The 67,869-nt window shown below is 48.8% G+C and overlaps 19 protein-coding genes across 19 annotated transcripts in view; 13 read left to right on the top strand and 6 right to left on the bottom strand.

Moving 5' to 3' along the window:
• Nucleotides 1-1,010, bottom strand: part of FSUBG_9013 (actin like 2 3 complex subunit 1A 1B) — a gene marked incomplete at both ends in the record, with an annotated part of 1,203 nt that extends 193 nt beyond the window's left edge. Inside the window, 2 exons of the mRNA XM_036687482.1 lie at nt 1-726; nt 788-1,010. The exon at nt 1-726 is cut by the window's left edge and continues 102 nt beyond it. Of these exons, the coding sequence (XP_036535488.1) occupies nt 1-726; nt 788-1,010 (949 nt within the window). The remainder of the gene's footprint in view (nt 727-787) is intronic.
• A 422-nt stretch (nt 1,011-1,432) lies between these two features.
• On the top strand, nt 1,433-2,146 carry FSUBG_9012 (u2 small nuclear ribonucleoprotein B; the record flags this gene model as incomplete). The annotated part of the gene is made up of 3 exons (XM_036687481.1): nt 1,433-1,518; nt 1,568-1,784; nt 1,838-2,146. The coding sequence occupies 3 exons, from the start codon at nt 1,433-1,435 to the stop codon at nt 2,144-2,146; spliced, it is 612 nt and encodes a 203-aa protein (XP_036535487.1).
• A 1,775-nt stretch (nt 2,147-3,921) lies between these two features.
• FSUBG_9011 (mannosyl-oligosaccharide alpha-1 2-mannosidase) lies at nt 3,922-6,099 on the top strand (the record flags this gene model as incomplete). The annotated part of the gene is made up of 2 exons (XM_036687480.1): nt 3,922-4,417; nt 4,478-6,099. The coding sequence occupies 2 exons, from the start codon at nt 3,922-3,924 to the stop codon at nt 6,097-6,099; spliced, it is 2,118 nt and encodes a 705-aa protein (XP_036535486.1).
• A 1,826-nt stretch (nt 6,100-7,925) lies between these two features.
• On the top strand, nt 7,926-9,866 carry FSUBG_9010 (amino acid transporter AAT family; the record flags this gene model as incomplete). Its single annotated transcript, XM_036687479.1, has 4 exons — nt 7,926-8,217; nt 8,279-8,486; nt 8,539-8,748; nt 8,804-9,866. 4 exons carry the CDS (start codon nt 7,926-7,928, stop codon nt 9,864-9,866), a joined length of 1,773 nt encoding a protein of 590 aa, XP_036535485.1.
• Nucleotides 9,867-10,563: 697 nt separating this feature from the next.
• On the bottom strand, nt 10,564-12,733 carry FSUBG_9009 (uncharacterized protein; the record flags this gene model as incomplete). The annotated part of the gene is made up of 2 exons (XM_036687477.1): nt 10,564-12,354; nt 12,431-12,733. The coding sequence occupies 2 exons, from the start codon at nt 12,731-12,733 to the stop codon at nt 10,564-10,566; spliced, it is 2,094 nt and encodes a 697-aa protein (XP_036535484.1).
• Nucleotides 12,734-15,062: 2,329 nt separating this feature from the next.
• On the top strand, nt 15,063-19,665 carry FSUBG_9008 (carboxypeptidase Y-sorting PEP1 precursor; the record flags this gene model as incomplete). Its single annotated transcript, XM_036687476.1, has 2 exons — nt 15,063-18,985; nt 19,038-19,665. The coding sequence occupies 2 exons, from the start codon at nt 15,063-15,065 to the stop codon at nt 19,663-19,665; spliced, it is 4,551 nt and encodes a 1,516-aa protein (XP_036535483.1).
• A 1,122-nt stretch (nt 19,666-20,787) lies between these two features.
• FSUBG_9007 (uncharacterized protein) lies at nt 20,788-24,064 on the bottom strand (the record flags this gene model as incomplete). The annotated part of the gene is made up of 2 exons (XM_036687475.1): nt 20,788-22,227; nt 23,180-24,064. The coding sequence occupies 2 exons, from the start codon at nt 24,062-24,064 to the stop codon at nt 20,788-20,790; spliced, it is 2,325 nt and encodes a 774-aa protein (XP_036535482.1).
• A 4,295-nt stretch (nt 24,065-28,359) lies between these two features.
• FSUBG_9006 (mediator of rna polymerase ii transcription subunit 16) lies at nt 28,360-31,550 on the top strand (the record flags this gene model as incomplete). The annotated part of the gene is made up of 8 exons (XM_036687474.1): nt 28,360-28,511; nt 28,566-28,920; nt 28,968-29,223; nt 29,276-29,877; nt 30,020-30,095; nt 30,142-30,255; nt 30,304-30,585; nt 30,640-31,550. The coding sequence occupies 8 exons, from the start codon at nt 28,360-28,362 to the stop codon at nt 31,548-31,550; spliced, it is 2,748 nt and encodes a 915-aa protein (XP_036535481.1).
• Nucleotides 31,551-34,791: 3,241 nt separating this feature from the next.
• Nucleotides 34,792-38,355, top strand: FSUBG_9005 (intracellular transport; the record flags this gene model as incomplete). The annotated part of the gene is made up of 2 exons (XM_036687473.1): nt 34,792-35,309; nt 35,418-38,355. The coding sequence occupies 2 exons, from the start codon at nt 34,792-34,794 to the stop codon at nt 38,353-38,355; spliced, it is 3,456 nt and encodes a 1,151-aa protein (XP_036535480.1).
• Nucleotides 38,356-39,240: 885 nt separating this feature from the next.
• FSUBG_9004 (uncharacterized protein) lies at nt 39,241-40,385 on the top strand (the record flags this gene model as incomplete). The annotated part of the gene is made up of 3 exons (XM_036687472.1): nt 39,241-39,942; nt 40,154-40,258; nt 40,308-40,385. 3 exons carry the CDS (start codon nt 39,241-39,243, stop codon nt 40,383-40,385), a joined length of 885 nt encoding a protein of 294 aa, XP_036535479.1.
• Nucleotides 40,386-42,920: 2,535 nt separating this feature from the next.
• FSUBG_9003 (ammonium transporter MEPa) lies at nt 42,921-44,888 on the top strand (the record flags this gene model as incomplete). The annotated part of the gene is made up of 4 exons (XM_036687471.1): nt 42,921-43,151; nt 43,369-43,433; nt 43,500-44,260; nt 44,311-44,888. 4 exons carry the CDS (start codon nt 42,921-42,923, stop codon nt 44,886-44,888), a joined length of 1,635 nt encoding a protein of 544 aa, XP_036535478.1.
• A 639-nt stretch (nt 44,889-45,527) lies between these two features.
• Nucleotides 45,528-47,957, top strand: FSUBG_9002 (DNA polymerase IV; the record flags this gene model as incomplete). Its single annotated transcript, XM_036687470.1, has 1 exon — nt 45,528-47,957. One exon carries the CDS (start codon nt 45,528-45,530, stop codon nt 47,955-47,957), a length of 2,430 nt encoding a protein of 809 aa, XP_036535477.1.
• Nucleotides 47,958-48,747: 790 nt separating this feature from the next.
• Nucleotides 48,748-51,670, top strand: FSUBG_9001 (COP9 signalosome subunit 4; the record flags this gene model as incomplete). The annotated part of the gene is made up of 7 exons (XM_036687469.1): nt 48,748-48,780; nt 48,838-48,953; nt 49,005-49,031; nt 49,088-49,218; nt 49,283-49,588; nt 50,324-51,579; nt 51,641-51,670. The coding sequence occupies 7 exons, from the start codon at nt 48,748-48,750 to the stop codon at nt 51,668-51,670; spliced, it is 1,899 nt and encodes a 632-aa protein (XP_036535476.1).
• A 131-nt stretch (nt 51,671-51,801) lies between these two features.
• Nucleotides 51,802-52,759, bottom strand: FSUBG_9000 (esterase; the record flags this gene model as incomplete). Its single annotated transcript, XM_036687468.1, has 4 exons — nt 51,802-52,099; nt 52,188-52,376; nt 52,432-52,477; nt 52,549-52,759. 4 exons carry the CDS (start codon nt 52,757-52,759, stop codon nt 51,802-51,804), a joined length of 744 nt encoding a protein of 247 aa, XP_036535475.1.
• Nucleotides 52,760-53,886: 1,127 nt separating this feature from the next.
• Nucleotides 53,887-55,779, top strand: FSUBG_8999 (bifunctional purine biosynthesis ADE17; the record flags this gene model as incomplete). The annotated part of the gene is made up of 3 exons (XM_036687464.1): nt 53,887-54,035; nt 54,091-55,573; nt 55,624-55,779. The coding sequence occupies 3 exons, from the start codon at nt 53,887-53,889 to the stop codon at nt 55,777-55,779; spliced, it is 1,788 nt and encodes a 595-aa protein (XP_036535474.1).
• A 404-nt stretch (nt 55,780-56,183) lies between these two features.
• Nucleotides 56,184-58,760, bottom strand: FSUBG_8998 (cell cycle checkpoint; the record flags this gene model as incomplete). Its single annotated transcript, XM_036687463.1, has 1 exon — nt 56,184-58,760. One exon carries the CDS (start codon nt 58,758-58,760, stop codon nt 56,184-56,186), a length of 2,577 nt encoding a protein of 858 aa, XP_036535473.1.
• A 478-nt stretch (nt 58,761-59,238) lies between these two features.
• On the bottom strand, nt 59,239-60,564 carry FSUBG_8997 (cell cycle checkpoint RAD17; the record flags this gene model as incomplete). Its single annotated transcript, XM_036687462.1, has 3 exons — nt 59,239-59,345; nt 59,397-60,023; nt 60,075-60,564. The coding sequence occupies 3 exons, from the start codon at nt 60,562-60,564 to the stop codon at nt 59,239-59,241; spliced, it is 1,224 nt and encodes a 407-aa protein (XP_036535472.1).
• Nucleotides 60,565-61,087: 523 nt separating this feature from the next.
• On the top strand, nt 61,088-62,400 carry FSUBG_8996 (uncharacterized protein; the record flags this gene model as incomplete). The annotated part of the gene is made up of 3 exons (XM_036687461.1): nt 61,088-61,216; nt 61,326-61,448; nt 61,801-62,400. 3 exons carry the CDS (start codon nt 61,088-61,090, stop codon nt 62,398-62,400), a joined length of 852 nt encoding a protein of 283 aa, XP_036535471.1.
• A 437-nt stretch (nt 62,401-62,837) lies between these two features.
• FSUBG_8995 (DNA repair protein) lies at nt 62,838-66,339 on the top strand (the record flags this gene model as incomplete). Its single annotated transcript, XM_036687460.1, has 3 exons — nt 62,838-65,558; nt 65,607-65,698; nt 65,748-66,339. 3 exons carry the CDS (start codon nt 62,838-62,840, stop codon nt 66,337-66,339), a joined length of 3,405 nt encoding a protein of 1,134 aa, XP_036535470.1.
• Nucleotides 66,340-67,869: the final 1,530 nt, after the last annotated feature.

Genomic DNA, 67,869 nt, shown 5'->3' with positions numbered 1-67,869 from the left:
CCTTGAGATCCATTTGTCTGAACATGTTCAAAGCAGATTCCTCGCGGTGCTCGCCCAGACCAGGACGGGCCTTCTGCTCAATAGCACCAGCTAGCTGCCAGCCAGCCTCACCACCTTGGAAGCGGAACGCCTCACAGTCGTAACCAGCAGCAATGATCTCATCTTCGCTGGTCCAGATCAGACTCTTGAAAGGAAGCTGCTGAGTGGAGACGGTGACAACTGCACGGGGAGGCTGCTCAGGGCCGGACGGGTAAACAACAGTGATGCTACTATCATGCGCCGCGAATGCAAGACTGTCTCCGCTTGGAGAGAAAGAGACAGCGTGTACCCATCCAGCCGAGTTGTTCAAGTACTCTCCACAAACGGTGTTGAAAGGGAGTCGCTCGCCCCAGACTCCAGGAGCAGGTCGGGAGTCCATACCCTTGATGAAGGCGGAGAAGACTCTGGCGTGAGCATCAGTGGACCCAGCAGCCAGGAGAACAGAGTTGGGATGCCAAGCAACGCTGGTAATGGTGCTGCGAATGGGCTTCTTCAGGTGCTTAGACACCCACCAGTCGTTCTCCTCCTCGAAGTAGCAGACGGCAATGACGCGATCGCCGGATCCGACGGCAAACTTGTTCTCAGAGGGAGACCATCGGACAAAGGTAGCAGCCCGGCTGATTCGAAGAAGGACCAAAGTAGGCTTATAACCGGTTGGGGATGGCTCCCAGACCAGAGCGTTACGATCTGGTTATCATGTAAGGTGCTGAACGAGACACGACATAGGGGCAACTCCACGCAGACTAACCTTGAGAGCAAGTAACGATACGTCCGCTGTCTGGGGCAATATCGACACTAGTGACCGTCTTGTCGTGGCCCTTGAGCTCATCTTTCAGCTTGAAGGCATTGCCAACCTTGCCATAGAGCTCGACAGCAGTGTCTCGAGCGACAGCGAGGACGGAGTGATCGGCCGAGAAGGAGTGATCGGCGATGGGGTGGTGGAAGAGGTGGTGGACTTCGGGGGCGGCCATGCTGATATAATTTGCGATAGGAGTAGCTCTCTACTATCGCTTTGAAGTTAATTGAGAGTTTTCGAGCAAGAAAGGCCGTGTTGAGTTGGGTGCTGACGATGGATGTCTAAGTAGGCTCCAAGCTGGCGGTGGGGGTGGGGGGTTACGTAGTGCTGAAGCTCCAGCCAGTGGATGGTAGAATACCTTAGTTAAGCTTGGGCCACAGCGGCTGTGCTTGTCTTGTAGTGCGAGGCTGGCAATTCTAGGCTCGGCGAAAAATCTCCAATCCATCAACACCGCCGAACATCGATATCTTGGAATCCAATTGCACCCGTCATCAATACCATAGTCTTGGTATAAGCAGCACTGGAAAAGCACTGAACTTTCGATTGCGACATATCGTTTATCAACATAGAACCGCCGGCGTCTGTTCAACTATCACAATGGCCGCTGTAGCAAACGCGCCTCGTGGTCTTCAGCCAAACGCATCTTTACCAGCCAAGGTTCAGCCTATTCCTCCTAATCAAACGTGAGTCTTTCACTGCTCTTCTCCTTCATAAGCCGTGCTGATCTTTTAGTCTTTACGTAACGAATCTCCCCTCCTCGAAAATCCAGAAAGCCGACTTGCGAGCCGCCCTCTACCTCCTCTTCTCCACATATGGCCCTGTCCTCGATGTTGTCGCTCTTAAGACAATGAAGATGCGCGGTCAGGCCCATGTCGTATTTCGGGACGTTCAGTCTGCTACACAAGCTATGCGATCTCTCGAGGGACAAGCATTCCTTGGTCGCGACTTGGTAAGTGGAACCTTTCCGTGATGGTGGTGGAATCAGTCTAACTCGTTTGCTAGAAAATACAATATGCGAAGTCCAAGTCCAATTTTGTGGCTAAACTCGACGGCACTTTCAAGATCCCTAATGCTGCAGGTGCCGCCAACGTCGAGCAGACCGAACTACAACAGAGCATCTTCAACGCTCCCCCTCCCGGTTCAGCGCTGGCACCGACGCCCGGCTCTGGTCTTCCTGCGAAGCCCGCTGCGAACGCGGACTACGTCATGGAAGACACAGATACACCAGGTGGCCGAGGACAGAAGCGAACCCGTGACGATGAGGACAGTGATTCGGATGTTGCCATGGAGGAGGACAGTGACGATGATTGATGAACAAGAAGGAATCCATGAAGGTCGGCGACATTTCTGAGAGACGCAAACGATACGCTACTACATTGCCATTTCTTTAGGGACCCATAGCCCTAGGCAACCTCCGACAAGTCCCAGCCATATCATGAGATAGTTGGTCCTGTCGCACTCGAATTTGGAAATTGCGTCTCCCAGCAAGCAGGGGTGGATAAAGAAGGATGGGACGCCCGTGATAGGGTGGTGCTATGAGCAAGACGTTAGTTAGGCCGACCAATCTTGACGATACCCAGAATATTGAAATTGACTTGTGCAAACAGCTCTCCCCAGAAAACGTACATCGGCCGATATACCGCCTACATTGCCCAGTGCTCGAAGCCCGGCCTTGTACTCGTCTGGTACAAGGCGGCGAAAGACGGTGTCAATGTCGAATGCTGGCTCATCGGCAGGTAGGTTGCGTAGATTGAACCATAGACATGGTACACGATACGTGGGGTGAAGGTGAATTTCATACTCCACCATGGCAACTTCTGGGCGAGTCCGTTGTCTGATTAGAGCGGCCTGCCGTGATTTGTAAGACAAGTTTCAACATTTGGAAGGTATTATATTGAAGACAGGTTACCTCGTCTGCTTCTTCAGCATCTAACATATCCTTGTCCCCTTCTATTGGTACATCCGTTTTGTCGTCTGAGAAGGAAAATCCATCCAAACCTAGTGAAAGATCTCCATGATCCAGATCAAACTCGAGAGGCCGCCTGATTTGAATATACGTTGTGAAACCCGCACCATAGGCGAAGTCTGTGCAAAGAGCATTGCAGAGCCTCAGTTTCCACAGTGCTCGTTGGGGGCCCAAAGACGCTTGGCAGTATTGTCTGTCAAGATGATGACATGCTTCTGAGAACTCTTCCGCGGTCAGACAAGGGAAGTTTTCAATACTCATTCCGACTGGAATATTGTGGTCGAGGTCTGGAGAGTTTTAGTATCTGTGAAGTTGTGATTTGAGTTGGGTATCGCTTCCACGTGCTGTGATTTTAGGTACGAAGGGTCCACGTACCTGAGCTGCTGGTAATTTTAGTGCTTCGATCTAGCACAACATGATTGTTTGACAGGACTATATTTGGGTTGGATATAACATTTATCTGAGCTTTGATTTGTTAAGCTACCCTCCTTATTTGTTTCTAGCGACTACCCAAGGTCCAGGTAAAGCGTCAAAAGGTTAGAGTTATACTTGATGCCACATAAAAAAAGGAAACACTTTCACATCATCAACCAGGATTACTTTTTCTCTCCCAAAGCAACTCATAAATAACATATGATTCGACCGATGGCAGCTCATGCGACGACACCATTATTCAAATTCTGCCATAAATTACCTACCTATATCCGTACAATAGGCTGTGATTCAAGTTGTAACGACTTGGTTTCGCAATACCTTATAAAAAGGAAACGGAATCGCTGGGTCCGAGTGCTCGGGCCAGGGCGCTAAACTTGACCGAGAGTCGGTGTCGCAATCGCAAACGACACCTTTTGTATAACCCCTGGTCGCGTGCCGGTAAAGGTAAAAGCTACCCCAAGCTCCTGATTTCGGTTCTGTCTGTATTTCTGTCCTTTATTGGTTCTGGTAGTTCAGTCTCAAGCTTGAGACTTTTGTTGCCACTTTCTTTGTCAACTGCTTCCTTGCTTGCGACCTGTACATAATAGTTCTTGTCCTGTCTTACACTGTGAATTCTAGCGTCTTTTCGAGTCATTTGCTCTCGCTCTACTGGCTAGTCCCACCTAGAAATGAAAACACCAAGTCAATGATTCGAGATCCGTTCAACATCCACCGAACCACAAGCACCTTTGGACGCCCGCAATCTCGAAACATTCCTGCGCCGTCGCGGGCCGAGGCCGATGAAGTAGCCATGGCCTTCTCTATGCCCCGAACCGTTCCATCCTTTGATAGTCGTCAACGAGAGCTTGAGGATCGATTCTGGGGTTCTGGCCAGAAATCCAACAAGTCGGATCGACTCCCCATGTACAAAGACAAGCCTTTTGCGTCGCCCTACGACGACGAAGACAGACCGTTTTGGAAGCGGAAGAAGTGGATGGCTATCATTGCCTTCGTTGTTCTGACATTAATATACTGGACTGGATCCTCCTCGAAGAAACCCTCGCCGAAGCGAACTGTAACGACCGATTGGAGCTACACAGGCTTGTCCAAGGATGATAGAAAGGCGAATTGGGATCACAGGAGAGATCGTGTGGTCGAGGCATTCGAGCTGAGCTGGGATGCCTACAAGCGATATGCCTGGGGTACGTCTGGCCGAATATCTGGACGAGCGATTCAAATTGGCTGACCGAAGAACTGGACAGGATTCGACGAATACCACCCAATTAGCAAGACGGGTGAAAACATGGCACCAAAGGGACTCGGCTGGATCATCATCGACTCTTTGGATACTATGATTCTCATGAACCTTACATCTCGTGTCCAAGACGCTCGTCATTGGATCTCGGACTCATTGACATGGGATCAGGATCAGGATGTCAACACCTTTGAGACGACGATTCGAATGCTAGGTGGACTTCTAAGTGCACACTACTTATCCACCGAGTTTCCGGGGCTTGCGCCACTGGCCGAGGATGACGAGGGGGCAGCCGGCGAAGATTTGTATCTTGAGAAAGCCAAAGACTTGGCTGATCGCCTCATGAGTGCATTTGACTCCCCATCTGGTGTCCCATATGCGAGTGTCAACCTTGCCAAGTTCGAGGGCATCCCCTCACACGCAGACATGGGAGCATCGTCGACGGCGGAGGCCACAACGCTCCAGCTTGAATTCAAGTACCTCGCAAAGCTCACAGGAGAAAAAGACTTTTGGGACCGTGTGGAAAATGTCATGAAACTTGTCGACAACCAGGGAGCTCAAGACGGCTTGGTCCCCATCTTTATCTATGCAACCTCGGGCGAGTTCAGGGGTGAAAACATTCGTCTAGGAAGCCGCGGCGACTCATACTATGAGTATCTTATCAAGCAATATCTTCAGACGAATAAGCAGGAGCCTATTTACCAAGATATGTGGTACGAGGCGCTTCAAGGCGTTCGCAAGCATCTCGTCACATATACTTCAAACTCGAAGTTCACCATCATCGGAGAGCGACCGAATGGATTGGAGATGCCACTTAGCCCGAAGATGGATCACCTCGTGTGCTTCATGCCCGGTACAATAGCTTTAGCGGCCACAGAAGGCCTTACCGAGGCCCAGGCACGCAAATTGCCGACGTGGTCGAAGAAGAACGAGGAGGATATGCAACTGGCGCGTGAGGTCATGGAGACATGCTGGGGAATGTACAAGTACATGGCAACTGGGCTATCAGCCGAAATCACCTACTTTGAGATTGACAACCCGCCAACGGCTTATGGTAATCCTCGAAATGGTCCAGTTAATTTCGACCCAAGTCCGGAGGCGGAGTGGCGCAAGGACTTTACTGTCAAGTCTGGCGATGTTCACAATCTGCAACGGCCCGAGACGGTCGAGAGTCTGTTCTACATGTGGAGGATCACCAACGACAATCGATACCGGGAATGGGGTTGGGAGATGTTCAAGTCTTTCATGAACCACACAGCTGTGCGAAATGGAGGAGGCTTTACAAGTCTGCGCAATGCCAATGTTGTCCCGCCTAAAGTGCGGGACAATATGGAGAGCTTCTGGCTGGTAAGTGATAAAGAGATCCATGGATGTGAGCGAGCAGACAGCCAAGATGCTAACATGCCCAAACAGGCTGAGACACTCAAATACTTTTACCTCCTGTTCTCACCTCCTGATCTCCTACCTCTGGACAAAGTCGTTATCAACACCGAAGGACACCCACTGCCTCGCTTCGACATGGGACAGATATTCTCTACAGGATGGAAGAGAAAGCCAAGAGACGCCAATGGTAAGATCATCGCTCCGGCCGTCAAGGCAGAGAGCCAAGAAAAGGAGGCCGTTATGTAGGATGCCAAGAAAGTGAATTAGAGCAGCTGATACCGTGGGTGCGGCGATTGCATGTTGTGAATAAGCTTAAGTGATACAGAGTGGCGAAGTTACGTTGAGCGCATGTAGCATTTATTTATTTTGATATGTCATACTGTTTGAGCATGGGCAAAGGCTTGAATAGAAGCTTAAAATTCTTTTCACAAATGTCCCTCCCTTCTGGTCAAGACAGTTACTCTTTTCGTGGCTTTACAGCTGCCTTTCTGGTCCAAGCTTCAAGGGAGACAGGGTTGTGACGATCTCGAAAAATATGATTCGATGGCTTACGGGCTTGTGCCTGTCTTTTTGACGAGCAAGAACAAGGAGGCAGATAGGAAAGGATCCGCTTCCCCGTGGTTTTGTTCTTGGCATACCTATGGCTGTATCTGCGATCGGCTCTGGGTTGTCGTTTCTATGAACCGGGACTCGTGAGGGCTAGAACGAAAGGATTTCCTTTTTGTCGGGACCGAGAAGAGGGGAGACGCAGTTGGCCGATGAATGGAAGGGTCCTCGTATCAGGGCTGAAATCAATTGGGAGAGGGAAGGACGGGAGTGTGATAGTCAAACTTAATGGTGAATGCACCTGCTGGAGATGGTTTAGGTGGGTTGCTTGGGAAGACAGGGGTTGCTGCTGTTGGTTTTGAAGGATTACCTTTAGCAGCTTGTGATTTATCTTCGATACTGCGTTGGGCCATGTTGTGTGTATACTGACCAAAATCTGGGTTTTTTTTGTCTCTCGGAGATCTAAGATAGAATCCACCATTTTCAATACCGAGCAGTGAATCCACATCTTCAATTCTTTACGTATTCTTTCAAGACTGATCCGATGCACAGACAGACAGAACCCGGCAGCATGGTCCAGGCGGTATCTTCAGCATGCGGGGGGTCCCAGCCAAAAGGCGTTACAGCGTTACAACGACTCACTCTAGACGTTCTAAGGCTCCCCACCTCCACTGCGATAGCGTCAGCTCGGTCCCTCTCCACCAATGCCCGTGGTTATTCCTCAACGCTCGGAGCGTTTGACAGCTCGATCTCAGTGGCGTCTTAGTTGACTTTGGATTAGCATTTGCTGTAAGTGGTCAGAAGATGATTTGATCTGATACGGTACCAAGGATCCCTTTGCCCATTGGGGAGGGGGGTCGTTCAACGCCAAGCAACTGTCACCGACTGTATTACTCCCTCTCCTCTGAGTCTAGAATGATAAGCCCACCTCCTGCCCCTTCTCACACGACCTTCACGTTATCTACTACTACCTTGTTTCTCTTTCTGTTGCTTTGATTAATCGGCTGTTGCGCACATGCAGTCCATTAAACTTGACTGCCCCCATTTTCAGCTCTAAACTTGAACATCGCATGTCGACTTATATATTAACAGATATCCACTCTTCGCGACAACTACATCGCTGCTCTTTCTAACTCCACTACCTTCTTGGTGGCGATATGCCGACCATCTCACTACGACTATTGAGACGATCAACATATATCAGCAAACCAATATATTCATTGCTTCAAATACAACCACCTTTTTACATACCTTGAGTCGTTCGCTAAAGCACTGTGACCCTGACGAACCCAACGAACCAGCGTCCTCCGCCGACAAACCGCTTACTCACAACATATACTTCCCACTCACCTCCCACATCCGCATACGCCTACGCTTATAACTCCGACAACAATCCCCAGCGGAGGGCCAGCTCCAGTCATCCCACCGTTCGGGATCGACCAAGCGTGAGCTCGGCCCGCGCACAGCGTGCAGGCTCAAGCGCAAGAATGGCGCCTCACGATGTCGAGCGCGGGAGCATTAGCAAGATGAAGGAGGAGTCGCTCGCCCCCGGGAGTTCTTTTAGTATGCGCGAACCCGAGTACGGTGATATTTCCCCGCCTTCATATTGGGACCGGTTCGTCGATGGGTTTAGGCGCGATCAGAGATCGAGTTTGTTTACGAATGATCCGTTGGGGCAGCACGAGGGATCCGGGAGGGTGCATGATGGAGCGCATTACTACGATATCCAAAGTGCCATGCTGGAGACGGCGAATTCAGGCCTTGCGAGAGAGTTGAAAGGAAGACATTTGCAAATGATTGCAATTGGAGGCTCCATTGGTGAGTTTATTTATGGTGGCTACAGCGTTCCTTGATGGAGAAAGCTAAGACATAGACATAGGTACTGGGCTTTTTGTCGCATCAGGAAGAGCTTTGGCAGATGGAGGTCCAGCATCGATTCTGCTAGCTTTTACGATCGTGGGCGCCATGCTCTTTTGTACATGTCAAGCGCTGGGTGAGCTTGCTGTCATCTTCCCAATTGCTGGATCATTCTCGTCGTGGGCGACTCGGTTCATCGATCCGTCTTGGGGATTTGCAATGGGATGGAAGTGAGTGTTGCTCTTTTGCTGGTGGCCTGTCCTCATATACTGACTTACACAGCTACGCGATGCAATGGCTCATCGTGTTACCGCTCGAGATCATCGCCGCATCCCTAACCCTCTCTTACTGGGACGAGAGTCTCACACGCGCCATTTTCGTCTCTGTATTCCTAGTCATCATCATAGTCATTAATATGTTTGGCGTTAAAGGCTACGGTGAAGCCGAATTCATCTTTTCCATTATCAAGGTCATTGCTGTCATAGGTTTCATGTGAGTGCTCCCAATTACATGTTCTCAGCCGTTGCAGAATTAACATTCCACTCAGCCTTCTCGGCATCGTTCTCAACTGTGGCGGAACGCCAGATAGCGGATACATTGGCGGCCGCTATTGGCAAAACCCTGGTGCTTTCAACAACGGTTTTAAAGGAATGTGCAATGTGTTTGTTACAGCAGCTTTCTCCTTTGCGGGCACCGAGCTTATTGGCCTTGCTGCCGCCGAAACAGCGAATCCGCGAAAATCGCTGCCAACGGCCCTGAAGCAGGTGTTTTGGAGAATCACGCTTTTCTATATCGTTGCTTTGACATTAGTAGGACTACTCGTTCCACACAATGACCCTCGGCTCGTGGGCGGTAACAGCGATGCGGATGCATCAGCCTCACCTTTTGTCATAGCTATCGAAGAAGCCGGCATTCAGGTACTGCCGTCTGTCATGAACGCGGTCATCCTTACTGCCGTCTTGTCCGTCGGTAACTCTGCCGTATTCGGTTCCTCGCGTACCCTTGCCGCTCTTGCAAACCTTCGGCAGGCTCCCAAGATCGTCGGTTACGTCGACCGCAAAGGCCGCCCACTCGTCGCTATTGCGATTGCAAGCGCCTTCGGTCTCATCGCTTTCCTCGCAGATCTGCCCGAACAAGGAGCTGTCCTTGACTGGCTCATGGCCATCTCTGGCTTATCAACCATCTTTACATGGGGCTCTATTTGCGTGTGTCATATCCGTTTCCGCCGTGCGTGGGCTGCCCGTGGCCGCTCTGTCTCCGAGTTACCCTTCCAATCCCAGGTCGGCGTTGTGGGTTCTTGGGTTGGTATCACACTGAACGTTCTTGTTATCATAGCGCAATTCTGGGTCGGCGCCTTTCCCATCGGCTGGCAAGAATTAACAAACGCCCAGGTCGCGCAGAATTTCTTCCATAAATGGGTTGGCGCACCCTGCGTTTTGGCCTTTTATATAATCCACAAGCTTTATTTCCGAACTACGTTTGTGAGAATACGGGATATGGACGTCGACACAGGACGTCGGGACTTTAACGTCCCTATCCTTGTCGCTCAGGAACGAGAGGAACGAGAAGGTTGGCCCCGGTGGAAGCGATATTATAAATTCATGTGCTGAGTCATGAGAATTCTGACGGAATTATAAAGACGCGTTGGATATATATATATCTCATTGTGTATTTGGTTATTACCCAGGTTAGCATGGAGTTGAATTGGATGCGCTCAGAGCGCGGGATTCGTCACTTATGACCACCCATTATACTACGTTTATATCTGCACTTGTGTTAACGCCTGTTTATCTACTCCCGGGTCAATTCTATACCGCTACGGAGGTATTCTGAGCGTCATACAATACCAGGCCACGGCATCAATTAATATTAATCACTGAAAGGCACTCATGTGCCCCTTATGATGAAGTTTCAGAAGTGTGATAGCAATGGTATCTATCTAATTCGAGTCCCTCATATGTTTATACGTCGTTTTGAGAACATGCCTGCATCTGATCGTTCGCTTCCTGCCAAATAATTCGTCTTCAGTAGCCTACCTATGTAAGCGAGGTCGTACAATAAGCAAATAAGAAATAGCCAGATAGAGGCAAAAAGAAAAGGATAAAAGACCGAATCCCGAGGGCTATGATGCTTTTTCAAGCGGGGTTTCCAAGGAGGAAAGTAATGCTGATGAACCCTCATGAATCATAACTCGTGCGTTTGCATGCAGGTATGCACGCAACATAACCGAAGACTGTAGCAATGACAGGGCGCACATTTGGGTCTATATAAGTCCGAGTGTTCTCCCTAGCAAAGCACTCTTCTCCTCTAAAAGTCCCAGAAGTCCTTCTTGGAGGATGCGTTCTGCCGTGTGGGAAGAGGCTGCTCGTCCAGTTCACCGTAGAGCCAGTCTCGGTTGGTACCCTTTCGACCACCCATGCCGTCGCCTGCAATGTTGATCTTGTGCTTATCTGTGTTCTCTCTGACTTCGTTGGTGGGCGCGGTGCTAGACCCTGGTGTTCGGGTAGGGATCGGTTTGGTGGCTGTTGCTTGACCGCCAGATGTCTCACTCGTCTCATTGTAGAGCCAGTCACGCTCGGTACCCTTCTTACCGCCCATACCATCACCTGCAATGTTGATTTTGTGCTTGTCGGTATTCTCCTTGATTTCACTAGCAGGTGCGGCGTTGGATCCCGGTGTTCTTGTAGGTATCGGTTTGGTGGTCTTTGAGTCGCCAGCTGTCTCGCTAGTCTCATTGTAGAGCCAGTCTCGCTCAGTCCCCTTCTTGCCGCCCATGCCGTCGCCTGCAATGTGAATTTTGGCACTCTTGGTCAAGGGAACGCCCGACGCAACAACGTTGGGTTGCTTGCGGGTGGGAATCGACTCAGGGACATCCTGAGTCTCTCCATAGAGCCAGTCCCGGTTGGTACCCTTTCGCCCTCCCATACCATCACCAGCGATGTTGATCTTGTGGCTATCGGTGTTCTCTGTTGGTCGGTTCTCCTTCTGAGCGGCAGGAGACCTGTCGTATGTGTCCCAGTTGTGTTGCATCATTTGGACAGCTTTCTGGTGGCCTTCAGGGACACGATCTTGGGGGTGGGCTGGTGACTTGTCACTGATATCGAAGTGGTGGTCAAAATCTTTTCCACGGTCTTTCACGTTGGTGATGTTGCCTAAAGCGCGTTCGTTTTGTCCTACGTCCTCCTTGTCAAACAATTGATTCTTATAAAGCCCTAGGCCCTCGTTATGAGCATAGCCCGGGGGATGGGAACCGGGGCGCGGTTGCTGGGGCACTCTCTCACCGTCGTCAAGTAGCTCGAAGTGTGCGTCGGCATCGCGTCTAGGCTTGGCAGCCGGGTGGCCTGGTGTCTCATCCACAACATCCTTGTCAGTGTCCCAATGGCGAACATCCTGGGTGCGCATAGTTCTGGAGGGCTTCACTTTCTGTGGCGTCACGAAATCCTGGAATGACCATTGGCTGTCGTGCTTAGACTTTGGTCTTTCATCAAAGGATTGGCCCGGCTTGGGGGCGTCCTGAGGGTCACTGCCATCGGCAAAGTCGAAATGAGAGTACTTCTTTGGGTTAGGGCGGATATATCGCTTGTTCTTGGGCTGAGGCTGCTCCTCCGGTTGCTCGACATGCTCTTGACCATCGAAAATTCGCGAAGGCTGGAAGTTCTTACCCTGGCCACGCTTCGAAGGCGACATATTTCGACGGCCAGAGCTGGGTGAAGTGGGTTCATCGCCCAAGATCTCAGTGAAAGACCGCTGTCGCGGGCGGCTAGTACCAGCGTAAGGAGATACAACACTGACGGGCTCCGCTTCAATTTCATCTCGAGGACCAAACAGCCTCAGGGATGCATGGGGGTCGCGGAGGGCATTAGTGGAATTAGTTCGGTTTCGCGCAACGGTCTCGTTGTGGCTGGGGGCGACAGGGGCACCAGTGCCAGCCGTTCTGATGCAAGACTGGATAAATGCGATCTGCTCTCGGCTATCTCTAATGGGCCAATTGCGGCCAGACTTTCCAATCACTTCAACTTGCTTGAGAAGCGAGCCTTGGTCCCATTGAAGTCGAATCTGAAGAATTTTGCCAGCTTCATCGAAGGTCACAAAGTGTGTCTGTCGGGAGTAGTTAATACATGGTTCGTGTTGGCGCGAGGCAGAAGAGAGCACTCAAAGCAGAGAAGCAACGTACAACGGGGAGGTAAACATCACGGGCAGACAGAAAATTGTCATCAAGGCCAGGAAGATAAGGACCGCCTCCGGTTTGAAAGCCGAGACCTGTGTCAACTTCTAAGACAATGACGTTTTGTCCGTCGACAATATTGAACACTTCCTCCTTCTTCTTTGCGACCTGCTTCTGAAGCGCATTCAGATGTTTGATGATCTCAGTAGGACCAGAAAAAGTCGTAGTCGTGGTAACGTAGTGCAGCGCAGCCTTATCAGCCAGCAGAGACGAGCTGGGCGCAGCAAGGAACTGCTTGTAAGTGGCCGCCATGTTGATGACGAAGTTGCGACTTATGCAGGGTAAGGAACGTTGTTGATGTCTCAAACGAGTTGGCGGCGGAATAAGTAAACACGAAGAGCCGCGGGTTGAGGTGACCGAGGCAGAAGAACACGATGATGCAAGAAACAAGTTGCAAAAACTTTGAGCTGGGGAGAAGGAGGATTAAAGTGAAGGGAGGATGGAAAACACGAATTCAAAACAAGCACGTGGAGTTGGAAGTGAAGGTGGGATTGGGATCTTAGTGGGAGAGTCAGGGGTCCCAAGGAACCTGCCTATTGGTGCTGGGACTAACGGCCCCCTACCTTACCTTGGACTTTACTTCCCCTCATCTCCCTAGCCAAGCATGATGCATTCTTGGATTTTCTCATGATGGCGCAGTCAAGGAGCTAAGGTTTCTAATATTGGTTGGATCTGGGGGAAAGTTGAAATGAAAGGGATTATAGCCCTGGCCAAAAATGATGCACTTACACGACGCCTGTTTGTTTCTGCCAGCCATAGGCTACCACTCTTCATCCAATTGTATTATACCTACACTAATACATACTACACGTACGGAGTAAGGTACCCAGTATATTTGTTAGAGTAACATATTAGTATCTAGTCGCGATTTGTGTCTGCTGATACAGAAAACTTGAGGATTTGAGCTCCAATGTGGCTTCAGGAACTCCATTGTGAGTAGTCCCTGAAGGTGATTGATTGATACTCAGCTCGGTCGAGTACCTTGGTACTAGAGGTTAGTAGGTAGGTACACACACATCTAGGAGTTACTTCCACCATTGGAACTTTGTATCGAGGTTCGCGATACTTAGGCAAATCTGCCAATTTTGACTATAGGCCCTCTTTATCTTTAAAGATTTGTTTATGTTTGCTTGGTTTCGTTTGCCTACCGTGAAGGGACTAATAATATGGACCCATTTCCCTACCTTCGAGTCCCACTTGTCGACGGGAAGAAATCAAGGTCAGGTTGGCTCCTATCACAAATTTCAACAACTCTCAGGCTGGTGCCACTATATGCAGATGACATATCTCATTACGGTTCAGTGGTGAGGCATCACGTCGTTGATATTACAACAATGCGTCAATGATATAGGCTTATTATGCTTGCACCTGTCGCGGCTTCGACTTGAGTCTACATCTCAAACGGGCATGGCTTTCATGTGAGACTAATGTACCGTACCTGAGAAATACGGAGCCCCGTGCCGAACCAGGGGCCGCACGCCGCATCACCTCGCTACTCCACAGCGTTTCAGCTCTTTTAAAACACCTTTCCTATATAGGAATATCTGAGCATTGCTATCAAAGGCCATGGCTGGTGGTAAAGATGGCTCCCTCTAATGAAAGCGTATCACAAAATCATCAGTCATGGAACCTATGGCGTAAAAGATATGATTTGGCGGCACTTACTAATAAATATCATTATAACTCAGCTCTACGAACGTCACGGATTGGATGCTGCTGTCGAATGTGCACCTTCTTGAGCCTGCACCTATCCATAAATATGTATATGAGCTCTCATTGTATGTCCTTGAGAGCATCATGGACTAAGTGGATAAACATAGAGCCTGAAATATGCTACAATATCTGATCCTCATGAATTTATAGTGCAATTCAGTGAAAGGCACAAGGTAACGCTTCATGTGTGATGCCGAGAGTTTCGCCTTCGCATCAAACATGGCTGTTCGATCTCGGTATGTTCGCCATTGCACAGCATGCATAAATCACTGGAATACCATATTCGTAAATTCTCCATTTGAATGCTTGGTTTGATCTAATCCAAGATTATTCACTGATCATCAATGCCAAGAATGTGATTTTCCAAATATGGCATTTAGACTACCTATCCGAGTTACTGACAACTGCTGATAGCGCCACTCCATGGATTCCAGCACTGTTAGAATGAAAAAAGAGAGGGAACGAATAATACTGGCTACCTGGGCAGGCAATTCCGGGACTGCTATCAGCAGATTGTAGTGAATCATTTCCCTATAGCACATAGTAGTCTTATCTTCATCAGAGCATCAGCCTCCACCTAAAGACTAACGCGAAGAGCAACTAACGTTAGTGTGGCGAAGCTCGACGCCACACCAACCGGGCGAAACAGCTGCCGCCTCATTGCTGACGTGCGTCGTAACTGAACTCGTAAGGAGCAAAGTGTCCTACCTCTGGTAAACTTTATCAACACGTCTCAAACACGACTTCAAAACGATACTTCAGAGCCAGCCACTCTTCTGTTGTACGAATCCTATCGATATTGCGAGATCCTCGCATTTTCCGGCTGTGTTTGCTTCTTCATGATATCTTTACTGCAAGTTCAGCCGCAATGATGAGGTCCTCAACCTGGGCCGCACTATCATGGCGCGCCCTCTTATTCTCCCTGTTATGGACAGCTGTGGCAGCAAAGCAGGACAAGCCGACGGTCGACGCTTCGGTCGCGAAGCATCCTCCTCTCAACCTGAATTACTTTGAGGACAGTGACGTCGTTGTCTTCCAAGATATCGAGGAAAGAAACATCTGGAGATCCGAAGATGCAGGCAAAACATGGGCGCAAGTCCCTGATATCCCCGGCCGAAGCGCAACCTTCTTGTACCTTCACCCCTTCGATTCCAATTCTGCTTTTGTTCTCACGAAAGATCGGAAGCACTACAAAACCGAAGACCGTGGCAAAAGCTGGACTGAGTTTAACAGCGGCACAATGCCGAGTGCTTTCCAACCCGATACTCTTGTCTTTCACGCAGGCGATCCGAAGCGCATCATTTTCAACGGCATGAACTGCGATGGAATTTTTTGCGACGAGGAAACAACATATACAATTGATGGTTTCAAGACTGTGCAGCAGCTGCGTCCCAGTACCTCAGGTTGCTGGTGGGCCAAGACAAACCGAGAGTTCACAACTGGTGATGCTGAGCTGGACAAGACCAGAATCCTTTGTATCGTTACCGACCCCCTGAGTCTCTTCAAAACAAGCCAGAAGTTGTGCGTTTCGGATAACTTCTTTGCCAAGGGCAGTGGTGGAAAATTCGACGAATTCGAGCCAAGTCTGGACGGTCAACGTGATGTAACCGGCGTCGTTAGCATTGCAGCCGTCAAGAGCTTCATTCTTCTTGCCTCGTCATCCGCTGGCAGTGATGAGATGACTCTCTTCGTTACCAGTGATGCTCAGTTCTGGCACCGAGCCATGTTCCCTACTGACGACAGCCATGACCATTCCCACAAGATCAACCAAGAAGCTTACACGGTCCTCGAAAGCACCAACTACAGCATTCAAGTCGACGTGATGACTTCTCACCCGTCCACTCCTATGGGTGTCATTTTCACCAGCAACTCGAACGGTACATATTTCACAGAGAACATCCCGTACACCAATCGCAATGTCAAGGGACACGTCGATTTCGAGAAGATCAGCGGAATTCAAGGTATCTTCCTGGTCAACACGGTCGAAAACGGCAAGGATGTCGATGCAAAGAGCGCAAAGAAAGCTGTGGTGACACAGATCACGTTTGACGATGGAAGAACCTTTGAGCCAGTCAAAGCTGGACAAGACCGCATTCACCTACATTCAATGACAGACATTGACAACATTGGGCGCATCTTCTCGAGCCCGGCCCCTGGTCTTGTTATGGGCAATGGAAACACTGGCGCCGCACTCGGCGACTTCGAGAGTTCCAATCTTTATATTTCTGACAACGCTGGCGTGTCATGGAAAAAGGCGCTCGAGGGCCCTCACAAATATGAGTTTGGTGACACAGGTGGTATCTTGGTCGCGGCCAGAGATTCTCTTAAGGAGGATGTCGATAAGATTTCCTTTTCCATGGACTATGGAGAAAACTGGGAGTCCGCTCCGCTCCCTGATGGCCTGAAGGTTAGGCCTGTTATTCTCACAACTACTCAGGACTCGACGAGCCTCAAGTTTTTGCTTGTTGGCGAGAAGGACAGAGCTTTCCACATGATTGCCATCAATTTTGAGGGTATGGAGAAGCGCACTTGCGAGAGCAAGGACATGGAGTCATGGTATGCACGTGTTGACGACAAGGGAGCGCCAACTTGCATTATGGGTCACAAGCAGACATACAACCGCCGCAAGAAATCGGCGGATTGCTTTCTCAAGGCCGAATTCCGTGACCCTGAACCCGTCATCGAGAACTGCGAGTGTACCGATGCCGACTTTGAATGCGACTACAATTTTCAGAGGGACCCCGATGACAACAAGGTCTGTAAGAAGGCTGGGCCAGTCCCTATTCCAGAAGGCTCTTGTAAGGGCAAAGATGAGACTTTCAAGGGATCGTCCGGGTGGCGCCTTATTCCAGGAAATACATGTACTCGAAAGAGTGGCGTCCAGAAGGATGACCCAGTTGAACGCAAGTGCTCCGATGGCGGCAGTTCCGGTGGCGGTTCGACGCCTGGTACTCCGGCCAGTGGTGAAATTTCGCTCAAGATCAATGAGTTCACGAGCATCAAAGGCAAGGACATGCAGAAATTTTACCTCATGGGCCTCGAATCTGAGAGTTCTACCAGCGAAGTTGTTATTGCTCGACCCATTGGTGATAAGCTACCTGGCGGTAAAGTCGAGGTGGAAAACAAACTATGGATCACAGCTGATCACGGCAAAACTTGGAAGCGCATTCTTGAAAAGGAGAATATCTTGGCACTGAATCCTCATACCTACTTCAGGGAAGTCGTCTTCTTCCATACAGATTCCGAAAAGGTCATCTATACTATTGACCGCGGTCATAGCTTTCACAGCTTCAAGACACCATTTTCTGATCCTGGTGCCGCAATGAGTTTCCATCCAGACAAGAAGGACTGGATAATCTGGATCGGAAACCGGTGTGGTGATGTTGCGGGTAGCAAGGATTGTTACCCTGAAGCCTCAATCTCAACTGATCGTGGTGACAACTGGAAGACTCTGCAACGCTACGCGACCAAGTGCGAGTTCACGGGAAACTCTGCCTTCAAGTTCCGTACTCAGAAACAAATCGTCTGTCTCGTTTACAAGGACGAGAACACTGACAATCACAAAACCATTGTCACAATTGAGGACTTCTCTGAGGACGATAGGATTATTCACAACGGTACGGTTGCAGCATTTGCAACTATGAATGAGTTTATCCTCGCCACGGATGAGGTTGTTGAAGATGGCAAGGAGAGCGCTGGCCTGCAGGCCATTGCTAGTATGGACGGAAAGCATTTCGAAGCAGCCCAGTTTCCGCGCAACTTTCACGATTCTCACTCGTCGTTGTACACCGTTCTTGACAGCTCTAACCATGCCGTCAACCTATTTGTCGCCACTGATCTTTCCGAAGGCCGCCGTCGCGGCTCAATAATCAAGAGTAATTCTAACGGTACAACATATGTCCTCAGCGCACCCAACGTCAACTCCGACGAACAGGGTTTCGTGGACTTTGAAAAGGTTGCGGGTCTTGAGGGTGTCACCCTTATCAATTCTGTTTCGAACCCTGATGACAAGAACGGAAAGAAGATGATTCAGACAAAGATTTCGCACAACGACGGTGCCGAATGGGGTTTCCTCCCCCCTCCATCAAAGGGTGCAGATGGCAAGTCTTATTCATGCAGCTCCTCGGGTGATAGCAAATGCGCTCTCCATCTACACCACTACACAGAGCGAGAGAATAAGGGCAGAACTTTCTCAGCAAGCACCGCTGTTGGCCTTATCTTTGGCTATGGAAATGTTGGACCAAGCCTCGAAGATGTTAAGGATGCCGATACATTCATGTCAGCTGATGGTGGAATCAACTGGAAGAGCGTCAAGAAAGGTGTATGGACGTGGCAATACGGTGACCAGGGCTCGATCATTGTGCTCGCACAGCGTGCTACCCAGGCGAACAAGATCAAGTCAAACATTGTCTCATACTCAACAGACGAGGGCAATACTTGGACTGACTACAAGTTCACCGACAAGGAGGTAACTATTCAAGACTTGACATCTGTCCATAGTGGAACTTCCCGAAACTTCTTGGTGTGGTACCAGACAGATGACAAGAAACTCTTCGCTGCCAACCTCGATTTTACAGGACTCACAAATCAGCCCTGCAAGTACTCCGATGATTCTGCATCAGATTACGATCTCTGGTCTCCTAAGCATCCTCTTCAAAACGATGACTGCCTTTTCGGACATAAGGCCAAGTATCTGCGAAAGAAGACGGATCGCAAGTGCTACAATCAAGCAAGCATGTCACGATTGCGAGAATACGAAAATTGCGAGTGTACCCGGCGAGACTTTGAATGGTAAGTATATGGCAATTGAACGTCCCTGAGAATATGAACTAATATGTAGTAGCGCATATAATTTCGAACTAGATAATCATGGACAATGCACTCTGGTTCCGGATCATGATGCCATCTCGGGCGAGGAGTGGTGCAAGCAACATCCCAATGAGACATCGTACTTCGACCCTACAGGTTATCGCCGCATCCCCTTGACCACCTGCGACGGCGGTCAAGAGCTGGATAGGACTTCCACAGAGCACGCCTGTGCAGGACACGAGGAGGATTTTGCACGCAAGCGTGGCACTTCAGGCTGGGCTATTTTCTTTGCTATCATCATCCCCATCGGACTGGCAGCCGCTTTTGGCTGGTATGCTTGGCGCAACTGGAGCGGCAAATTTGGACAGATCCGACTGGGTGACAACAGTGCAACCTTTGACAGTGAGCAACCTTGGATCAAGTATCCCGTCATTGCCATTTCAGCGCTGGCAGCTGTTGTTGCTGCCCTGCCGCTTGTCTTGACCTCCATATGGCGATCCGCCACTGGAGTATACGAGCGCGTATCAAACCGAAGCAGGGGAGGCAACTGGTCAAGACGATATACCACACGCGATAGCTTCGCCCGAGGACGGGGTGACTATTCCATGGTCGATGATGATGAGGGCGAGCTACTCGGTGAGGAGAGCGACGAAGAGGTTTGAGCAAGAATGTACGAGCTACGATGTGAACCAGGACTGTACTATGTGATATGGTGTCTTACTGGGAGAACTTTTTGTTTGCGGAAAAGATGAATGCGATGGAATGATACAAGCGTTTTGGTAAGAAGAGAGGACTAGTAGTATAGCAGGAGAAACAGAACAGAAAGGCAGACAACAGACATACATGGTATAATTATCACTTCAAACGTGCCATGACTTCGTAACTCACTTCGCGCATGAGAATGACACACTTATCGTGGCATAGGGTATGATCTTACTCATCATACTCCAGCTCCAATCCCCTGAAAATCGTGCTGACAGTCATCATTCAGCTCATACATGCCAGCTAAGACGTGCATGAACTATCTGATGCACAGGCAGGGAGGTAGTGACCGGAAGTGGATATTCGTTCCGGTCATTTCTTGTGCAAAAAACTCATGGTTTGGTGACAGATGCACGGGTATCACACTTGCCGTGTGATATATCCGTGCTGGCTGCATGACAAAGAATTTGATTGCTTGGCTGATAACAGATCATGTTATGACGCCTAGTGGACTAGGATAGGCTCTTGAGATATTGCACGAATAGTGTAGTTCAATGATTTCGGCAACTATGACAAGTCACAAAGGCACTATTGAGTTGTAGGTCAAGTCACTAAGTGGTATTGTACAGATAGACCCCTGCAGCTCGGAGCTATATGTCCATCATATTTGATTTATTTTTGCAATTCCAATCCCCGTTTGCGCCATGCTTGCTATGCTGCAGTCTGTAAAGAAGACTTTGCTCTATTCATGTGCTTAATGCCATTGCGGTCAAGATTATGTCTCAACACAACGAACAAGCCAAAATATTACTCCTTCAACTCCTTCCAATGAGTAACCGAGACTGTTTTGCTCATGTAATGCCTGTATATGAACCGGACCACAGCAAATGCGATGTAACGACAGGTCTAAGAAGCAATTAAACGATTTGGGGTATTTGATAGTAAAGAAAAACAAAAGAGTGTATGAGATAATGCTTGCTGCTCAAAAATTGATAACCAATACATGTTTGTTATATAGGCTGGACCGCCTAGGTGCTGGTTGCACCATTGCAGGTGGCTGCGCTGTGGCGCTATGGCTCGGACTATGACCGCTTGACTCGATTCCAGAATCTTTTCACGGGGCGGTTATCATGGTCGACAGGATCTTGCCACTGGTCAAGAGCAGCGAGCTGTCTTTCAATGCTCTGTTTGGGGTTGCCTTCACGAGCGTATAACGCTGGACTAGGTGTGTGATCTCCTCGGCTTGAGCTCACTCGACTACCAGCCTGTTTCCAGCCATATATCTGATCCTCGCTTTGGCGAAGATCTGGTCGTGTTAAGGTCATGCGAAGTGTCATTTCTCGGCTCGCCGCTGGGTCGTATATGGATTTCTCTCCTCTTGAGTATGACGAGTGCTCATTGCTACTTCGTAGAGATCGAATATGCGGTGTCTTGTCGAACAATTGAGGAGTTTTTGGAGAATCAGGCTCAGCTGCAGAAGCATCGTCGCTGTATCTTGATGACCGATCATCTTCTAGGAAGCTTCGCAATCTGTCCGGCTCGTACGCGGAGGCTTTGTTAAAGCCCGTATGTGGTCGGGGTCCATCTTTGGAAGAGAATCCAAACTCAATGGCCTCATCAAATTTCTGGGGTGAAGCGAGATAAGCTCGAAGCTTCTTTCGAGCCTCGGGGTCTCGATAATGAGCGGCAGAAGGGTCGAGGGGTGGAGTCAAAGGAGACGGAGACGCCAAGGGTGTTTGTCTGTTGGCAGATATCAACGACAGCGCGCGAGCACGAGACTTCTTTCGCACATGGCCAGATGAGCCAACACTGGAGCTGTGTGAGGCAGAGGGCGGCAAAGCGGTGGGAGAAGCAGGACCTTCTCCTAGTCCATTGACAGAGGGTTTTCCAAAGGGCAGCTTATTAATTGATAAATGACGGCGAAACGATGGTCTTCGGCTCTTGTTTGGAACCGGTATCTCTTCTCGCAGGTTGATGTGATAGTCATCCAGATATAAACGGAGATCCAACCCCTCTTCATCGTCAAGCCATCGGAAGCTGTCATAGAAGGAATCCGAACGCTTGATGTCTGAGCTCGTTATGGCTCTGTCATTTTGCCTGGACAGCATACCCGAGAATGGCGACGTTCTTTCAGATAATCCAGGGCTTGGAAGTGGCGACGGCATTTTGACCTCTTGGGGTGGAATATCGACCTTATTTGACACTAATTCTGGCGCGTAGATGAAAGTGTTTTGTGACTTGTACGCCAACTGGAGCTCTTCCTCAGTAAGGTGGCGGCGTTTTATTTTCTCAGGAAGATTGGCGTAGAATTTTTGGTCTGTCTCAGCTATTCGCGGGCGATCTGTGCGCAGGATAGAATCATCCGAAGTAATGGGCCTTTCTTGGTGCTCGTAGCTCCCTCTAGGTTTGGGGAGTGATGACCAAGGGGAGAGAAGTTGATCTTGTCCGACGCTACCGGGCCGTTGAAAGTGTCCTAGGTCGGGTGATTGAGCTAGTTGCGATCGCTCGATAGTTGAGAAGTACTGTTAAGGAGAAAAGTTCAGTACGAGGCATCAAGTAAGTACAGCTGATATAGCAATTAAATAGAGCAAATACAAAAATGTATATAAGTCATGAAGGGGAAACCCTGATTCTTAAGGTACAGGAGGGGGGGAAGGAATTGATTATGTCTCAATTCAGGAACGAAACGGCAGAGCTAATGCAGAGTCGTCGACTAAAAGGCTCGTGGGGCACGACTCGAATGTCTTGGGTGTATGACGCCTGGTGATTGCTGGTACACAAGCACGTCGGTGTACCGGGTGGCATGGATCATCCAGGAACTGCACGTCTAGGGCGTCGTCACAACGCCTTGGGTTGGGGGGACGTGATTGCTGAGCGAAAGAGAGCACTTTCTTGCTCCTGTGTGCTCTGTATCAGGGGTTGCGTAGACAAGCCATGGGAGGATCGGCCAATGGCCAGGCACTGAGTGGACGAAGTGCGTGGAGCGGCCCAAACGGCCACCGCGAGCCAAACCAGACAGGGCAAGGACAAGACATGGGTATTGGACAGTGGCTTCTTTTAGCGATTCCTGATGGTTCCCCGTTCCTCTCGAGGTCCCTGGAGGTTCTCAATTTGACCATTAGGCGGCTACTAGCCCCCGGCACCTGCAAGAGGACCCATATGCAGACAGGTACATAGAGAGTACGGTAGACTCAACCTCGCCAAGTCATATTGATTTCGTACAGCCAAAACCCATAAACTAATGCATACGAGGTGGGCAGAGACGCTTGTCGAGATGTGAAACCTTGTTTCGCTTGAAAAAGCAAAGGGTGATGAGGACTGCAGTGGTATGAGAAATCGATTGACCGCATCACCAAGGGGCCTCAAACCTTCGTCTGCTTCGACTCCCTTATTATGGTAGTATCGAAACAGATCGTGAGAAACAAAATATGGGACACGGCAAGGGATCCGCAAAATAATGAAAGACGAACTTACTTTTCGTTGAATTGTTGGTGGAAGAGCCTCGAATTCTTGTCTTGTAATGGTCGCTGATGGTCGATTTTCCGCGGCAGGAGGCTGGACATCAGAAGATACCCTCTGGTGTTTTGAAGAAGTGGACGCAGCAGCGCTTGGACTACGTCGCCACTGAAGTAGGTGACTGCGGGAAGATGATGGACGGTGATCTGCATTAAGACTATCGTCGGGGAAGAGGCACTCTGTATCGATTTCGCTAAGCAAGTCATGATATTGCGAGTTGTGTCGCAGATAATCGGAATCATGATTTGTCTCTGAATGTATTCGCAGCTCGATCTGCTCCTCTTCTGCCCAGGCGCGATACAAACTGTTACTGCATATTGGATCGTCCTTTGTGGTCGTCACATCTGTAGTTGCAATGCTCATGGGTCGAGAAGGCAGCAAAAAGCTGTGATCACCAAGGCCTTGGCTTTGATCGATGGCGCTGGTATCCGTAGAACTGTTAGTGTCGAGCCTTGTGGGAACACGGCGTTGGCGTTGCGGCTGCAGTGGTGGCTTTGGGCGCTGTAGGGAATGCATGGTTTCGAAAATGGGTGCATACACATGCGAGGGTTGTGCGTGTATGCGGCTCTTGTTGATTTGACTCGTTTGATTCGGGTAGTGGTGCAGAGGCCTAGGATGAAGAGGTTGAGATAAACTTGCAGAACCCGAGGAGAGAGTCTCGTTGTCCAAGAAGCTCATAATATCATCAGGACGGCCTGGGCCCTGGCTATTAACGCTGCCGCTATCTCTGGCATTCATGCTATTGCTGTCGATAGCCACCACTGCTTCAGCTCTATTTGGCCATTGATCCTCGTTCCATCCCAGGGTCGAATCCAACGCTGCAATTCCATCACCCTGGCTCATGACGAAGTCGAGTTGAGAATTCGGCTTATGCTAGAGCTGCGAAGCAGGGTTGTCGAGATTTGGCGACAGGGAGTGGTGATGAGGCCGAATAGCTACCTAGTGACTGCTGATCATGAGGCAATCGGAAAGGAACGGCGATGCAAGGTCCACTGCTGTCAAGTTAGCCCCCCGCAGGCACCGTTCCTAGACTATTTGTCCCTTGCCTTGGGTATGTGATTGACACTCGGCTGGCAGTGTCTTACCGGTAGACGAGACGGCTGCCGATCGAGGTCGAAGGTTTTCAAGGAGGAGAGTTGCAGTAAACAAAGGGTCGATTCGGGAAGAGTCGATACGAAGGGCAGATCGGAAATGGTGGAAGATGCTATTATTGCTTGTGCCTCGTCGATATGCTTCAACGGTTAAAGCATACTATCATAAGCGAATGCAATTCCCGAGGACTCGTCGTAAAAGTGCCGTAAGTAAAGATAAAAAAAGGACAAGCACGGCTTCAATTTTGGTTAAGCGGGTACAAGAGCCAAGTCTCAACTAAAAAGTAAGGTGCAGCACGGTAGTGAGTGGCAGGCACGGAATTTGCCAATTGCTCGAAGGGCCAGCTCGAATTAGCTCTCAGCAACGGTGAGAGAACGTTAGGGGTGGGAGTGTGTCCGAGGCAAAAGAGAAATCGACGATGTGACTTTGGCGTCAAAGGTTTGTAAGTTGGCGTCAAAATGCGTTGAAGTGCACATATCATACAATTGGAGATGTGAGAAAGAGAGGAAAAGAAGAAGGAAAAGAAGTTCAGTCAATTACGGATACCTAGTCCATACATAACACAAAGTTCTAAGTAATAATACTCCGAAGACTTGACCAAACCTCAGTCCAAATGTCGCGCCGTTCCGTGCCGTGCGTCGTGGTGTCGTGTGCTGCTGTGTCGTGTCTTAATGGGCGTCAGCTCCGGCATCGAGGGCCAGATTCGTATGGAACGAGTCCCTAGCGAGCAGGCATGGATGGGTACGACCACTTTCTGTTCAGAAATCACGGCGGTGCTTCAGAATATGTCGATGCCCGTCCCATCACCGTCAACCTCGATCCCTGTAGCTTGGCTTAACGCTGTGCTGTGCTAGAGTTAGGAACTGGACCCAGCTCCCTGGCAACACCACAACAGTTGACGAGGTGGGTTCATGAACGGTGAACCCACCTCCCAAAAGCCAACGCAAAAGCCAATCTGCTTAGCCTTTGGGCCTAGCAGCGCAGCGGAGTCCCAAGTTTCCGGGCACAGAGGTCGATAAGCCAACCTCCATTGGGCCAAGTGCAGCTACAATCTGCACGGTACCTGACTTGGTGTGTTTATGCTGACATTCATCCAGGCGCCGTGACCGGACTGTCTCGAATAGTCTAGTAGTTCTAGCATTGGGTATCACCAAGGCTTTTAATAAGTCGAGATAATTCGTACTGGAGTGGGACTTTAGTCCGGGGGTTGCAATCGAGTGATTGAGGGTGAAGCCGCCATTCTACCCCTGAGTTGGTTTAGTTCATTTCTGGGGCACTGAAGTTTATGACTTGAAGACCGCAATTCATCGGACTTGTTCCATCGCCTCCACAGTTGCAGGAAGCAAGACGAAATGTCGACGGGAGGGCCACACCTGAAGCGACCTAAAAAAGCAAACATCTGCAGATCCACGTTTCTTGGTTCCATTATGATACAGACGTGTTCAGCTAAGTTTCCGACACGCACCGCACATCATATCATGTCTTGTTATTATATCGACGGCGAATAATGACCATCATAGTCAGCATAATCAACTAACTAACTAGTAACTGGTGTACAGCTCACTGGTGTGCCTTGGTGTGCCAGGGTAACCTTACCACCTCAACTCTACTTATGATAAGAGTTCATGAAACCGAGTGGCTGTTTATTATTAGGTGTCCCCGCGTAGCAATCTGGGTAGACATCGGCTGCTTGGTACCGATCAATATAAACTGTCGGTCTATCCACCTTATTTCCAGCTTTCAAATTCGTCACCCCCACAAGGGACCAACTTAATGATTGCAATCACCTGCCTGCTTGAGGCATTGATAGTGCCCATCACTTCCAGACATTTCTTAGCTTGTACAAGTGACAGATTCCCATGCAACGCTATCATACTACGGCGTGTCAGGGCTGATATCTGACAAGCAGGGTACTTCGCTGTTCAATATGTTTAAACGACGCCTAATACCACCATCCGTCACAAGCCAACCTAGCCAACTCACTTCACAGTAAGACCCTTGAAGCGCTCCGCCAGATTGACTTTAATCCCACCAACCAGCCATATCGCTTTGGGAATCTGACCCGAGTTTGCAGCATTTATTCTTGAAGATCTCTCGGAGAGCCCGCCGAGTAGCGTAGGTCGACAATATGACGGCCTGTCTTTGTATGATATCTTGCTCAACCAGCTCAGCTCAGAAACAAGCCCCTGGGACATACATCTGCTGTGCCGCATTCAACCCTGACTTTGGTTCAAACCAGCTCTCACGACGCTGGCTTTTGGCTGTCCGCTATCCCTGGTAGCCCTCGGAAGCTCCGTAGAAGCGGTCATGTTGGCTCTGCTAAAGGGGCTCGGCAGTTACGGATCTGGATCCTACGAATCCTAGCCTTTTGCTACCAATGATGCCAGTGACACGAGTACACGTTGTCACGCATACTTTTGGGGTTGACTTTAACCTAAGTTGCTCAGAGTGTGTTTAAGGAGATACTATTGTAGTATGCAGTTTCAACCCATGGCCGGTGCAACAGACACAGGGTCCGTTATACGAAGTACAGCTGTTTGAGAGTTCAAGCACTACCGCATTGGTAGTCTCCTTGTCCCTTATGTATCGAATACTTCTTTAAGTTTCGGGGATTTTCCATCTTGATCTCGAGTTTTGTACCTGATCCGGGAGGCATGGATCTTGTAGAGGTCCTGGACCCGTCGGTAGTCACCACTTAAGATGTCATATCGGAGTCAATGCACTATCGGCGTCCGTGTTGGTCCGTAGAGTATGTTTCCTCCACAGTTGAGACTCTTTCAAGACCTCGGGAGGACTCTACCCGGTTTGTTCGGGTTGTGGGATTCACCCTACAAGAAAGATAACAAGCTCAAAGGTTCGATCACGGATCAAACACCGCATATGTACTAGAAACATGATGCGGTGTAGGGAATTATGGAGTATGTTTCTATCGTCGAGGGAAACACGTAGTGTAGTCTAGTTGTGCTACATTGACCTGAAACTGTTTGGCGGATTGTGGATCGCGGCGTGCGAAGCACAGACGATGCGATGCAAGCTTCAGGCTTCGCTTCTCAGCGCCACAACATGCGGTCTGATTCTGTCGTGCATATGAGATCCATCATACACGTTCCCTGGGAGGTCTCTTGTGGAATAATGGCTCCATCTTCTGGTGGGAGGACCAACTATGGCCGTTCACGAGATGCACCAGGGGCTGACGAAATCGTAGAGTCGAACAGGGTGTTCCCGGTGTGTCAGATAGAAACCAAGGTCCAGCTTATAAACTAGATGGCGTGTTGAGGAGGCAAAGGGGACTCTCTAAAGGGATCGGGAGAGGCGGTGGAGGCTGCTTTCCATGCTTTTCCTCGATGAGGTCGTAGTCAGCATTGGCCAATCGATCTTGTGTATTTTTAAGTTTATTCGTATGCCTGAGCTCACAGACCGGTATGGTAGCACAAGAATCCTGGATCTTGCATCTAGAAAAGGGCGCTGCTCGAGCTGCATTCGAGCGCCGTTGTGGCTGAAGTCAGCGTCTGTCAAAAAGAAGCTGATTCCTAGTCATGTTCTCAGGAGGTCTATCTGGCCATAAGATCATTGGTGAAGGAGTTGATGGGACCAATCTAAAGTATATCATTCACTCATGCAATGACAATCTTATTGGCAATATACCTTTTAAACGTGAGAAAATCCTAAACCTACTATGTCGTCGAAACACGTGCTTGATAACTCGTCGTGCTGAGACGCGTCTTATCGTTCATTGGTTGAAACACGGTTATTCGCATCCACCCCTCAACTACTTCGAGCCAATGATAGAGCTTACAGGACGACACATTTGGCTTCAGCCTCGAGACAACCTCAGCCTTTCTTACCTCAGTCAACATTTAACTTCATTTTCAGCCTTTTTACTTAAGCTTTGGGCGACTCCGCGGACCAGGTAAGAACTATAACTCAATCATTATATACATTGAGTCATCTTCTTATTCTGATGTAAAATCTTCACTTCCAACTATTGTTTTTTCCCAAATATTCTTTCTTGATACCCCGTACTACCACCGATGACATCGGAAAAGATGCCGCTCATCCTGGATAACCCGATGCCAGTGGAACTTAACGATGTAGATGACCTTTTTGGCGATGGCGTTGGTCTGTCTTTGCCCGCGAGGGCGCAGAGTAAACAGCTTCAACAAAGAATGGACGATATCCGGATTCGAGGATGTTGCCAGTAAGAAGTCCCAGCTTGCAGACACTTATGCACGCTTTCACTGACCCTGGGTAGAACTGTGGCGTGGTCAAGGACAGGCTCAATCGCCAACATCACACCTGATGGTCAGAACCTTGAACTTCGCTTTCTGCGACGTTCCCCAGGTGATGGCTCCTGGGATCTCAGTGAGCCCACCACGTGCCCCTTTGTCAAAGGGCTCCCAACCATTCCCATCGTTCACTTGGTATGGGCTGGTACTAGCAGCCCAGATCTAGCAGTAATAGATGCCGTTGGTCGCGTCTCTATCGTCAGCTTCTCGATCTCACTAAATCACCCGTTCCCTCAACGGAAATGGGACGCTGACCCCACTGACGATGTGCACACTGTCGTCGGTACTTATTGGCTTAATGTTTCTCCTCCAAATCAGCAGGTATGTGTTGTTTGAAGAGGTTTCTCGATGTTTCTGACCTTCAGCAGGCATCATACAATGTCATGTATGGGCCAGCTACAAAACATGGCAATGGGTATACATATGAAAGCTCATTCGTTCATGCCGGAGGACCAACTCATCCCAGCCCTGCCAAGAGTGCTCTACTTACTATCACAACGCATGGTGTTATTAGGATGTTTTGGTCGCAGAATACTAATCGACTTGAGGAAACCACCATGGAACTTGAAAGTATAAGTGCTTCTGATGAGCTCATTACACATGCATCGTTTGCATCCGAAAAGAGTAGGCATTTGGATTATCGTATTACTTTGTGTGTGTCACTGACAGCCGGCAGAACATCTCCTTCTTGCGGTTGCTACAACCTCAAAGCAGCTGAAACTAATCAGAATCGAGATTCAATGGGGCCAGGCATCACAAGCGGACAAGGCGACTGGCCGACCCGCAGGGAACTTGAGCCCTTCCCTGGTTGAGAAACATCTGGCCACTACAAACTGGCTTCAGGGTGGCCCTGGTGATTCGAGCCTCGACATATCCATGATCGAGCTCTCTCACTTGGAGGTTATTCCGTCTTTGGTTGACAGCACGGGCAAGAACACCACACCGCCCTTGGTTGTCACTACACGGTCACGCACTCCTACTGAGAGCTCGTATCAGGGGAGTCAGAGTGTTGTTGATCGATGGGAAGCTATCGAGCAAAAGCAGAATCTGCCATCGGCCTATGAACAGCTTGGAGGTCGACGAAACAGCATCTCTTCAGAGCTACCCGCGGTGACACAGCTGCAGAAGGTTGCTCCCGTCACGGCTAATAAGGTTGTGGTTGCGTTCCAAACCACTAGTTTTGGGAAAATTCTAGTACTGGCTTTCGCAGACGGCACTGTTGAATACCGTGACCGACTGACGTTCGAGGAACTATATACAACCCAAGAGTTGAATAAGGTGCAGAACCTTCGACAAATAGGCTGGACTTTCACAGATGAAGGACCATGCAAGTATACATATCCCAGAATGTTGCTCCTGTCTAACAATGGTTGTAGGCCAGCAAGTTGCATTCTCTCCTACTTTTTGCTCCATGGTACAGTTGGGCGAAGATGGAAAGATCAAGTGGAACAAATTACATTACCCTGGGGGCGACATTGGAAACTCTATGCATGATGGTATGTTGAACGATGAGAGGATTGGCGAGTTGCTAACCATATGCAGCTCAATACTGTGGCAGCATTGCGGCCTTGACAGTGACCGCAGCACCGTCAATGTTCTACCAGAACAATTACGATGATTTACTTGCTATCGTACGACCATATACTACCAAAAAAAGTATGTCCGCTTTGTGATATTCCTCGCCCGCCTGCTCACAAGGAATAGGATTCGTCCAGGATTTGGTGACCGAACTTATCAGAATTCTGAAGATCCAGATCGATTACTCTGAAGAGATCCATCATGACTCACTTGTCAGAAATGGATCTCTGCAGTACTGCCTCAGTATAATGAACGCGCTCGGATTCCGTGGAAACTTTCACCCCCGATCTTTCCAGGGGAAATTCTCGATGCTGTTTCTCAATGTGCGGAACGTAGTCGTGCTCATCACAATTGCCAGTAATACACCAGTTACTGTGAGGGAAAAGCTGAGCCCCCTCGATGATCCTGGTAAGTCATGCTGCCTACTCTTTGGTTTGCTTATAGCTACTTACATCAATACAGAAGTCATTGAGACACTTGTCGGCTGTGCCAAGTGGGCGCTAGATCTAATCGCTTGGCTCATGGATTGTCTTTTCGAGCTTATGAATGACAATCATTTCCAAGAGCTCTTGACTCGCGAACGTTTCCATGAACTTGCTCCTTATCTTCACGAGAAGAACAATGTCGCTTTCCATTTCTTGATGAGCTCCTCTAGCCGAGGGTTTCTTTCGGCGATTTGCCGCAGACTGGCGCACCTTGAGGCCCTAAGCGGCAGGGCCATCGAATTCTATCGAAAACAATCGGCTGTTGTTGAGGGTGTGGCCGGCGGCCGAGCAGCCCCACAACTACAACAGGCATACCAGGCAATGCAGCAAGTTACCTCTTCAGCTCTCGTCAAAGTGTCTGAGGTCGAGACTCTTCTCACAAGTCTGAGTAATGAGATCCGACAAGCCTATCAAATCTTCCTTCCATCCCTCGCCAAAAGCCAAAATAGCCAGGCGCAAGGGAAGCAGCTGGATATGACGATGAAGGCAGCCCGCGTTCAGATGGAGCTCTCTATTCTCCTCTCAGCTGCGCCCCCTGCACCGTTTCTCCAGATCATTAAGAAGTTCTTCAACACAGACTTGCCCGCGTTTCGGAACACTATAGATTCAGGCCGGTTGTTCTTTGCAAATTACGATCTTCTCGAAGTCGAGGATGACGAACATAGCCTGGCGGCGAAGAAGGCACACGGCATGGTGTATGTGGACGTGTTCAAGCGCATGCAGATCAGACCCTCCTCGAATAAGCAGTGGAGACGGTGCTCAAGATGTACTGCGGTTATGGAGGATGTGTTTGGGAGTCGTTCTGGGTTTACATTTGTTCTGGGTCAACAACGTAAGTGTTCTTGTGGAGGACAGTGGACGTTGCTTCCCAAGGGACACGTTGCGTGAGATCTTTAAGTTTGGGAGGCGTATATTTGGGTAATGTGATTAAGGTGGCATATAAGTCATTAGTAGTGCTATGATAAGTAAATACAAAAATCGTATTTCCCGTCTAGTAATGCTTTCGAAGTTTGTGACTTTTCGTGTATTTACACGTCCATCCTGATACATTCTCGGTACAGCTCCCAAGGTGTTGGAACACTTCTAGCTGCAATAACAGCCTTTCAACACGGAGATTCTCCCACCTCTCGGGTTATTGGTACTGAGCCCTGGCTAGACCGTTCAAAAGTCTCGGCGAATTTATGGAACGGCATTTTATCAGGGTTATAATGTATCACTAAGATGTTAACATGCTTCATCATATCGACATAAGACCCAACCAAAGGGTTGCAACTCAAGGCTATACTCAATCCTTAGACGGTATCTGAAGGGCAGCCAATTGTTAAACGAACATTGCATATACGATTATTGGTGGCTTGCTAAGTAATTTCAAGACTATCATTAACGGCTTTGCCATGGAACAATACACATACCCTATACTAACTACCTCGACACCAAGCTCAGAGAGGCAGCCTATCCCCATACCCCACGGGAGATTACGATGTGATGACTCCTAGAATCAGCGTTACCGAAACGGTAACGATAGTGCCGCTACGATTCCAAGTCGTACTGGAAGACCGTGATACTATGACTAGCAGATCGATCAACATTAGACCACGAGCCGCTCAGAGCGCCACCTAATTTCACGTCAGTGGGGGGAAGAATGATCACCAGGGTTTTTGACAGACAAACCAAGGTCGGTAGTTGCATTTACTGTCGATTTTGGTAACCTTCCGATGTATCCTTGTGTGATTGGGGAAGCTTCGTGGTGTACTGTCAGGATCGGCAGTTTGCCCTGGTATTTGCTGGATACAACCGTTTAACAACAAGAAACTCTCCGTTCATAATGATAGTTTGAGGTTACAAAGTATAATTGAGAACTATAACTGCATGAATGTGCATGTCAGTTTGTGGCCGGAGAGGTTTGTGGTGCTGCATGACACACTGCATGGTGTGAGATGGAGTGGTCCGGTCCATGCAACGTGGATTTCATGACTCAAGGTGCTTCTGGCGAAGACTACAGTGTTCAGACGAGAGCACGATAAGGAACTATTATATGGAATACTTGTAGTGTAAATTCAGCTTCAACATCGTTCGATAATAGTTCCCTGGTTGACTGCCGAGTATTGGCTTTCCTCTATGAACAATAGAGTGTCAGTCGGCGATCATAGTAAATACATACAAAGACCCTTAAAAAGAAGATGCCATTTCAATACGGGAACACAGCAGGGAAACACCCTGTAATTGTTGAGTTCATGCAACTACATATTCAAGTGCCTTTACGGAGTGCTATTACAAGTTATCATCAGCACGAGGGTCAATTGCCTCGATGAAACACCAAGAATTTAGTTCACGTCGACAATCTTCACCGCTTGTTTCCTGCGCCGAACCGGGGTACAAGTAATTTTCGTAAAATAAAATAAACGCCAACGGAGGATATCGAGGCTCTCTACTTTGGTTCGTGGATGTTTGCTTTGAGTTAGATGCCTTCACTTATTTTTGTCCAACAGCTTATTAGACTCCGTATTGAGCACGTGAAGCACTAGACAAGGGGGTAAACCAAGACCCCTGGCCCATGAGGCGGCAGAGCTGAAGCTGTGACTAGGAATCATCAAGGTTGTCTTGATATTACACAAGCGAATTGTTTAACAATTGCAGCAGCGAGTGAGCCTGCAAGCTTGAATGCTTTCATCCATAAAAGAAGAAAAGAAAGAAACAAATAAACAAAGAAAAAAGAGTTCCACCAGTTGACAAGCGGCTACTTGCATATGCATAGAATCATAGAACGTTTCGATAGCCGCCACCACGATATAACGGTGACACAATTACGCGCTGTCGTGGAACAATGCTTTTGAAAGAACATGGCCACGGACAGATGATCCCTGAACTTGTAGATATGTTTATTAACCCTGTTTTAGCCTTGTTCATGCCTTGTCCAACCGTTACCTGAGGCATTGGCCACAGATTGGTCGATGATAGATCGCCCTCGTTCTTTTTTAGTCAATAGTTAATAGGCAAATAGGTGAGATGATGTTTATAGCCCATGGGGACTTGAGCAGGATGAAATATCTTCAGTGGAAGCTATACTCCGCACCACTCCGAGACAAAGGATTGTCCATTTCAAGCGATCGACAGTTGATATCTGGAAGGTAGTATCACTAACATCCACTGCAAGTGTTTGGATGGTCCGAATTGGTCTGAACATGCCGCTCTTTGCGCGGCGCAATCAATCGAATCTGGCCCATCACCTTCATACCCCTGAACGTTTTTGGTCATGGTAGCGCCCAGGTCATGGCGCTAGCGCAGGTACTCTACCATCTCTGGGCTTTGTCACCACCGTCACCACAAATAACCCCTGGTTGTTTAATTGCAATTGGTTGATTAGCCCGCTCACGTTCTCCAGGCACAGATTTTGCTTCTCTGCGCAACGGTCTTTGACTGGTCATGCCTTTATTGATCGCGATCCAATGCGAAGAAAGACATCAAAGGCCGTGCCTGTGCCTGGGTCGGCTCTGCTTCCAAGCCTCACCATTCCTCTTGTCCCTCTTTCGAGATCCAATTCGCCTCTCGCATGAGAGATCAGCAAACCAACCAGTTCAATACCTTTTGGCCAAACACAAAGCCTTGTGGGGAGTTCACGCTTGCGGATCAGGGGTTAGCTCCCTTTTGGCTGGTGAGAGGCCAAGCTAATAGAGCTGCAATTATCGGACCCCTGACCTTAGCTTAGACTATTGTGCATGGTCCCCAGCCATCGTCGCAATTCTCCTCTCTTTTAGTTGCTGGGCTTGTTTTCTATCCATTCTTGCTCCCTTCGCTTCAACCCAGGGGCCAAATTTCACTTCTTCCTCCCTCACACGTTGGTGATTGAGGCCTTGTTCCGGTGATAAGACATTAGTATTGCTGCTACTACTGTACTATACTACCTGAACCTCACTATCGCTTGCTGGTGGCCCCTGGGTCAGCCGTCGATAGGTCGTCGCCTCACTCGTCACACACCCCCACTCCCTTCTTCTCCTTCACACCTCCTATCGCGCGCACACACACCAGCTTCACTTTCTTACCGCCGCGGTTCTACTACCCAGGACCTCACGAACCGTATAGTACGGTACCTTTGGGTGGCTCGTAGCGAGGACCGGTATATCTTCCAAATATGGAACCCGCCCTGGCCTCCGTTCCGGGGTCTGGAGTAACGGAGCCTTCTGCGACTTCTGATACTCGTTCTGATACCAAGACACCTCCTGTCGACGTCCCATCTGCAACATCTGCTACAACCTCTTTTGTCCCTGCAGATAACTCTATTCCATTATCCTCACCATCAGCCCACCCGCTTCAGATCGAAAAAGAACCGCATCCACCTTCTCCGAAATCCTCTCCCGCACACGCTCGATCTCAGACGGTAGACGTCCTACCCGGCTCGTCCTCGGTCTCCGGCTCTATTGCGTCGCCCTCCAGTTCCATCCAGTCTCCCATCGGAGGCCCAATTAAGCGCAAACCTCTGTCATCATCGGCATCAGCATTAGCATTGCGATACTCTGCGTCGGGATCTCCCTTGCCGTCACCTCTGGATCTTGGAAAGCCGAGCCAGAGATTCGCGAGACCTTGTTCAGTTGACAGCCCGACCCTCTACGAATTCTCTCCTGCGCAACGCGCCGCACAACCAGCTGCCCCGTGAGTACTCTTTTCAGCTTAATTCTTTGTCCCTTTGTCTCCATGTCTTTCACGTCCAACTGGACAACCCCTCACAGAAGCTGTGGCTAACTGGAATTCTTCTGGTAGAGCTCCCGACGCCAACCTGGCGTCCCTTGCCGCGACAACCCCTGGATCACAAAACATTCCAGGACACAGCCCTACCATTTCTAGTTCAGACTTCTCTGACGTCCTGGATGGGTATGATGATTTGATCTCAGACTCAAAATCAGATTCTGCACCAGACATTACCTCTGAGACCATCCTTGATGGGAGCGATAGTGACGACGACAAGGGCCAGAAGATATATTCCATCGACAAAGAAACTGCCATTGTTCCTAAAACCGCCGAGCCAGCCGACCGTTCTGAAACAGAGGTTCAAGGAACCCGATCACCTGCATCTGACGATACTATATCAGACCAGACTCTCGCTCCCGCCCCCATGTTTGTTCCAAAGCCAACACCACCACATCTCAAACTCGACAAGGTCACAATTGACGTTGCGAACTACGACACATCACCGGATGAACCAAACCCCCCCTCAGGTCAAGGAACACCACAGCTAAACAAGCCATTACCCAAGTCGCCGACCCAGAATTCACCATTTGCTTCTCTGTTCCACTGGGCAGCACCATCACCATCTCCCTCTGCGACGGAGTTTTCGTCCACATCATCGCCAATCTCCCCCTCGAAACGCGGCGTGGCCAATGATACCCCCTATTCTACGGTTAGCAACCCTTATTATATTCACGAAGATTCTTCAAGCGTGACGGATATCTCGAGCTCTCGTAACTCATACTCATCGGTTTTACAGTCCCCTACTTACGCGCAAATCGACGAAATGGAAGATGAATTAAAGGCAATCAGCGCCGAGCTGGCAAGCTCAATCCGGCGCGAGATAGATCTGGAAGACCTAGTAGATCGACTCCAGGAACAAGTCAATAACCCTCAAGCTCCCGGTAAGAGGTCAAGCGATTATTACTCCGACTCGGGTTATAGTTCGGCAAAGATGAGTGAAGCCGAACCGAGTCGAGAGGAACTTGAAAAGATTCAAAGGAGGGCCGAACAAGAGAAGGCTTCCATAAGATTAGAGCTCACAAATAAGCTCCAGGACGAAAGGGGGAAACGAAAAGCCCTCGACCACCAGATCAAAGAGCTTGCCGAAAAGGCATCGCAAATCGACCAGGCGCAATTAAACAACCAGGATGCCAGTGGTCGACTTAAGGATCTTGAAACTACTTGCGGCGATCTAAGGAGGCGACTATCCGAGGAGCGTGTTGTTAAGAACAACTTTGAGGACCTCATCAACGCCATCAGGGGAGAGCTCCACGAAGCGACCAGTGAGCGAGACAATCTCCGAGACGAAGTTGTTCCTCAACTCAGGGCGCGCGTCGAGGGCCTCGAGATAGAGGCTGCTGAATACTCGAACTTGACCTATGAGTCTTCCAAAATGCAGCAAGAGCTTCATATGCTCAGGAAAGAATATGACAACTTGCGAGGCTCATCGAGGTCCGGGTCTCCGACACCTTCAATGAACCGCATGTCTCGCGCTATGTCTGGCGGTTTCGGTGGCGGCCTTGCCCGATCAAACTCGGTTGCGACAGGCTCGTTCCGTGGCCAACGACCCTCTGGTCTATCACGGTCTAACAGTGTTAAGAACGTACAGAACGAGTCCAGAGAGGCACTCTCTGAGCGTCTAAAAGATGTCGAGGCCCAGAGAGACGCCCTCCATAAGGCCCTGAAAAATCTACTTGACCGCCAAGAGTTTCAGAATCGCGAAAACGAAAAGAAGATCAGGATGCTCCAGAACGAACGAGAGAGGCTCCTCTCAGCATCTCCAAGGAAGGCTGGATTTGAAAGAGAGATCTCAAACTTGCGCACAGAGATCAATGTTCTTCGTCGCCGAGCTGAAGATGCGCTTGAGCAGAAATGGCAGGTTGAAAGCGGCCTGGGCGGACTGAAGATGGATTTGGACAAGGCTGAAGAGGAGATCTCTTTGCTTCGCAACCTGCTAGAGGAAAAGGACATCCTTATTCCCGAATCGTTCGCACGCTCAAGTGGCTCCAGCAATGAGAGCAGCTCTTTTGGTAACCTGAGTGCCCCGGTCACATCTGAGTCGCTTGCCAAGGCTTACAATGAGCTCAAGGCTGCTTATACCGAATCACTCGAGAGGATCAAGCAGCTCGAGCACGAGACAGTTGGTGATGAGAAGACTCAGCTTGCTGTCGAGCGATTAGAGCGCACTCTGTCCATTGCAGTTTCTGAACGCGATGCTGCCCAACATGAAGTTGAAAATCTGAAAAATCAGTATGATACAATGAGCGAATATGAGGTCAAGACAATCGAAAGTGAGCGCGCTCTTGCTGACGAGCTTAACGACTCTGCTCGCCGGGTCGGAGAGCTCGCAACACAGGTTCAACAACAGCTCGCTGCAAATGCTCAGCTCCGAGAGCGTCTCTCTAACGCTGTCGTGCGAGGCGACAACGATCGCAAGGCTAACTCGGATCGGATCGCTGACCTGCAAGTCCGCCTCAAGGTCATGGAAGAGCAACTGATTGCTGCTCAGTCAGCATCTGAAGATCGTGTCAACCGTCACGAGGAGGAGATTGCTGCTATCCGCGAGGCACATAATGCCCAGCTCCAGCGCATGAGCAATAACACCGGACTCAGCGGCCCCCGTTCACCTAACTTTCAGGCTAACCGCAAGCCTTCGCTCCTCAGTCCTCTGTCCCCACGATTCCCCGGCGCTCTACGATCCCCTCGTCTGCCCGAGAAGTCTTTTGAGGACGCCGCTCAGATGGAGGTGCTTCGCAACCGCATTACCGAGTTGGAGAAGGCACTCGAGGACGCTGAGCAGGAGATGCAGGACGTCGTGGCTAGGATGAGCACTGCTCAGATCGAGGTGCTCAACCTCCAAGATGAGCGAGAGGCCGCAGTCCGCGAGACCCGACGTCTGCAGAAGCTTCTAGAGCAGGAGCAGATGAAATCCTTTGAGGATAGATTTAAGACGCTTAGTCGCAGCGCCTGAAAGAGAAGGAACACGAATAATTAAGACCATTTGGGTTGGAGTATTATGATGGGAGCACCTTTCACGGTTGGTGCCCATGTTGCATTTAGCGAGGCGGAGTTATCTGATTTCACCATCATCATTATTTGGTAATGATTCTCAGCGACCAGGAAACAAAGACCTGGACACGCATTCTACACGGACTCTGAATAGTCTTGGAGTACTCTATTGGGTACCCATCGTTGCGCTCACATTACGCGTGCATTGGAAAAGGAGCACTGGGGAAACATTTGTGTTGAATAGTTGATACTTGTTTTGCATCGAACACCGACCACAAAAGGGACGTGTATTCTTGAGTATATATAATGTTTGTATTCTCGTTTGACTATGAGTTTGTCGGGGGTGCTTGCAACTGTTGGATTGTAAGATATTGGAATGGGGACCAGCCGTCAAGTTAGCCGTTGTATATCAATCGAGTTTAATTGTAATGCATATTTGAGTACATTAAATCTGTGACGGAATGATTGCCTCGTGTTTTTGCATCTTGTTCAATAGTTCTTTATGTAATTTAAGTGCAGAAACGCCACGCTCTCAAGTTCTGGTATTTGCTCCTCCATGTTCTTACCTCAGGTTGTCTCTCAACGTGATTGGAAGTCGCTCTTTGCCATCGTGGTCGCGATTGCCGTTGAGCCCATTTATAAACTGACTTGGAAGCTGCCTGCCACACAAATTGCTAAATTCATCATTATTTTCGCGCCCTGCAGGATGTAACCATTTCTAACAAGACTGATCTCTTTCAACTTGTTGTATTATGCATACCATAGCACTTCAGGCCAAAGCATTTTCGTTCTCCTTTAGCCCCGATCCCCGAGTCATAGATACTGTCCCCAAGCTTGGCAGAACGCAATGATTTCGCTCAAACATCACGCCCTTTACTGGGTCTTGTCACTCTTGACAGTTCCTCTTACCAGCATCCGGAGGCTCCTCTTCAGCCATGGACTCTTTATGGGCTCTATTGACGAGGTCGAATTCGCGACTATGTGCCTCTCCATGTATTTTGTTGCACGCCCTGTGTTAGGCGGACTACAAGACTTTCATCGAGAAGTAGAAGTTGGCGTGACCAAGTGCAGTGGTCTTATAGAGGCGGCTGATCTCGAAAAGACCATCGAGGAGAATAGCATCACGAAAGAACCCGAATCCAGAAACGGCAATGCGAAAGGAACAAAGTCCCAAAAGCGCCGGAAGAAACCCGCCAAAGGTGGCAAAGGTGCCAATGGCAAGCCTCGAGCAGTTCACTTTCAGAAGGAGTCGGCCCAAAATGGGGATGCGAAGCTGTCGAACGGGAATAGAGCTCTTCAGAACATAGTGGCAGCACAACGACTCCGGAAGAAATCAACTAGTCGATACACTGCCAACCAGCAGTCATTCCTCAACTTGACTTGGAAGTACCTTGACATTCTGTATTTTATGCCTCTAGGGATTTTGTTCACTCATACAGAGCCTCTCATTGGGTTTGGTGAGCGTGATGGAAACTCTCATCTCCAGTCAGTTGGCCGAGTACTCCTGAGCTTTCTAGTCATGGGCATCCTGGAACCAATCAGACAGAACGTAAGTAGTTATGATGTTGTTCAGCCTGGCTTGTTTGCTAATGAGTTTCCCCTAGCGCTGGGACGTCGAAGTGTCTGGCCTGGGGATGTTCTCCTACTGTTGTGTATTATGCAGCGAAGGACCTGGGCCTTGGACGTCGACATTGATGGGAATTTGTGGCTTGTTGGTCATGGGAATCTTTATGGAGTGTTCCCTTTATACAAAGCTGCAGTATTGGCCTTGGTGGCCTGGTATCTGGTTCGCTGATAGCCTCAGTGGTCTCGATATTTTCATTCGTGTTTGGTTACTAGTGCCACTCATTGATGTTGCCGAGACTGTAGGTTTCTGAAACGCTCTGAGAGTAGAATAAACTAATGTAGCATCAGGTACTGTACGCTATTGCTTCCAGAGTCCGTCCAGGATGGTATAAAAAGAGACTTGAGCTTATGGAAAGACCTCTTTAGTACACGAGGGTTACGCATAGGATCTTTGTCATGGTAGTCACCTGGCTTCTTTTTACTGTAATTCGGACAGCCCCCTGGCAGCACCTGGTTTTGAAGCAGAATAATGGAGATAACTTCATTGACACGACGACACCTATCGAGTCGATGCAGACAGGGAATGGTCCTACTTGCGAGGATGCTAAGAGTCTCCTAGGAAACCGCTATATGCCCTGATGATGGCTGGACCAGCCAGTGGAAACGTTGAAAGCGATCATAACTACGAGTAATCAGGAAGTGTGGTCTTGTTACAAATACCTAGCTAGTCTGTATGCAACGTATAAAGCTCTGTTCTGCACAGCTTTAGCAGAATAGGAACTGACAGGTACATGCTCCAATGCCCGAGTGTCCGTGATTAGGCATGCTTGCCGTGTAAACGCACTGACTGAAACAAAACGCCGTATCCGAAGCCACACAGCATTGGTAAAGATGGGCCACTCAACTTGAGTGAGGTTTAAGAAAAACGTCCTTGTTGTAATATCTTTCGATAGCCCGGGGAAAGGCAGAAATTTCGAAATCAGAATGACAAAAAGACAAACGAAATCAAATAAGATAAGTCTAGAGTATCCTAGTAATATTTTAGTGAGCTCTTTGAGCAGCTGGTTTTTGCCTTTTGATCCGAGTCTTAATAATTGTGACGCAACGAGGCCTGCATAATAGCTATGCATATGCATCTCACCTGGCTACGACTCAGGTTCAAACAGCTCTTTGCATGTGAACAGGGGCAAGTAATGAGAGTTTGGCAGCATTAATTTTAGATTTTACTAATATTATTCTCATTATCAATATCTTGCTGAGTTTCATCGCGCCCAGAACCTCCAAGTGCCGCTGATTCTTGACATGTCAATATCATCTTCTGAGGGGCAGTGCAGCGTCAGATATCATAATTAGTATAATTGCAATCCCATTCATGTTCCTGTGCTTTGTCTCGTCCTCAAGTCCGAGGAGATGCTTATGAGGATTCACCAACTTGGCGGAGCCCTTGTGGCCAACAGACTGAACTGAGAGACGACGCATAATGATGAAACGAGACATATCAAATATCACATCGCAAAAAGAAACGTGAACATCATGATTCAAGCCACCTTCTAAAGACTGTCGACAGACTCGAGATGTGACATGATGATCTCTAGAGCTTTGACGTCTGTGGTCGCTCACCGGAGGTTTATTGAAGCTGGGCGTTCAAGATGAGACCCCCACACCTTGGCTGGACCAATCAAGGTGAAAGTGCTTATCAGAGACCATGGGTAAGCCTCAGCTCAGTGGCTAAGAGGAAGTTTCGTCGTGTGTGACGGGTTGACTCAAGTTGACCATTTCTTTGCTTTTTGTTTTAAAGGAGAGGAAGGCCGAGTCCTGTCGTTTATACACTGGGTGAGTGGATAGTGGTGAGGAGATAACACTGAGTGTACGGAGTAGAGTTATTCATAACTTCCTTGTAGAGCATCAATCTGCATCTCGGAGGGACCCAGAGGCAAATAGATCAACATTACATGTAAGCAGTCAGGGGCAGGCTGGGGTCTGGGGATGTCTTATCAGAAGGAAGATCTGGGGTTTTATAGCGAGCGATATAGGCATTCTTTGCCATTTGTCGTGCGTTTTACATGAGTTTTTGGCAAAGTGAAGCGAGATATCGTAGCAGCGAGAGAAATCTAATGCCACCGCAACAGAAAGCTGAAATTTGTTCCTGCATATCGAAGCCTTGTCAGGGCTAGAACTGGATAAGTTTGCGATGAATTTCTTACGAGGCGGCAATGGCGTGGTCGAAGAGGACTGGAAAGGCTATGGAAAGGGACTGAGTATAAGGGGGAACTCTAAGTGAGCTTTATGAATTAAGTTGCAGTGGAAGTGCGCCCGTAGTAAAACTTGATGCCTTTGTCTGCGGGCAATTCACCTGGATGCTCATTCAGAATACAATTGAGATTGAGGCTGGCGATGAAGGTAGATAGTGTGAGAGTGAGAAGTGAGTGGCGAGGCTTAACTAAGGATAACTCTTCCGCAAGTCGATACGCGCCCGATGTACTGGATCGCCTGGTCTGGGGTGACCCCCACTGTAGAGTAGTTGACAGAATAATTCAGTATTGAGACGCCAGATTGACATGTGTGGCTTTTCAATCTATTTCGTCGCCTCCCACTCTAGCTCAGAGTCGAATTGCCTCGCCCCGAAAAAAACGTCACGGCGGTACCGCCGGTAATCTCGAGACCCTTTTCGCGTCGTCGTCGTCTCCTCCATATTTTCCCTCTTAACCAAAAGCCCACGGAGTCAGGCCAGATACATCTAGCAGTCTAACTCGGTATATTACGTCGTCCCAGGGGTTGCACAGCCAAGCTCACGTCCAGGGATCTCTTATCTCTGTCCCGCCTGAACCGGAATCGCGCCCTTTTCCTCTCACATTCTCAATCTCAGCCGTGCACACTCTCAACACCAATTGCACCCCCTGCCTGGATCTCTTATCTTTAGAGTCTCTTCCTCCCTTCTTCCTACTTTACTGTTGGCCCAGAATGTCACTATCACTTCCGCTGTCACGCAGTGCAACCTTCTTGACCTTGTCACATCATCCCTCTTTATCGACGTTGGCATTTCTATTTCTATATCACTCCTCCCAAGTCAGAACCGGCGTCATGGCTATGGGAGGTGATGGTGATGCTCGAGGAGCAACGCAGCTCAAGTATAACGGTACAGGCGCAACAGGTGCTAATCCGCTCAATATGGATGTCAATATCTGGTACGAGGTGAGTTGTCCATCTCCGTCTCTCATTCTCTCCTCCTTGGTCCTCGCTATGTTCACTTTCTATTCTATTCCTCTTGATCTCTCAGTCTTCTCATCTTTCTCTCACTCGAAACCAAAAAAGAGTCTGAGAAAGTCCTTTGAGACAGGCAGTGGGTCGCGTTGAATAGTGGCCCCTCCAATATCTTGAACGCCCGCAAGCTGACACTTTGCGCCCGCAGCCTGGTGATATCGCCTGGATGCTCTCGGCCACGGCTTTAGTGCTGCTAATGGTTCCTGGCGTTGGGTAAGTCTTTCTCTGGCGCCGTTCAATCGGATTAGTGATCTCATTTGCTGACGTTTGTGTCCAAAGCTTCTTCTATTCAGGCCTCGCCCGCCGCAAATCGGCTCTGTCGCTTATATGGCTCTCAGTAATGAGCGCTGCAGTAACAACTTTCCAATGGTTCTTCTGGGGCTTCTCTCTCACCTTCTCGCATACGGCCGGCCCGTTTATCGGTGACCTTGCCAACTTTGGCTTTCGCGATGTCCTAGCCCGGCCCTCGGTTGGTTCCGCACATCTCCCCGATATGCTCTTCGCCGTTTACCAGGGCATGTTCTCCGCCCTAACTGTGGCTCTCGCTACCGGTGCCGTCGCCGAGCGTGGCCGCATGCTCCCCTGCATCATCTTCACCTTCGTGTGGGCCACTGTCGTGTACGACCCTATTGCTTGCTGGACCTGGAACCCCAGTGGCTGGTCTAACAAGATGGGCGGCCTCGATTTTGCCGGAGGTACCCCTGTGCACATCGCTTCTGGAAGCGCTGCTCTGGCTTATTCCATGATGCTGGGCAAGCGTAGTGGCCATGGAACTCATGAGCTCAACTACCGCCCTCACAATGCTACTCATATCGTGACCGGAACGGTCTTCCTTTGGGTTGGATGGTTTGGCTTCAACGCCGGCTCTGCCCTCTCTGCTAACCTTCGCGGCGTAATGGCCGCCGTCGTAACTAACCTTGCTGCTTGCGTCGGTGGCATAACCTGGTGTCTCTTGGACTATCGTCTGGAGAGGAAGTTCTCCACTGTCGGCTTTTGCTCTGGTGTTGTTGCCGGTCTCGTCTGCATCACCCCTGGCTCTGGTGAGCACGTCACAATCTCTCAAATCTGACATGAGCTAACATCAGTCTAGGTTACGTCCCCCCATGGGCTGCTGTCATCTTTGGTGCTGTCGGCGCTGCTGGCTCTAACTATGCTACCAAGGTGAAGTTCCTCCTTGGAATTGATGATGCCCTCGATATCTTCGCCGTCCACGGTATCGGTGGTTTGATCGGCAATATCTGCACCGCCTTCTTCGCCACCCCAAGCATCGCTGCCCTCGACGGCTACTCTCACATCAAGGGCGGTTGGGTCGAACGTCACTGGGCGCAGATGGGTTATCAATTAGCCGATTCCATCTGTGGAGGCCTATACTCATTCGTCGTCACTTGCATCATCCTATTCCTCATGAACCTCATTCCCGGTCTGCGTCTTCGAGTCGACTCGGATGCTGAAGTCCAGGGTATTGACGACGCTGAGATTGGAGAGTTCGCATACGACTACGTTGAGCTTACCCGTGAAGTCGTCAGCGATATCGACAACGAGTCTGGAAGCCGATACTCAGCTGATCCTACGGCTTTTCACCATTACGAAAAGAACCACATCCCTATGATTGATGCTCGCATGTTTGGTGGCCAGCCCGCGCAGGCCCCTGTGACGTTTCCACAGTGAGGTTGCTTATGACAGGCAGGACGGCTATATGTATTGAGTCAAATTGTACGCATCGAACGGCGCCATGGGTCTGGAATTGTTGAGTTATAGATACCCCGGTTCTTTTCCTGAACCGATTTTATTGGATGATTTAGTTGTATAGTATATGGTTTCATTGTTGTATCAGGTTATCAGCCTGGGTAGACACTTCAGCATAAAAAATAAGAGGCATATTTTTTCCATCCAAAGACCTTTCTCAGGTAGTCTCCGCGACGCACTATGACAATGGAACCTTTTTCATTCACGATTATCCTTGTTAATTAGCGGGTCGGACCGTGATTCAGCACTGAAGCCTGGCGATTTTTAGCGGTTCGTGCATGAGACTGGCCAATCAGGCGAGACGATTGTCTTTGAACTTGGCAATCTCTTGAGTCTTGAATGCATCATGAACATCGAACATCCCCTCCTCTTGGATTAATAGCAGCAGTCTGAACAGCTAAATTTGTACAATACTACAACACATGGGCTTACATAACTACCTAGCGATATCTTACGGCAGGCAACAGCCAGTAAATTTTGGGGTATGATAGAAACTCTGCCTTTAAAGTCGCGTTTCATGGCGCAAGTCTCACAAGAATAAACAAACTCCGAAACCTCACCATGACCTCCCTACAAGAGAAGACAGCTTTCTTTGATCAGCTAAAGCCGCTCTCTAGCGATGATGAGCTTGACACGGACCAACAGAAAGAAAGGATGCGCTCTCGGAGGTTCTTCGCCGTCAAAGCACGCCCCAGACTACCAGCAAAAGAATCTGTCGTGCTTGATCTAACTAACAGTGAAGCTCAAAAGTCGCGAGTGACACCTAGAAGGGTCACTTCACTCCCAATGTCAGCATCTGCTAATAGAACAAAGATCATCAAAGGCACTCCGATGACTGCGATCGGCCAAAAGACCAGGCTCGGCACGCTGATGAATCAACGCAGCGCCGGGGCTATTCTAGTCGACGATACACCTATTCCTGACTCTACAAGGCAGACACAGAGAACACTCCCTCGGAGCGGGTCTACACCTTTGTTCCCGTCGGGTCGAAACATTGGACAAACTGTAGGCGATTCGCCTTCCCCGAGCTTGGCAATGAAAAAGCGAAAGCGTGAAAATATTGTCAAACTCAAGCCAGAGAGCGAACAGATATTCAAAGGACTCACTTTCTATTACGTTCCTGATGACGATGTTGCACCAGCTCGTCGATTTCGTATCACAAAGGCGCGCGAGTTTGGTGCAACGTGGGTGCGGACTCCACGCATTGCTACCCATATTGTTGTTGAGAAACACATACAGTACAAGGATATCGAGAGCGTGTTGAAGAATACGAACAGGAACCTTCCGCCTAAAATCGTCAATGAAGAATACCCCATTGACTGCATCCAATTCAAAGCGCTGCTTCAATGCAGCCAAAAGAAGTATCGGCTTACAGGCCAACCGATAGTCCAGGAAGAGGATAACTCACCACCACTTGTCCCATCAAGCTCCGGGGAGCCTAATGAGTTTTTACAAGTGAAACCGCATCATAGAAATTCGAAGAAGTGGGATTTTGTTCCTCTCACAGGAACACCTGAAAGGAGTGAAGAGTCTCCTCATCACAGTCAAGTTGCCGAGACTCCTATCCCGGCTGATTCTCAGCCAGTTGTGCTTGATCTTCAGGAGATGGCCTCCTCTCATTGTACGACTAGTGAAAGGCCTACGATTTCCCGACAAAACTCCACGATATTTGTTCACGAACCTTGTGGCTCAATGCAGCGCCCAGACGAGGATCGCCATAAGGATGAGCTATCCGAGTACATCAAGATAATATCGGAGTATAAGGACCTCCCATTAGATGTAGATGATGATGATGTCCAGACGGCTACGGAAATGGGAGATCTAGAATCCGAAGAACAGTCCCTTTCAGGCTCAGAAGATGAACGGGCTAACAAACGAAGATCGCGAAGAAAGATTAGATCCGATCGCAAAGACATTGCTTTCGAAGATCGATTCTCCTGCAACTCTGCCGGAGTGAAAGATGCCAAGGCGGGGAATCCAAATTCGCGCACAATCGAGGTTCTCCAATCCATGACTGATTACTATACCCGGGTGAACGACCATTGGCGAACAACCGCCTATCGAAAAGTCATCAGCACCCTAAAGCGTCAAGAGACAAAAATCACAACCGCCGAGGAGGCACAAAGACTACCCAGTGTGGGACCGCGCCTGGCGCAGAAGATCGAGGAAATAGTCACTACAGATAGGCTTCAGCGACTTGAGTACGCCCAGAAAGAGCCGATGGACGAGGCACTCCAATTGTTCCTCGGAATTTATGGTGTTGGAAACAGTCAGGCCCAGCAATGGTTGGCTCAAGGATTCCGGACATTGGACGACTTGAAAACGAGTGCGAAACCCTCACCAAATCAGCTCATAGGTATCGAGCACTATGATGACCTCAACACCAGGATTCCGCGTCGTGAGATTGAGGCCTTGGGTGCTATTGTGAAAAGAGGTGCTCAGCGTGTCGATCCTCAGGTTGAGTTGATCATTGGGGGAAGTTATCGAAGAGGAGCAGAAACGTCGGGCGATATCGATTTCATCATCACCAAGCCGAATACCGAGTCATCGGCTGAACTGAGGCCTTTTCTTGATAGTCTTGTCCAACTTCTTGAAACTGAAGACTTCCTGGTGGCACGGCTCGCGTCATCACGATCTGTCAGCGACGGAAGTAAATGGCATGGATGCTGTGTGCTCCCTAAGATCAGTGGCTTCAATGAGGAGCATTACAGAGCCGTATGGCGCCGCATCGACTTTCTCCTGGTTCCCGAATCAGAGATGGGCGCGGCCCTGATTTATTTCACTGGCAATGACATCTTTAATCGCAGCATGCGACTATTGGCTTCCAAGAAGGGAATGCGACTGAACCAACGGGGTTTATACAAGGATGTGATGCGAGGGCCGCAACGAGTCAAGGTCACGGAGGGAGAGCTAGTAGAGGGACGAGATGAACGAAAGATCTTTGATATTCTGGGGGTCAACTGGAGAGAGCCTCATGAGCGGTGGTGTTGAAGGTCCAACCAATGATTAGTAGAGGATTATCCCCAAATTTTTCTTCATCATGGTTCGTTGGATGGAGGCGTTGTATATAGCATCACAGAGCCTCACGGTGTCATTCATTTTTGGTCTACCGAGGTCAAAGTGGAGGATTTTTCGGGATGAACCAAGGGTACTTGAATAGCGTGGAGTTAAGGGGTTCGAAAACTGGAGATGAGGTCCATACGCATAAGAAGGTCGATTTTGAAGCACTCCATGAAGGCATGATAATGAGATATAGACTATACGTAACGTGCCTAGTCGTCCCATGTGAATCTGACTGATGTGAGATTTCCCCAGATCTTGGCTAATGCAACTGGAACCTCCGTCGAATCGTCATTCACATGTGATATTCTTTTAGATCATTCCTCTCCAAATATCAGACCTTTCAGTGGACAGCTCCCGCTGCGTCATAGTCGACTACGCACTGTAGTGTATTTTCCAGTGGGGAGCTATTATTGCCGGTGCCATTCTCCGCAACACAAGCCGAGCGCCAAAGCCCAAACATCCGAGGCTCAGTAGACAGGTGACATAGCACGTATCCATAATCCGGGGCGCCTTCAAAACCCATGAACCTACCAACTTTATCGATACCTCTGAATCCATCCATGCTCCTATACGACTCTTCCGCACGTGGAATCTGACCTGCAAAATCACGCGACAACATTCGATGCCTTGAGACCAAAGCGCATTCCGACAAACATCCTCTCTCGACGCTGCGACCGACCCTCTCTTTACGGTTCTTTTGCCGAGGCTTGGGGACAAGATGGCCATGTCATCCTCACTGGAAGTGCTAAAGGTACGGCCCTCATCGACTTGTGGCATGATGAAGTTTGCGCTGACGTTCTTTGGGTAGAACACGCTGGAGGAGATTGTCAAGGACCCGCGATATCATGATCTCTTGTCCCTAGTTAAGACAGCGCGCAATGGTATTATCTACGGAACCAAGGTGCGGTTTCCGCATGCGCTGGTGTAAGTCATATGCACTCTCCTGGCAACCCGAATACTGACAAATATGAATAGGATGGTATTTCTCTTCCGCTCTGGAACGTATGTTCGACCTGCCTTGAAACCCGACCGCCAACAACGCTGACGTGCAACAACAGACTCCCACAGAAAGTCAACCTAGTCCTTCGAGCGACAAGACATCATGCAACCAACTTGGCGCGCTTTGCACTTATTTATAAGCTGACCATGCTTGCCCTCAAATACTTTGGCGCAGAGCCTGGAAAGGAGGGTATGTCATCGTCACCGAAACTTACTCTCAGCATTTTCCCACTCAGGATTCTAACTATGAATAGGAACATACGACTCATTCGTTGGTGGTCTTGTGGGCGGATATTTCGTCTTCGGCGGCCGTTCCAAGCGTACGGGAAAGATCTCATCGGTCAACCAGCAGATCGTCATCTACGTCTTTGCGCGAGTGATGCTCGCACTCGCCCGCATCGCCGTGAAGCCAGGCCACGGATTCCCATTCGTATCGTCCGAACCTCTCCATGGAGTCATTAATCAATATGCCTGGCCTGCGTTCGCGTCGCTCTCGTGGGCCATGGTGATGTTGATCTTCCGATACCATCCCGAGGAGCTGCAGTCGAGCTTGAGAAGCAGTATGACGTACATTTATAAGGACTGCAATGAATTTGACTCGCTCCGGACCTTGCTTTGGCATAACAAATAGACGGTGATTCTTCTGTCGGTTAGTTGGGTTGGCGTTGGGCGTGAGAGATGCTCGATAATTTTGCATATCGGGATTCATTGTTTTAGCATTGCAGTCGTCATAGGCCGGAACCTTGGGTTTTTAGGAAGCATGAGTAGACATGGAACCAATATGATAGAGGTGAATTTGTCCTACTTGTAGGTAGGTTGGGAATATTTGAATTCGAATATTGAATGTCATACCATACACTCTATATCGTTATAAAGAAGTTTAGCCAAAGCTTATTCGTTACGCTAATAAAGCTTTGGATGATTTCAATCAAGTTGCTATTGATTCGGCCATTAAGGAAGAAAGATTCCCAGTCTGAGCCAAGTTAGCATTACCCAGCGGTCGTCGTGGCACCTCCGTGTACTTAAGCAGGTTTAATTAGCACCTCTCGTAAGTTTACTCAGGGGTTAAGCGTCTTGTCAATTACAACTTGTGTCATCAAGTTGAACAGTATGAAAATTGTCAAGCTTTAATAGCTGCCCTGCTGCCTCAACCAGATCGCGCTAATCCGGCAACCTACCCCGCTAGAGCTAACCCCTGCTTGCCCCTCCACACTGACGCCTTTAGTGAGCCTCAACTTTACCCCCAGGCAGCTATACCTCCACCTCAGTCCATCATCTTTGCATCCATCTAACAGATTCCTACCAACCGATGGCCATGGCACCAGATCCCAAAGTCGCGGAGGCGATCTCCAATGCCGAGTCTTATTCTGGAGAGAAGGGACCTCTCTACGAGCAACTGCTATCCGAAATTAAGAACATTTCTTCCCCGTCCACCGCTACCAACGACCTAAATGCTATCATCGACTCCTTCTTTACCCAGGCGCTCGGCGTCGTGGCTACGCGAACCGTCCTCGCTTCCTTTATTGCGACACTTCGAGAACTGAAGAACGAGGGTATTTGGATCGAGGTTGGGAATCAAACGCTAAACACCATCGCGGCCCAGCCATCATCTTCTTCCTTCGTCGATGCCGTCGCCACTATCCGTGAGCTCATTGCAACGGCCCACGAAAGCAACGGCGACTTCCTCGATGCTGCAAAGACTCTGGCCGATATTCCCCTCGATAGTTCTCAGCGCAAGATCACCGATGAGGAGAAGGCTCGCACCTGGATTCGTATCGTTCGGAACTACCTCGAAGTCGACGACTCTACGGCCGCTGAGATGTATATCAACAAGCTCAAGAACATCATGCATACCGTATCTGATCAAGAACTGAACTTGCACTTCAAGCTCTCACAAGCCCGTATTCTGGACGCCCAACGCGACTTTTTATCCGCATCTCAACGATATCATGAGATCAGCTTCTCGCCTGCGATCGACGAAGAGGAACGCTTACATACGCTCAGTATGGCGGTGAAATGTGCTGTTCTGGCACCCGCTGGCCCCATGAGAAATCGAACATTGAGCCGTCTCTACAAAGATGAACGTTCATCGCAACTTGAGGAATTTGGTATCCTGGAAAAGATGTTCCTTGACCGGCTGTTGTCACCAGAGGAGGTTGACAAGTTTGCAGAGGGGCTCCAACCACATCAGCTGGCAACTACGTCAGATGGCTCCACGGTACTTGCCAAGGCTGTTGTCGAGCACAATCTTCTCGGCGCATCCAGGCTTTACAGCAATATTAGATTCGAGGCTCTGGGAACACTATTGGGCCTGGATGCTGATAAGGCTGAAGAGACCACTGCACGTATGATTGAGCAGGGCCGTTTAGTCGGACGTATGGATCAGATTGATGGCATTGTGTACTTTGAGGGTGGCGAGGCATCTGGAGAGAAGGGGAGTGGGCGAGCAGAAATTATTGTTGGCAAGGAAATGCGAAATTGGGATGCCAACGTGGAGAGTTTGGCTGAGGAGGTGGAGAATGTCACCAATGCGCTGCAAAAGGAGTTTCCCGTAAGTACTCAACTTGTTAATTATGACTTTGGTTGATCTCGTACTGACTCTATTTTGATAGGAATTTGTTGCCGCAACCCTTGTTGTATGAAAAAGGGCCGGAATAGAACCTCGTAGTGGATATGGCGTTTAGGGATTGGGATGATCAAGGGCTGTTTATGTCAATGCATAGCATATGGATCCCTTTGGTTCTAGGTTGGCAATTTTAATAAGCCAAAAGCTTTAGTCCAAGTCTGTCTTGCGGACCACCACGTATCCTTCATTGATATTTCGAGGGTTGCCATCCTCTTCATCGAACTGGACTTCATCCTCCAATGCCAAAACTTCTGAGGTTTTTGAGTTGGTGGGCTCTTCAAATGTGCCTTCGCTCCAGAGGATGTCTATAAGGGCATCGGCGATGTGATTGCCCATCCAGTCGTAGCCCTCGTCTCGAAGATGGAGACCGTCATCCCAGTACCTTTCGCGATCCCGTTCTGAGAGTGAAAGGTAGGGTATCTTGGAATGAAGATCAAAGGCGTAACTTATAAAGTCAGCATCAACTAACAGCATAGGCAGTCATATAATAGTGAAAACTCATATAAAGACATTTGTCGAGTCGTTAAACTTACTATCCCGTGTCTTTGTTCTTAAGGATGCTCTGGTTGAGCTCGTTTCTTGCCGACGTGCCTCTCTTGCCTTTTGACTGACACTCAGGGACCGTCAGAGCGAGGACCTTGGATTCTCGGCTCAGAGGGATATCATATAAATCCTTAAGGGCGGAAAAGATGTTTTCAGGCGTGACGCCGTACGCTATATCGCTACAGGCGCATATCAGCATATTTGTATCTGGCAGAAGGGGCTTGTATAACTCACTTCGTACCGCCGAGGATAATTGTCCAGTCGTAATAATTATCCTCCCCTATCCATCTTTGTTAGCCAGTAAACGCTACCGAAGGTTTGAAAGAACACCATGTAATGAGAGTCACGTACATGCAGCCTCCATTCTATCTTTAAAGCGCTTGAAAGAAGCAACATCGCCCGGCACAGCATTCACCACGATCTCAAAGTCCACTTCGGGAAACGTCCCGGTGAGCCGGTCTTCTAGCTTGAGAGAGTATGGATGTGAGTCCATGCCATAGCAGAAATATCCCGAAGTCAGCGAGTCTCCAAAGCATAGTATACGAAGCGTCTTGCGAGGCATGGTGACGATGTCTTCTGTTTCAGGTTGTGTAAACGGTGGGTGAGTAATAGCGAGGCGGGGTGTTATGAAAGGTGATTGCGTGGGTGAGTCGGTTGGTGTAAGCAGGCTGCAGCACTGGAGGCTCTGCGAGAAGGTTCACCCGCGTGTGCACTGACTACTATACCTAAGGTACCTATATGTTTGTAAACTCCTGTGCGGCTTATTCAGTTTATATTACAATATACCAGAATAGCTCCTTATTTACTTAGGCTTTAGAATTCCTATTAAAGACTTGTTAAATACTTAATTTTACTACATAGAGTTAACTATAAATAGATAGAGAGTTAATAAGTAAAATATTTTATAATAAAGGAAATTTAAATATATATATATTTATTTATTTATAGAAAGTGTAAATTATCTAATTAATTTTGTTATTAGGGACAAGTAAAATATAACATATATTTAAGCCTATAGATTCTCGACCTCTAGAAAATAGCATCGGTGAGATGGCCGAGTTGGTTATGGCGCCAGGTTAAGGTTAACCTTAACACCAATCTCCTGGTGGAGCAATCCTCCTGGGTTCGAGTCCCAGTCTCATCAATTAATCTTTTTGATTCCTATTTATCGAGTGAGCCAAGGGTCCTTTTTGCTACTCGTGCGATGACGGAGTTGTCCCACGACATCATCGTAAAAAAGCTCCAATCTTTTCAGGCTTCCTAGGCATAAACTCAATTTCTATATAGCTATTGTCACTGCTGATAAACGAGCTCGCACTCCTCCCAACAATTCTAGTACGGACGACCTTCAACCTCCGCGTTCGTTCGTCATATCTCAAGCTTTGACCAAGTATTTAAGGCTGATTCCCCTGCAAATATTTATAATTGCAACAATTCAGAGCGACGCTGGTTGCTCTTTTTTCCCGCGACTGCCCCGCCCCCTCCATTGCTCTTCCGCAATCGCTATTACCCCGCCAAACTTTTTTCCTTTTCGTCTTTCCTTACTCGCCCGAGAGCCCAATCCAAACCTGAATGAGACGCCCTCTTCCCACTTATATCTCTTCTTGTTTTTCTTCTTTGTCGTCCCCTTCTGTCTTTCGTCTTTCCCCCGTTTTCTCTCCCAAAAGGTTCTCTTTCCTAGCTTCCAAGATGTCCTCCCAGCAGAAGATCGCCATCGTCTCAGTCTACGACAAGACCGGTCTTCTGGACCTGGCCAAGGGCCTTGTCCAGCAGAATGTTCGAATTCTCGCTTCTGGAGGCACCTCCAAGATGATCCGAGAGTCTGGATTCCCTGTCGAGTGAGTCAATACAAGCGCTCAATTGCTTGATACTAGAGCTAAACGACTTCCGCAGGGACGTCTCTGCCATCACCAAGGCCCCCGAGATGCTTGCTGGTCGTGTCAAGACGCTTCACCCTGCCGTCCATGCAGGTATCCTGGCCCGTGATCTAGCCTCCGACGAGAAGGACCTCGCCGAGCAGAACATCAACAAGGTCGATTATGTTATCTGCAACCTCTACCCCTTCAAGGATACCGTTGCCAAGATCAACGTCAGCATCCCTGAAGCCGTTGAGGAGATTGACATCGGTGGTGTTACTCTTATTCGTGCTGCCGCCAAGAACCACAAGCGCGTCACTATCCTCAGTGACCCTAACGACTACGCTGGCTTCCTCAAGGAGCTCGAGAAGGGCGAGATCACTGAGGCCAGCCGTAACCGCTATGCCCTCAAGGCTTTTGAGCATACTGCCGACTACGATGCTGCTATCTCTCAGTTCTTCCGCAAGGAGTACGCCGGCAACGGCGATCAATACACTGCCCTTCGATATGGCGCCAACCCTCACCAGAAGCCTGCCGCCGCCTATGTTTCCGAGGGCAACCTGCCTTTCAAGGTTCTGTGCGGCTCACCCGGCTATATCAACCTCCTTGACTCTCTTAACGCCTGGCCTCTGGTCAAGGAGCTCAAGAAGGCTCTTGGCAAGCCTGCTGCTGCCAGCTTCAAGCACGTCTCTCCCGCCGGTGCTGCCATTGGCCTGCCCCTTACCGAGGACGAGAAGAAGGTCTACTTTGTCCATGACATCGAGGGTATTGATGAGTCCAGCCTCGCCCAGGCCTATGCTCGTGCTCGAGGAGCCGATCGCATGAGCAGCTTTGGCGATATGATCGCTCTCAGCGATGTTGTTGACGTTCCTACTGCCCGCATCATCTCCAAGGAGGTCTCCGATGGTGTTATTGCTCCTGGCTACGAGGATGCCGCTCTTGAGATCCTCAAGAAGAAGAAGGGTGGCCGATACCTTGTTCTTCAGATCGACCCCGAATATAACCCTCCTGCTACCGAGACCCGCACCGTCTATGGCATTAACCTCCAGCAGCACCGCAACGATGTCGAGATCACCCCCAAGCACTTCAGCACAATCATCACCCCGAAGGACACTGCTTCTCTCCCAGAGAGCGCCGCTCGCGATCTGACCATTGCCACCATTACTCTCAAGTACACTCAAAGCAACTCCGTGTGCTACGCATACAATGGCCAGGTTGTTGGTCTCGGTGCTGGCCAACAGTCCCGAATTCATTGCACTCGACTTGCCGGTGACAAGGCCGACAACTGGTGGATGCGATTTCATGAGCGCGTTCTCGGCATCAAGTGGAAGAAGGGTACCAAGCGACCTGACAAGAGCAACGCCATCGACCTGCTCGTCAGTGGCCAGCTCCCTAAGGATGGTCCTGAGCGCGAAGCGTTTGAGGGTGTCTTCGAGGAGGTCCCCGCTGCCTTCACCCCTGAGGAACGTGAGGCTTGGATGAAGCAGCTTAAGGATGTTTGCGTTTCCAGCGACGCTTTCGTAAGTAGTATATCCATCGGCTGATTGAATTCTACTAACATGCATGATAGTTCCCCTTCATTGACAATGTCTTCCGCGTTGCTCAGTCAGGGGCCAAGTATGTTGCCGCTCCTGGTGGCAGCCAAAACGATGCCGCCGTTTTCGATACTGCCGAGAAGCTGGGCATTACCTTTGTTGAGCAGAACATTCGTCTGTTCCACCACTAAGTGATACCTCGTCGAAAGTTTTTTTTTTATAGCAATTTGATATGGAATTGGAATTGGAAAAGAGAAAAAGGCCTGGGAGTTTTGGCCTGGAAAAGAAGGATTCCCAGAGATTGTGATCTGTATGATTGCGATATTGTATACATGATAGACTTAACGCCGCGCCCAGACGCTCACTTCAACGTGATGATGATGATTTGAACCTTTTGTAAAAGCTTTCCGTCCCTATACATTTCTCCCCTCTCGCTTAAAAGTCGATTTACCCGAGACCGTGAACCCAGCCCAAATTATCTATCCCCTTTTGCTCCATTGTTGTCATGATCTTAGCACCAAGTGCAAATAAAAACCAGATGAACCTCAAATCGCGTTGCTTCCATGCACCCATTCGGTATTAACCATTTATGTCCTCAATCCTCAATATCATCATCACTCAGCACCAATTTCTGAGCGAGGAGGCCCGACACATTTCCTTCCTTTATACCCGCACTTCTCTTCCGGGGACTCATTTCCTCTGATGGCTTATCTGTTGCCCAAGCCTCTCCCGGCTGCATGTCGTCATCTGCATCAGACTCTTCGTCGGCAGCATTAATACCCTTAAAGGCAACCACCTTCTCAAGTTCGCGCAAACGGAAGCTTGGTGTTTTTCGAGCACGAGCTATGTGCGCCATATATGGGAGACGCTCAAGGAGCATCTCGCGCCGGGCTGCGCTGCCAAGTGAGAGAAGAGGCGCACTGTCCGGATCGTCTTCTCGCTGTTGCTGCTGCTGCTGCTTGACCATGGCTTGACGACTTAGCTGCTTACGCTGCATCCAGGAAGTCTCACTAGAGGGTTGCTGAGGACGACGAAACGCTGTGGCTCCATCGGTGAGATTTTTCGTTGCTCCATCATCGCCTTTAAGTAGTTGTGTAGACCACATGTCCACAAACCCTTCCAACTCTTCCTTGGCACGCCAGAGTTTCAGACTCGTTGGGTAGAACATCTTGAAGGCGTCGCTACCCTTGGACATGGTTGATGATTTGCGCCTGACCGGGTTAGGAAGTGAGAATAACATGCCCCTGACAGCTACCTGGAAAGTTATTTCGTCCTGCCGTAGCACATGGCTACCAGAGTCTGTACCCGAAAAGCCCCCTCTGCCGCCGAAGAATATATCTCTTGAGGGCGAGAGGAGATCTGCGTGTGACAGATACTCGATGCAGTCATTAACGTAGTCCATTGGTGTTGACAAATCCATAGGATCTGTGCTCTCACAGGATAGAACATAGTTTTCATGTAATGCCGAAACAAATGTATGTGTATCTGTGCCGGTCTCATCGATGAGCGTATCGACAGACACTTGTGAGCGTTTCGGTCTCGAGAAATGCGAAAGGAAGCTTGGAAGATTCTCGACATCGTCACCTACTGGCGGCGGAAGCTCATCTCGTTTGTTGTAGACAACCTTTCCAACAGCGTGGAAAATGCCTAGACTCGCTTCACGTTGAGATACTTGTTCCAGACTCTCCTCTTCGCCTTGTGTGAGTTTGATAGCATCTTTCGCCCCCTTGGTCTGCTTTGTGAGCACGACTTTGTTGCCCCAATCTCCCTGCTGGTCGCCTTTCAGACACAGGAACTCGAGAGATGACACGGCGTTTCTGATGTCTCCAATCTCGCCGAGGCGTTTTAGAACTTGAGGGCCTGGTGTTTTCCTGCGGCCAGATTTTCTGGCCTCTTTCTGGACAACGAGCTCGAGTGCCTTTAGGAGTAACGATGGGGCGATGGCATTGAACTCAATCATACCAACCCCTGGATGTTGTAGGATTTCTGGCCCCAAAAGTCGATGGGCAGTAAAACTATCTGCTGAGGCAGAAGTCGTGGTCAGATGAGTTTCTGAAATGACCATGACCACCGGTGTTATGGGTTCATGCTGCGAAGGCTTCGCAAACATGGATAAAGAGGGTGTACTATTAGCAAGGTACTGTAAAACGGTGCTCCGAAAGGATGTTAAAGCCGTTGAAGATCTTGAAAATGTGTTAGGAAACTCTTCGATAAGGATAACTCGTTTCGGATCATTCTTTCGGATGTTCTGAGAGCTGTTCTGGGTCGATGGCACTGAAGCATCGGTCTCTAATGCTCCAAATTTACCACCACGACCAAGAAACTCTTGAAACTGCGCAGATGCTGAAACGAAACCCAGTCCAGAGCTTCCCGCAGGGTTTCGCCATTCAAGAAGCTCACTACCCATGTCGTTTGCCAGAAGTCGCAGGGTCGTTGTCTTTCCGGACCCTGCAGCACCTTTGAGAATAAGGAGACGCTGGCGCATGCGCCCAGCTATCACATCCTCCAACCACCTCCTCACATCAGAGACTTTTTTCTTGTGAACTGCTAACTCCTCCAGATTCCGAGGACCAAATCGTTCTGACCAAGGGCGTGCATCGTCGTTTGGCCTGGCTATAGGTACTGGCTTAGGTGGTTTGATGAACTTTTGGCTTGCGCTGGGTGCACTAGACAACGACGATTGCGAGTCTTTTCGTAGTCTCTTCTTCGCATGTTGTCCGACTAAGCTAGCAGAGTTCGCCTTATGCTCTGAGATCTCATCATCCTCTGAGATAGGATCGCTGATAATATCTTCGAGAGGGACGGATGGCCTATCTCCAGCACTCGACCGCGCAGCCCTTTGTGCCTGGTTTGAAAAGAGCGTCTTCAAATCAGCTGTCCTTCCAGTATCTGCTGCTTTGCCAACATCCTTGGTACGCTTCGCGCTTGGACTCGTGCTATTGCTCTTCGCTTGCGCTCGACGAGGTAACCGGAGTGGAGCATTCTTGGCTGGCTTGTTATCGACGATCTTGGGTTTTGTCGGGCTCGGCGAAGCTGTAGCGACGCGGCTTTTGGTAGAGGAGCTTGGTGAAGTAATCAGAAACTTGGTCAAGGTGTTTGCACGGGGCGGCTCGTCTTCATCGTCTGAAGCGTCAACGACGTTCCGCCGGCGGCGCTTCGCGGGCGGAGCCATCAGCGCAGAGGGTGCATTTGCAGTAACAGCATAACGTTATGAAGGGGCACGCGATCGAATTGGGGGGGGTGCTTGTTGGAGCTTTTCGCATGCCGTGGGGAGATGGTGATGATGCTGTTGACTATCTGATAGCTTTGACGGAGTGTTATCGTGAATTGAGACCCGCAGTAGTTACAGTGTATGTCCCACTGAAGCACGTTACAGTGTGCATTGGTTGACATTTAACCCCTGCTTAAACACCTAGACTCTCAAATCGAGGATTCGCTAAAATAGATAAGTCACAGGCCACAGCGTGTTCTTGATAGGATAGTTTCATAAGCTCGTTTCCGCATTGCACCACAGCGGTCATTTCGCAATGCTATCAATCTGAGGTTAACCATTTTACAAGAAAGTATACAACTGTCCCGTTTCCAAGGTGCGCTGTTGCCTCATTTTCTCATACTCTCATCCCACGTAATTCATATTCTTATACTATATCTCAGTATGTCCACCCCTTGAAGTTGTCGACAAAAGTCAGGGCTGTCAGAAGGTATCGATCGTGAACGTCGCCCCATGTCTTTGAAGCCTCCTTCAACACTCGGATTGCTTACACAGGGTTAGTGGGCGGAGATGTAGCAACTGGAGAAACCGCCTTACCTTTGACGTAATGAGCATCTGTGGCCCAGTTAGAGTTCACTGCCTTGTCCTCAACGTACTTCCAGCCTCGTTGTTTGGTGTCGTTGTCCACGTTATCCGGGTCTGGGAGTGGCCGGCGTTTCACGATAAAGATGCCCAAGGCCAGAAGCCACCATTGCCGGACAAGAGGAATATGATACTTTTCGGGGATGAAAGGAAGAAGAACTCGGACAGCATGACTTGTTGTTAGTATATGCACGAGCATGAAGTTGAATGCATGGGTGCCTGGCTTGACTGTGGCTACTAGCAAAGCCGCTGCAGCTTCTTGGGACAGTTCGAACTGCTTCACAGGATCTGTGATTTCCCATGCGTTCCAGTACTCCAGGATGATGTCCTCATGCCCGCTGAAGAGCTCTTCCAGGTCGTACAGGCCAGGTCTGACGTCATCAAATCTATCGTCCTTCGATAGCTTGGTGAGAAGATCCATCGGGGATGCAGAGGTAAAGGGCGCCTTTCTGGAGTACGACTTGTTGTCGAGGTACTTATGGAGAAAGTCATGCTGAACACAAGCAAGTCCAAGGGCTTCCATGGCAAGTTCCTTACAATCCATCTCGAAGGCATAGCCTAGATGGATGAGCGGGTGTCCGACTAAGAAAGTTAGCGACGACAAGTTTTCTTCATGTGGGATTGTAAACATACGACCGCCGATCAGACCATTGATGAGAGGCTCATCGCCAGTGAACAGATAATGCTCCATTTCTTGGTGCCAGTCATAATTGAATCGCATAACGAGCTTGTCTTCAAAGAAGTCCACAAAAGCCCGCTGGTACCTCGCATCGCCCCGAAGCTCTTGCCAGTCATCCTCTCCAATCTCAGCGGGCGACGGTACCCATGCCTCCAGCTCGCGGATTTCTCTGTCGTAGATGTCATTTAGTTGAGGAACACTTGCTCCTAATAGGTATGCTGAGCTGAGGATATGAGCATTGTGATTATCGTATTGAAGGTTGTTGTAGACGATTGAGTAGTTGGCATGATTTGCTTTCAAGAGATGCTTTAGACATCTTGCCCGTTTGTCCGGGTCTGTCTCAATGTGATGAATCTCAACCGAGGGGATATTGATGGCTTGGCGATTACCATCAAGTCCCAGTAGTTTATTAACTACAGGAACTTGAGCAAGAATCCCGGACATGGTAGGACCGTAAGATGAGGAGATGTTTGGCTGATTTCAGGTTGTTATGATGAGAGATTGTCAAAGGCTCATGACGTTACGTTGAATCGAACAATGAAATCAATCTTCCGTTGGGGCTTCCAGCGGGCACTAATAAATCATAGCGGGGCAAACCTTTTCTTTGGGGGCAGGGGTGACACTGTAATAGAGAGGTTCCCCAATGACGCGTGCACGGGCCACACAATTATCAATCTTCAAGTCGCGCGTCTCCAGAATCTTTTAACCCAACGCAAGCCACTAATTTCTTGAGGATGACTTCTCAAACTTTCACTATATATGCAGAACTTCTGTCGAACATCAGACAAATTTCTGTTACTGTATCGCTATCGACATCAGTCGATTCTTTCACAAAAGCAGAAATCTCACCGGATGGCCGGCAACTCAGCGTAACACACCACGGCCACACAGAGCACGTCACTTTACCGGCACAAACATCTGCTATAGGCTCATTACCTGTAGCCCAGATTGGTCGCTCAAATCTATCATGGAGGCTTCCAGTCTCACCAACAGAAGCAAGGCCCTCTCGTTTCTCTTTAGAAAGCCAAGCGGTACCATGGACCTCAGTCGATATCACAACTGGGTCATCAGTAGCCTGCCGCAGCTGTGGAAGCGAGTTCGTCGCGCCAAATATCATCAATACATGGAAAGACTTGCCGAGTGAGAACTGGGCTGAAATGATGGAATTTTGGCATTGCCATAAACCTCATGATCATGACCACCAGGATCCTGAGTCTCTGGCTACCAAAGGCTACGGTGCCAATCATGCTATATCCGCCCAACAGGGAGTTGGCTTTGTCGACTTGACATCGTTCCTGTTCTCGGAGTCCGACTGCCGAGGCCTGCAAGTAAGTATCAATCCTGCAGCACTGATTCGTCCTTGACTATGCTCGGCCAAACCTCATGCAATCAATCCACGGGGAGAAAGAAGATGTCCATGTCGGTATACCAAACCTTTCAGTGATCTGGCCATCGATACAACTCCCCAATATGAATGCACTTGTCGTCCCCACCCCGATGGGCAGTCAGCTTTCTGGAAACCTTCTTCACAGAACGGGATCCTAAGGTAATCTGAAGACGCGGCCTCTCTTTTTCATCTAACCTCCCATAGATATGGGTGTTTAGAGATTACCGAGAGGTATATTGCTTAAGAAGTTGCATGAAATCTTTGTTCTTTGGCAGTTTACTTACACACTCTAGTATTCTTCCTCAACACCGGATGCTGGGTTCGATCTATCTTCGCTGGCCCTTAATGACGAAGAGAGCAAGAAGTTTTTACACATATTTTGCAGGGAATGTACGACAGAAGTAGGCTTGTACAATGTTGCGGCATTGTCTGTCACATTGTTCAAATGGAAAATTACTTGCCAAACCAAGACCGCAGACCCTAGCCCAAGCAGTTCCGAGTGTCTTGCAGCAACTCTGCTGGCTACGATTTCGAGGTCGGGGTCATCCAAGTCTATTATCACGCCGCATACTTCTGGGATTGCAAACCCCGAAGCAGTTTCTCATAAGAACCTTCATCTCTGGGTATTGAACCCCAATGTCGTATATACAGCGTCCTCTACCGCTGATCGCAAGACGGCGATGAAGATACTCTACAAGCATATCGATCTATTAGAGGCTGAGAAGCTTCTCACGTCCATGACCTCAGATGTTCAGGAGATAAGTTTGCCCGAGGAAGCTATCAAAGCAGCAGATAATCGCTTGTTATGGAGCAGTGAATTACTACCCGTTCAAGAAAGGACTTTCAAGGAGTGGCAAGTGGGACTGCTTCAGAGATGGGAACCTGCGTCTTGATGATGGATCAATAGACATCAACTTTGAATGCTAAATCTTATGGTTTTGAGAATAAAGTTCTTAAAACCCCATCCGTTATCTAGGTTTTCGGTAGATTGGCAGATATCATCGAGCCCTGTCACGAGGTGTTGGTGATTACTCCTCTACAGTGTGTGAAAACTGTAAGAACCACAATGAATGGCAGAGAACAATGTGCGGCAAAGCTGCCCATACTGTGAGATTTGTTCACCCTGTAGGCAGCCACCTGTATTCTCTTCCTACAACCAAACATCCCCCTCGCAAGAGCCAAAACCAAGTGAGATCTCATATCAGAATTTCGACACCCTAATGAGTACACGGGCTTGCCGCTGCTGACTTCACTTTGTGATGAGAATTAATGCTCGCCCTTCCTGAATTAGCGCCTCCTCACTCCTTGTGGCAGCCTTGCTCAGATCGCGATGCAACCAAAAAGAACGGATTTCATCCCCGCTGGGTGTATACCGATCAAGAGAACGGAAATCAAACTAGATCCAGAATGTTTATTGGATGAACTTCTAGAATGGAGAACCTTCTACTCGTTATCGAAAGGAATAGGCGAAACAGGCGCAGAGGATGGAGAACCTTTCCTCCCAGATAACCTGGAAATTGCTTTGACTCGTATAGGAACACTCCGATCTTGTGTCAAACTTTCCCGGGCATCCTGGGCAAAACTTGAATTCAGCATTCAGAACAACTATTCCGATTATGGCTTTCTGAGGGTTTATCTGCTGCCCGATGATGTCCTCCGTAGCACGGTGGACCGCTCCAACCAGTCTCTACTGAAGGCAAGAAATGATGTCCTTGGGCAATTAAACTACTCACAAGAAGCCTGGGATGGAAATCTAAACGCAATATGGTTGGATAAGCCACTCCTCCACGAAGTTGTTGTCCAGAACGAGCATCTAAACGATGGCATGTCTCTGTTGCAGCTTTTCAACAAAATTCCATCGCCTACGCCCAGAATCAGCAGCATCGAGGAGACTTATTCAAAGTCTGCTATGTGTGATATCTTGGACGGCCAAGTCCTAGGGCTGAAGTCGGAGCTGTATCCATATCAGCGGAGGTCGGCGGCCATGATGCTGCAAAAAGAGGTCCAGCCCGAGCAAGTGCTTGACCCGCGTCTACTCCATGTCAAAGACCAAGAAGGAGGATCATGGTACCTTGATACTGTGGCTGGTACAGTGCTCAGGGAGCCAAGACACTACGATGGAGTCCCTGGCGGCATCCTCGCTGAAGAGATGGGCGCTGGAAAGACTATCATCTGTCTCGCGCTCATTCTTGCAACAAAAGGACTGCCCACTCAGCCACCTGAGTATGTTTGTGCCGAGAAAGTCCCAGTCAGGAAGCGTCTAGCTCCTTTAGCTGAAATGGCTGCGTCCTGTGCCACAAGGAATGCAGTCCCCTGGCGTCCTTATTTCGACATTTACAAGACCAGGTTAGGGGAAGATTACGAGAGGTGCATTGAAGCGCTAGAAAGAAACCCAGGGTACTACTCTATCCAGTCATCTGACAAGCGACGGGTCACTAGATTCTGTACCGGAAATCCGTCAAAAAAGACGCGGCTCTACCTTAGTAATGGGAGTATTGTGGTTGTGCCCCCCAACTTATTGATGCAGTGGAAGCAGGAGATCAGCAAGCATACCGATGGCCTGGAGGTTCTAGTTGTGACGCGAGATCAGCCACTACCGAAAGTAGAAGACTTGCTGAAATTCGACCTCATCCTCTTCACTCAGACAAGGTTGGAGAATCTACTTCGACAAGAGGGTGGACTTGAACAATCTCCACTGTCCAAGGTCCATTTCAAGCGATGCATTGTCGATGAAGGACACAAGCTTGGGCATTCGAAGATGAGTAGTAAGAGCAATCTGCTTATAGTTCTGGATGCTTTGAATTTCTCTGCGCGATGGATTGTGACAGGAACTCCATCTCAAGGCCTATATGGAGTCGACATGCAAACAAAAACACCGCAATCTGTAGCACAACAAGAACAGGGTGGTTCAGTGGCGACTTGCAACACACCCCGAAAATCTGTTTTAGAAATGGAGAGAAGGGATCTGGAGAGGATTGGTATTATGGCATCGCTCTATCTGAGAGCACGACCATGGGCGAACACGATCCTGGACATCGGTGACACTATGGCAGACTGGACTACTTACTTGCTACTTCCGAAACACAAAAAGAACAGTGGAGGCCGCTGGGACTGCTTGAGAGCAACTCTCAACTCTCTCATCATCAGGCACCAGATCGCAGAGGTCAATAATCTATTCCCGCCTGTCAACGAGAAGGTCGTTGTATTGGAGGGCTCATACCAGGACCAGATGTCACTCAACATCTTCTCCATGATGATCATCTTCAACTCGGTCCAATCCCAACGAACCGATATGGATTACTTTTTTCACAACAAACAGCGAAAGGCTCTTCTTCAGATTGTGCACAACTTGAAGCAGGCGAGCTTCTTTGGAGGATCGTTCTATTCTGAGCAAGATATTAAAAAAGCTGTCGAAACCGCAGAAGAGTTCCTTGCCAAGAAAAAAGTACCCACCAGTGACCAAGATCGAGAACTCCTTGAGCAAGCGATCAAGTTTGGGCATGTTGTTTCCAACAACAAGCTCAAGGCTCTTAGTAATGCGTTTCACGAGATGCCGCTCAGCGTCCACGGTTTGCCGCACAGTGTCAGCGCATCTTGGTCACTCGACCAAGAATATGGGGACTACATATGCAGCTCGTCATCCATGTTGGTGACACTTCAGAAACTCATCTATAAATCAGCATCAAACCCCGAGGAGCTGAATTCTCTATTGAATGGCCGATTGATTCAAGAAGGTGTCGATTCGAGAATGCGCATGCTCGCATCAGACGAGACAACAAACAGCTCCCAAACCTTGGCCGGTAATACGAAACTGGGAGATGACAAACACCGAATCACCAATGCTCATGGCATTAGTGATGTCAAAGTGGAAATCGAAGCAACTGCCGATGGTGCACTTGGGCCATTGGAAAGAGTCAAGATCACATCCACGGTATCAGCCAAACTGTCATACCTGATTGATAGCGTTCTCAGGTATCAGGAAGACGAGAAGATACTTATCTTCTACGAAAACGACAATATCGCATGGTATTTAGCCGGTGTGCTGGAAGTTGTAAGGAAGGATATGCCTGTTATCAAACCCAATGCTAACTTCGAACAGCTTCAAGTACAACATCTAATCTATGCCAAAGGACTGAGCGTACAGAGAAGATCACAATACGTCAACACTTTCAATCACAATGATGATTTCAGGTGAGAGTTTCTGAGCCGCTCTTGATGCCATGGGCTAACAAGGACGAAGAGTTCTCCTCATGGATATCTCACAGGCAGCTTTCGGCCTAGATATGAGAGTCGCATCACGGATCTACTTTATCAACCCAGTCCTAAACCCTCAAGTTGAAGCGCAGGCAATTGGCCGTGCGCGAAGGATCAGCCAGCAAAAACCAGTCTTTGTTGAGACTCTGGTACTGAAAAACAGTATAGACGAGGTTATTTTAGAACGCAAAGAACACATGACACAGGCTGAACACCGCCGAGTTCAATCCATTCTGGATGATCGCCCAATTTACGAATGGGTCAAGAATGCCCGGATCACGCGTTTGCCGGGAGGCGATTTCAGTAAAGAGGATCAGATGTCACCTCTGGATACACCGCAATACGTATTCAGACGAGGATTTGGGAGGACCATACACCCTGATGAAGGCTTGGTACTGGACGAGACTCCAAGGTCTGATGGAAGAGTGCTGAGGCCTCGCGAGATGGCGAATGAGAAGAAACGAACCACACAGTTTGGTGCAACCACAATCATTCGAGATCAGGGCCTACACAAAGACTCGTCATCCAACACAAGCGATCTCGCCGCGCGGCCATCGAAGAGAGTGCGATTCGGGTGAAGGGTGTGAAGAACCATTCCACCTACTGGATGTGCAGTGCTGCGCCACGCACGGCCACATCCCCGTACTGAAGTGTGGCGAGTGGGAAGCTAAGTTTCAGAACCAAGTCAGAAGTTGGTAAACATTGTAGGTGCTAGCTGATGATGAAAGATGTTGATGCACGTGGAAGAGTTTGGAGTTTGGCGTCATGGAAGAAGAGTTCGGTTGCTAGTTAAGAGGAGCTAAGGGACGAAGCTAAGGTGTATGGAGTATCGTACAGAGCTACTGATCAAATGTACCTGCAAGTTTGAGACCAACCACCTGGAAAATCAGCAACAAAAATGACCTTAGCTCGGTGTTCCTGGTTACCAAGGGCCTTAAACTTGGACAAACGATGGGTCTGTTTATCAGCTTCTGTAAGCGATGCAGAGTGAAAGGATGATGGGAAAATGACATCTTTGATGCTTGAAAAAGAATGACCCATATGTTGGCACTGGTTACTTCATGGCAAGGTATCCCTGTATAGGTACTGTAAGGTAAGGAAGGTATTGAGGCTCAGCAATTGAGAAGTAGCGGTATAGAATGGTAAGTCAAGGGTTCGACAACTCATTGCTCAGACTACAGAGGGAGCACAAACCGCTAGATGAATAATGAGAATGATGCCATGACTGTTCAGTTATGTCCCAATCTTTCAACCATAACGAGAGCCACCAACAGCCTGCGGATATGTCGGTTCTCATGACGAGTCCCCATCCCCAGCCAATGCCAACACACGCAAGATGCACGCATGTACTGTACCTATGGGTACACAGTACGGTGAACCGTCAGGAGGATTCGCATCACCGTAGGTCTAACCGAAGCTCTCAAGACTTGGCGATAATTGTGAAATGCATATTTGTGGAGGGGGATGGCTAGTAGTTAGCTAGTCGATATTATAGCGCGGGTACCCGTACAAATCTCCGAGATTTTATGCTATTGAAATGTCTGTGTGTTTTCTTTCCTTTCTAGAATGGAAAGAGTTGTACTAATTGTATAAATAGATTTCTCTATTTGCATAAATAAATCTTAAAAAGGCCTAGCCTCGGGCCATAATAACATTCTTCTAGGCAATTTTTAAATCTAATTAAATTAATAATATAATAATATTAATAATATATTTTTAATTATTATTATTAATAATATTAAAATAGATTACTAAATAACTAAAAATATTACTTTTAAAGTATTTTTTAATACTTTTAAGTACCTTAGGAATAATAAAGTTACTTTTAATTATAAATTTAAGTATTTTATTACTTAAATAACTATTAAAATCCCTTAATTACTAAAATTACCTTAATTTAAGTATTTCTATAACCTTTAAGCCTATTTATAAAGATTCTTTTTTATAAAAATAAAAGCGTCTTTATAATTTTATAAAAATAAAAGCGCCTTTATAATTATAAATTTAAGGCTAAAAAGGAAGGTTAATAAGTAGCTTATTTATATAAATTATAAGCTAGTCTATAATAAAGCTATAATTAGGCTAAGTATATTAAGAAGGCTTTATTA

Source organism: Fusarium subglutinans (genome assembly GCF_013396075.1).
Source record: "Fusarium subglutinans strain NRRL 66333 chromosome Unknown NRRL66333_c0000131, whole genome shotgun sequence".
In the NCBI taxonomy this organism is placed as follows: Eukaryota; Fungi; Ascomycota; class Sordariomycetes; order Hypocreales; family Nectriaceae; genus Fusarium; species Fusarium subglutinans.
This window is presented reverse-complemented; position numbering and strand designations above follow the sequence as displayed.